The sequence below is a fragment of the Thermobia domestica genome, chromosome 7 (assembly GCF_964235325.1).
Source record: "Thermobia domestica chromosome 7, izTheDome1.hap1.1, whole genome shotgun sequence".
NCBI classification, from domain to species: Eukaryota; Metazoa; Arthropoda; class Insecta; order Zygentoma; family Lepismatidae; genus Thermobia; species Thermobia domestica.
In genome coordinates this window covers 275,911,111-275,983,199 of record NC_137460.1, presented here as the reverse complement: position 1 = coordinate 275,983,199, position 72,089 = coordinate 275,911,111, and the positions used below count along the sequence as shown (strand labels likewise).

At 34.6% G+C, this 72,089-nt stretch overlaps 1 protein-coding gene across 1 annotated transcript; it reads left to right on the top strand.

Moving 5' to 3' along the window:
- The first annotated feature begins 11,633 nt into the window (after nt 1-11,633).
- LOC145690942 (uncharacterized) lies at nt 11,634-71,794 on the top strand. Its single transcript, XM_081766401.1, has 2 exons — nt 11,634-12,188; nt 62,210-71,794. Exons 1-2 carry the CDS (start codon nt 11,824-11,826, stop codon nt 62,712-62,714), a joined length of 870 nt encoding a protein of 289 aa, XP_081622527.1. The 5' UTR covers nt 11,634-11,823; the 3' UTR covers nt 62,715-71,794.
- The last annotated feature ends 295 nt before the right edge of the window (nt 71,795-72,089 follow it).

Here is a 72,089-nt window from a genome sequence, read left to right as displayed (position 1 = left end):
GTAGAGCGTTCACCTCTGGTGCATGGGGTCCCTGGTTCGACTCCAGGTCGCGCCAAGTGAACTTTGTGGTAGGCAAACACCGTGTGCGTGGGTTTCTTCGGAGTTCTACCATTTCCTCTCACTTTCTTTATTCTACAATTTTTTTCATTTATCATCATTGCCGTCTTCTTTAGCCTAACCAGCTTAACTGTGGAACGTAAAACTCAAAGATTTCATTTCATTTTGTACCTGTTTTATTGATAAACATAAGGCGACTCAATCAATATCTAGATTACAACCCTTAACAACATTTGCTATTATAGGTCGTAATCTAAGCATTTTCCAGTCAACATTAAAAGTCGCAATCACTCTGATTAACATAAATATGCTAAAAAAGAAATGCGATGGTTCTGTATAAAACTTAGGTGGGCTCGTGAAAACTTTCGTAACGTGAGTCTGTTGCCTATTTCACATATAGAAATATTGGTTTAATCTATTTAAAAAAATAATAGAAACAAGGGTCATGTGATGCATCACCTTTAGACTAGATTTCAATAGAAATTCAAAGGCAAAGTCAGATTTTCAGTATTTGTACCCTGCTACTTTTCAGAGATGACTTTATTAATGATATTGAAATTAGGAACAATATGAAACTCGTTACATAAACAGTAATAATGAAAACTCATTTTTTCAATAAAGTTCTCATGATATACTATCACAAAATGAGGTGGGCTCCATTTTCCATTTAAGATTATTTTCAGACAAATTCAACAGGGCTGCTTCCAAAATGGCCTACAGAACACATTATACTGCTAGAAATTTTCCGCATCCAACTAAACCAATTTACAATTATTCCTCTTTCACTTCAGAAAATACACTAATCAGGTTGGCTCTAACTTTGACTTACTTTGTACCGTATCATATATGAATATACCTTGTACTTTGTTCCTTATTATAAACACAAATATTTATTCGATTTGAAATGTTTGAATACATTTTATATTAATACTAAAGTACGGCCATTCGTCCTACTGGAAGGACGCGCCTCCTGATTTAAAAATGGAGAATCTGTCCTCCCGGAAGAATATAAAACTCCTATAAGAGGTATTCTGCAAAGGAACGAATATCAGTGTGATATTATCCATCAAACATCACCTTCGGAAAGCATCTCACCTTTAGTGAACGAACAATCGTAATTTTTTTTATTTAAGATTGGATGCCATACAGAACTGAAACTTCTTTTTTTCCTTAGTGATGCTTTCTATGCTGCCACAAATATACAAAGTCCTCTTAACTGTGGGAAAATATTGTAGTATTTTGGATGTTCAGTCCTTCCTGAAGGATGTTTAAGTTACAAGTTTTCTGATCAAAGTAATGAAAATACTTAAAAATACCATCGATTATATTTTCGACATCAAAGCTCTGCTTTTATCAACCCAAATAAAACAACATAACAGCTGAGCAATGGAAATACCTTCCATTAAAAGCTAAGCTTTTAGCTTTTGATAAAACTTATAAAATTTACTTGGGGCAAAATGCCACATATTCTTCTTCAAGCTGTGGATTAGGAAAAAATGAAGAAAGAATACTTCAGTTTGCGCGTGAGGACTCACACCGATTAAAGCATCCGAAATTGAATAAAGCAGATGCGAAAGCCACGCGAAAAATTTGAAGAATAACCAAGGACCAGACTGTTTTGTTGAATTAGGGGAGGGGGCGCTGATAATGCAAATGTGATGTTTTAACCTTTTGTTCACAATTTTTGATGCTACATTATATAACCTTATTAAATAATAAATAAACATTCTTATTTTAAAATGAAGTGCTAAAATACTTGATATACAGGAACATAATTCAAGTAATACAAAACAAGTTTATTGCTATTGTTTAATTCTTATTCTTGCAGTTGTTTTCGTTATAATATTTAGTATTTTATATGGTTTCTGCAGTACGCTGCGTTTATTATTTCTTTGTCACATGTCAAAATTTTTTTGCAAGTCCCAGAAATTGTCCAAACCATGTTGGGTATAATAAATTCTTAACGTAATAAATACATAAGAGCAGCAGGGATGTCTCTTCGATATCACGGCTGTTTCTCCATTTCCTTTCCACAGCATTTTGGACTCGGCAGTATAGATTAGGGTTGGTCCTTGAGGTTTTCAAGGTTTCTGGAAACGATGCCTGTAATATATATATCCAAAGGAATGAGTTTAGATATGTTTAATAAAATATAAAGAACACAGTACATATTTAAATAAAGAAATAAAATCACGAAATAACAATGCTGTGCAAAATATGCAATAATTATCTTATCCAGTGTAGCTACATCTAAATTGAAAAGTTATTTACATACTATCGTTATGTAGACGACACGTTAATTCTCTATAAATACAACAACAACAACAAAAAAAAAATAGAAGTACTCCTTAGAATGTTTAACAATATTAATTTTAAAAATGAAATATGTTATACTTTGGTACGTTGTTTTAGTGGTAACATACTATAAAAACTTATAACTTTACTTTGAAATTCGATTGTTCTTGGTAAAATTCTGTATTTTCGTCAGATTTTGTCCATGTGGGCGCAGCTCAGCCAAAAAAGGTGTTTTTATTTTCGGGTTGGAAACACCTGAGAAAATCCACTTGGTTATTGAGCTTTTGATGAGTATATTAGTCATACAACTAAGCGGATCACATTGAAAGTGATTTTTACAAAATTTGGACTTTTAGGCATACTACATCATTCAATATATACTAATTAAATCTTTTCTAGGACCTTTGTAAAGTACTGAATAATTTTTAAAAACTCAGCTTGAGATAATTATGGAATTAGTTGAGATAATTATACAAATTAATGTACAGATTATGCTTATATTTGAAAAAAATGAAATCTTTGAGTTTTACGTCCCATGGTTATGGTTTGTGGGCTAAAGGAGGCTGTGATGAAGAGAAATGAACGAAATGGTGAAATGAAGAAAGTGGGAGGAAACGGCAGAAACCCGAGAAACGGTGATTTTCCTCCACAAAGTCCACATGGCACGAGCTGGGATCGAACCAGGGACCCCAAGAACCGGAGGTGAACGCTCTACCACTGAACCACCGCGTCCCCCTTGTTGCAAATTATGACAATGAGAATCTTGAAATATAAATCACATTTTGACACTTTTACCCACTTACATTAGGTATTTTGAAAAATAAAGTAAGTCCGAGAAAACCGATACAGGCATAGGTGGGTTGTTTTTTTAAACCCTGATTTTAGTAGCTCTGGGTACGATGCTATTAGCTGTTAAGTTCATAAAATCCACAAACAACCATGCTCCAGTGAGAATCGAACCTGGAACATTGAAGTAAGCGGAAAGATACTTAAAAGTGCACGGCTACTGCGGTCAACTCTCGTTCTCATTTACAAAATCAAGCAAAAGGTGCTACAAGACTTCTTTCTGAACTGCAAAATTGGTTTCAAGGTACTTTTAAATTCTTATGTGCAATAGATGTAATGTGTTGGTCGTAGAAGGATGTCAGAAGGAAAAGAAAAAATGTATACAATTAAAATATATTAAAAACCTACAGCAATTTCGTGGGAAAAGAGCGGCAGAACGCGGAAAGATCTATGTAACTTTAGATAAGTATGGTTTCATGTGTTAAATTTAGAATTTTTGAATGAATATACAATGAATTTTATGTTGAGCATTCACTGATAGAGTAATTCCAGCAATTTCTTCAAAAGTGATTGGAAAACAAAACTAGTACACGTGATTAAAGGCATTGGTACAGTAATTAAATAATTGGAAGTTTACTAAATGTAATAAATGTATACAGGTACCTATAATTATTATTGCTCTTTAAAGATAGCAACACTTTACCATTTTAATGGTAAGAGAACATTTATTTGATTTTTAAAATATCTAAGCGATTATTTATTAAAACATACTTCGATTTTGCTGCTATCTATGTCTCATAAAATAACGAATTACTTATTGAGATCACAACGCAAAGGCGAAGATTAATCAAATTGCGGTCCCAATTCCAAGCACTTCTATTCAAAAAAAATGAAGAATATCCTTCTGTATCCTACTGCCATATTACCAGATTTTACTATAATGCATGAGTATTGCATAAACAGGCTATTCAAAATTCCTTCTCCAATTTACTGTAATTACTGATGACGATCTTAAAGACATCCGAAACATTGATGTTGCGATTTCTAATAAATTTATTTTCAAAATAATAAAAAATTGCAAAAGATAAAAATAAATGGTTAAAATTTCGTACAATACTATTACCTATGTTAAAGGGTTTAAAAAGTCGACACTGGCCGTATTTAAGGCACCATTACAGCATTTGCCTAGTACGACTGAGATAAACCAGGGATAAGCGGTTGCTGAGCGCGAACCCAGGAACTTCCTAAAACGAAGCCAACGCTCTACTCAACTGCCCTACGGTCACTCGCTAATATAAAGCAAAACTTTAATATAATTACCCCTAACTCAAGTTCATTTGGAACGACACGGGTTTGTTGTTTCTCTTTTGACAACAGTTTTTGCTTCTTTCTTCCTCTGTCAATCTTCTTATGAAAATTCCTTACGAAGAAGAAGAGGAGAGAACTGTCAGTTTTATTTTACCAATAATAAGCTAATTCATAATTATAAATCAAAATAAAAGTTAGTGTGTTTTAAATATTAAGCAACACATTTGTATTATAATCGCGCTATTTATTCCTATTACATCAGACAGCTAAACATTTTCCTAGTAATCGACGTCTACTTTCGGAAAAAGATCTACTTTCATATCACTGTGTTGTATAAGGACGTTAAGGCCAAATAAAATTATTCATTTCCATATGTAATCTAAATAAATTAAGAAATTTATTTAATCCAAAACACCGCTTGAAAAGAAATATATATAAATACCGTCCGGACGTCCGGAGGAAGCAGGCGTGTCAGCGATGGTGGGTATGCGACTTGGTAGTGAAACAAATGGTTTTTGGCAATAATACTAGCTTCAATAGGACTTCATATTAGTAAAGCTCCACTTGTAAACAGTATACTGTGTCTTTTACAGAATTTCAACAACTGACATTCGTTATTTTTGTGTAATTCTATAAAACGCAAACAAGGTATGTCAGAATCTTGACATATACGCGCTATTACCACACTGTCTTTCCCACCACTAAATCATAGCAAGTGTACTTCTCCGCCAAACAGTCACTTCCGCCTCCGCATACAATATCCCTTACAATATCAAACACAGCCTACAGAAATCGCTATTCCCTTCACCTGACTTTCACTTACTCTTCCTCTCAACCAAAATAAATTCTCCAATTCACCCTGTAAATTTCCAAAAATTGGTCAGGCGATACAACACTTACACGGTAAAGTCCTTGCACAAGCACAAGGTACAGGGATTTAGTAAACGTTACATTGAACGTAAGCACCAGAAGCCATAAACACAACCTTTACAAACCAGTGTAGTGCAAGGTGCACGTAACCATGTGTATGGAATACTTACCCTTGCACTTTCAATTCCATACTCTTGATTTTCCTACCTACGTTAATGGCACCCACGGAACAGTCGGAATATTATTCAGATAAAGTCACGAAAATTAGCATGTTGTGCATGTTTTTTTTTTAAAAAAAACTAGATTTAAAATGTACACTTTGTAATCAGCTTAACCATGAAAAATTGTTTCAAAGGAACTATGGCACAAATTACTGTTTGACTATTGAAATATAATATACATTTTAGACAAGTTAATTCATTTAAAATATCCAGGTACAATTATAAATACAAAATATTCCATTTACTTTTATATGTGAATCGTTTGATTTTTTGCTGGAATCTTTTCAATCTTCATTCAAATAATGCACAGAAAACACATCAACCGAAAACACACAATACGGCGTATGTTCATGTTACCTTATTGTCATGGATACATTTTTCGGTACGAACTTACTGTACCCATAAATCTTCCATGTACCCACTAATTCATGGGTAAGAGGCTGAGATGCTTTGTGTACCCACTAAAGTCTTCGGTACATTGAATTCTCATAGGTACATCGGCGAAGTACCTTCTATTTCATGGGCACTTGTGCAAAATCATGGGTACTGTTTTTAGAGTGTATCAGCAGTGGAACAACTGAACGGTCGAAGATTTATCGTGAGTAAGTGAAACTTATTGAAGGAAAGCAAATAGAAATGAAATAAAATTTTTAAACAATCAAATAAAATTGAACAAATCTACTTGACCGCTTGTAATCTCTTAATGTTCTCTTAATTTGTGTAATTCAGATTCAGCAACACATTCTTTGCCCAGTTTCATTAGGTTTTTTTGAGTTGTATCGTAAAGTGGTTTCTTTATTATTCGTTAATATTTGTGTTGAAATTAATCATTTTCACATATTTCTATTTTACGGTCAACCGTATGTGCCCAGCTTCGGGTTTTCGATAAGATATAAGTTCGGATGTAATTGTGATTTACCGTAGTAAAGCTGGGGTGAATGCTTAGGTTTATAGAGTTTTAACAACGGCAAAAAAAAAAAAAAAAAAACACGATTACAAACACATAGTGACCATGACAGGACAAAATCATCAATCTTCGGATGTAATTGTGCCCGAAGATACTACTGATTTACTTGGTAAACACGAAAGTATTTAGAACAGGTATTGTAGTGTTTGCGTATAGAATCCAGAGTTTGAGTCACGTAGTATATGCAGCAAACTAGTTAAATTTAATTTCCTTGGAAATAGTTCAAACTTGTGAAAAACGAAAGAGAAAATAATAAGCAGGCTTTAAATAACATAAAGTAAATTTAATTACTATAGAAATATTACTAGTATAAGTTTTTCGTAAGACATTAAAATATAACATTTTTATCTTTGTTCGCAAAGTTTTCCAACCGTCAACTTCCAATATTACGCACATATGAATAAACACCAATCAGCTGATCACAGCGGAACACACACCAACATAGACATAACCTTCTGTTTGTACCTTTATTTATACTTATGCTAAGAATATTGTGAGAAAATAATTATAGGATACGTGTTAAGATATGTTAAAATAATGTAATAAGTTTTGAGAAGTGTCAAAAAAGAGAAGGTTTTGTGCAATTGAAATAATGACACATTAGTTTCAGAAAGTTGTCCGTTTACACTTTGTTGTTGAAGTTAGGTGTTCGTATTTTTCACTTTTATATTGTGAATTAGTTGTTTGTAACTTAAATAAATATAGAGAGTAGAATTACATTAGAACAAATTCAAGCATTGTTAGAGAAACAGTCTGCTAAATTAGAGCAGAAACTAGAAAATAACAGTGAACGTTTAGAATATAAAATTTAAAGCAATAGAGAATGAGTAGATTAATTAATAGGCGAATGCAAAAAGTCAATAACAGAATCAGCAAATGAATGTAAATAGTGCATAACCAAATTAGCGAAAGAGTGGACGTAGAATTGAGTTGAATTAGAAAGTAGACTTGATGGTTTGAGTAGTACGATTACTGATTACTGAATTCAATAATCCGATTACTGAAATACGTTTGGAATTACCTAGCCTAACCAAACGCTTAAATCACTTAGCGAAGAATATAGGAAAAGTGTTGGGCAATTACAGACATCCATACAAGCGGTAGAGATTGAGAGTAGAGAGACCACCGAGGTCCAACAGCGTGACATTGATACTTTGAAAGAGGAAGTGCAAGGGGTAAAAGGCCAAGTAGAGAAAATAGAAGAACACCAGGTGCTCACAGACAGAAAATGCGAGATTGTTAGTGTTTGTATGAATAGACAGGGAAGTGCCGTACGCGAATTAAACGGATATGTAAAGGAACTCGCGGAAAAGAGAGGTGAGATAGGTGAAGAAGTACAAGGGCAACGGCAAATTCTAAAACTTAACAGTGAACGGTCAGATGGAACCGAACAAACCTTAGAAAGTTTCAGTGAACACCATAAAGCCACTGTTGAAATGATAATGCAGCATTTTGAGGAATTGCCCGCTGTTATCGTAAAATCCGAACATGATCAAAATATTACTCAGGAAATGGATAGATTAGAGAGAGTAGATCGTGAATTATTAGTACGACAGGAACATATTGATAAATTGCGACAATTGCATATTGATACACGTACGTCACCACGTAAAGAGAATCAGTTCGATCATGAGTACCACGGTCACATTATCTGTGATGTCTTGAATAAAGAACTTGCTTTTTCTGCATATGAATGTTGTGGATGCTTCTTGGGTATATATTCAGATGGGGTTCCCTGCTGAAGATGGGGAAAGTCCTGAGGTTTAGGTACTTTACTTTGAGAGGATCTTCTTGATATAACACGATGAATGGTTGGACATCTTGGGTAATTGGCAGGGTGACCACCTCCACAGTTCGGGCACTTTACTGCATCATCTTGAATTTTGCGAGTACACTGATAAGTCATATGTTCTCCAGCACACTTGACACATCGTGGATTTGCATAACATGAGGATTGGGTGTGCCCAAGTCTTTGACATCGGTAACACTGAATGTAAGGTCTGGCTTTAAACGGTTCAATTTTTATTCGATAAAACTCCAAGTAATGAAGTTCGAAAATACTATTTGACGTAGGCGTCTTTAGTAAGGTCACTAGGTAGAGGGGAAAGGGAGTTCCTCCTCGACCTTTAAGTTGGTGTACGGAAAGAGTGGGATAACCACGGTTTTCCAGGTCTTGCTTGATATTATCCACTGAGGCATCAATGGGAAGTTGACGAATTAATACTTTAAGAACTTTTTCTTTTTTCACTGAGTCTAAGGCATATTGTAATTTAAATTCCTTACAAAAGTTTATCAATGCTTGATAGTCTTCTTGATTACTGCATTGAAATTTCACTCTATCTGAGTAAACGGCACAATAGGGGATCTCCTTACAAACAGCACTGGCACCATGGGTGAGCCTATATCCTTTATCATTAGGGTATTCATAAATGGTTAGAGACTTGATAGTACGCTGGGGATTTGAACTACGGTTAATCTTGATTTTCTCTGACGAATTTTCATCAGTTGTGGTATCCTGAGAAGAAGTATCCATGTTTTCAGTACCTGATTCTGTGGGGGAGATCAGGCGTTGCTAATGGAGAGTAACTGTTAGTGGTAGGAAGTGTTGAGGGTAACACTGGTCTTGTTTTGACTGTTCGTTTCGGCTTTTTAAAGGGACGATCCCCCTTGGGGGAAGTTGTTTCATCTGCTGGGAGGCCAGATTCTTTAATACTGAGAGTCTGAAGAAAGGTAGTAAAGAGATTATAGTCAAATTCTTTATTCGTTCGTTGCTTCAATTCGAGAGACAAACCGAAGATATCAGCCTGAGTCCGATAATAGTCATTATGAAGTTCAGCTGGGAGAACATCTATATGGTTTTCACAAGGGCCAGGTATTTGGCTGGGTTTACTACAGTCCAGACATTCTCTACATTTTGGGTTCTCAGATGTAAGCTTGTATATGGTAAGGAGAAGCGATTTGTTTCTCTTTAATACATCTTGTTGGCGGTCGCGCAAGTCTTGAATTTTCGCAGCTTGGCGTGCGAGGAAATCTTTCATATAATCAGCTTGATTCGACATTGGAGAGCAAAAGAATACACGTCCGTCTCTGTCAAAACTCAGTTCTTCTCTGTCTGAGATCGGAACATATTGATAAATTGCGACAATTGCATATTGATACACGTACGTCACCACGTAAAGAGAATCAGTTCGATCATGAGTACCACGGCTCACATTATCAAAGTGAAGGATTCATATCCGACGGTCCCCTAGTGTATTTATGAATATGTAATATTTGGCATAATTTGAATGAAATTTGTCGTGACATCCTGCGTGTGTGTGCCCCTCCAAATATCCAGAGAAATGGGCGCCCTTGCGTAGTACTATATACCTAGGTACTTGCTAGAAATTACAGAAGGTTATTCGTTTTAATCCCACCCATTTTCGGTTCGGTGCTGCCACCTGGCGTATCATACTGGAATTATGGTCACCTTACAAGGGCAGTGTTTGTCTGACCTGGAATACTAGCAGACACAGTTAAAGATGTTTTTATCATGGAATCTGGAAAGTCCTCAAAACTTTCCCTTCTGTTCTTTGAGATATTTGTTAGAGATTTATGACCCCTTTACCTGAAAATCAACGTTGCTACTTCCCTCTATTGTCCCTTTCTTTTATCTACCATTCATTGTTTTTTTTTAAATGCTGAATTTTGTTGTTTATGAAAGGTTACGGAAGTACGGCAACATTGAAGAGAATGACAGCGCATGTGCTGCTTAAGATCAGCCCTGGGTTATGTGGGGGGAAATGTGTAGTGTTTGGGGCAAGAGATCTCTAAGTTTGTCTCCAATAGTTACAGTGAGTGATGGTAGTGACTGTTATCAAATGGCACCGAAAATCAACGTCTTTTCCACGAGACGCTTACACATACACAAAAAAGCCACAACCAGTTATTGTTCTTAAATGAAAAAATTGTGTTAAAATATTAAATTGTTCGCAGTAACTATCTTATGTCGCGGCACAAGTCACAATCAAAAGTTGCATTTGAAGCAATAATAGCACGTGTATTAAATAAAATTAGTACCGGTATACGCAACGGGAGTTGGACAGTCAATCAAACCGCACAATGGCATGCAGAAATACAGGATTTGCTATTCCCGCTAAAACGATAAAGATGGATTGATACCTTCTGAAACACGGGAATAGCGGTATGTGAGAGTGAGCTACACTAGCGACAAAAGATCTCACTTGAACGTAATATGAACTAAAGAAGTATACATCCTGGTTCCTTTTCACTTTCCTCCGGCTGCTACAAACAAACAAACAATGTTGCCAATTTAGCGACTTTGTCGCTAGAACTAACGACTTTTGGAAGTGTCTAACGACAAAAAATTTTATTTAGCGCCTAGCGACAAATCTAGCAACATTTAGGAATTCAAATATTTGGTTCTATATTTATATTAAAGTTTTCAAAATTTTGCAGTTTCTGATACTAATAATGACTTTTACACACTCGGTTGCACTACTGCTATGAGCAACTTACTTCGTTGGATTCATCGCTGCTATGAGGATTATGCCCTTCTTCACTGCGGTTCGAAAATCCGGGAATTTCCCGTATCTAACTAGTTGCGTAATAGCTGGTAACCTATTCCATTGCACAATGCGTACAGTGACAGTGACCTTGGAGAACGTTGTGCTTTTCTGGTTCAATGTAGTGCGTGTGATTTATATATTAATTTAACTGCGGTTGTTCTTAATATAAATTATACAGAAATTTCGTGGGGTGAGTTCGGTGAATTGTTCCAATACGAAAGCAACATGAATTTCCCAACCCCTCCAAAAAATATAATCGTACTCTATAAGAAGAAATGAGAAAAAATGATCCTAAATTTCAAGTAGTGCATTTGCAAACTTTTAATGCTATTTATTAATTTTGTATTCTTGAAAGCGCATAGTGCAGTGGTTTTGTCAAGATGGTCATTTTTTAAAAAAAAAATACTCGAGTCTTCCATTGTAGATGAAAAATATTTAAATTATTTTAATTCTTTAGTAAAATTATATAGCGACTTTTTTAGCGTCTTGGCAGGAGGCATTTAGCGATTTCTAGCGACTTTAGAGTACTAAACTAGCGACATTTCACACTGGCGAGTTGGCAACAGTGCAAACAAACAATTGCCTAGAGAGCGATGGTGGCTAAGGAAATAAGGATCTGCAGAAGAAGATGATTTTAAATATAAAGTTGCTTTTGTGAACGTTCTTGTAAATCATTTCATTAAGACTGGCAACATAAAATATAAGGGAAGTATAAGAACAGTGTTATATTCTTATTATATTTCAATTCACAATGGCTGGTGAGGCGTCTGTTAAGATGGAATTGATGTGCAAAGAAGAAATTCCTTATGACTTACCTCAGGAAGATCCACTCGAAGGGAAAGGGTGGACATACGAAGTGATGACTGGCAAGAAAGAGTTAATATTATCCACAACGGAAGGAGAGGAAACAATGGACAAGGATACAGCTATGTGTTCTTTGGATGTGAAACTAAACGTTGATAAGGTGAAATCAGAATTAGCAGTAGAAGAAGATCCTGAATTTGAAAGGAATATAGAAACGCCTAGAAAAATAGTGGTTCAGGAGACTTGCGCGTCGTACTGTAATGACTTCCAACAATTAACAACAAACAGTTTAAATTCACTTCGCCCAGAAAGGTAATGTTCAATTTTTCATATACTAATTGGCTCAGATTGATAATACGGTTACATGCGTTCGGAAAGTTTGTTGGCTAAAAGCAATACTTCACGAGAAATATTTAGATATGGGAGATATCTAAGGGTATGTTTAGTACAAGGGGTCCAGAAGCACGTAAAAAACACAAAATTTACAGGAGAAATGAGTGATGCAAGTACTTAGACGTAACATAACGCAACTAAATCTAACCTAACCTAACATAAACTAACGTAAGCTAAGCTGAACTAACCTAAACTAACGTAATATTAGTAGAAATAAGCGAAATTCTGTCATTTTTTTGAAAATTATGCGGAACTCCTACACTAATATAACATAAACTAAACTAACCTAACGTACCCTAAACTAGCCTAACTTAAATTAAACTTACCAACCCTACCCTAAACTAACCGAATGTGAACAGAAATTACCAAAATTGTAACATTTTTTAGAGAAAAGAGCTGGACCCCTTCTGCTAAACATAGGCCGATATCTCGAACGTAATTTAGTAACCTACAATCAGTAAATTGGAAGGCACAGGTAGATAAGCTGTATACCAAATAAAAATAAGATCGATACGACTAATACAAATCTTATGTAATTTAGATCTTGATAAACTAATTATTTATTTATTATTGATCAGACACTTCTCACTAATTGTTGCACATATTTAAAATATGGGTGCTCGACATTATTGTTTTATTTATATAGAGACTTATGTAAAATAAGAAATCGTGAGAATGGTATATATCCTAATATTTTGCAAATTTAAACGTGGAATGTATTATATTGGAACAAGAACTATGGACGTTTGTGTTTTTACTTAGAATTTAGCTCAAATGTGTCTAGCCTCATTTTTCCGGAGGGCTTCGAAAGACATTAGTAAAATACAAGAGAAAGAATATTTTAACCATCAATGGATGTTCGTTAATTGTAGAGGTCCATACATCAAACCATTTCATAGCTGCACTCATTTCTTTCAAGGAAGTCGACTTTTTACATTCCCAGGAATCATTTCTAGAGTATGGACCTAAATTTCTCAATGTATAATCACTTTAGGGGCTTAGTGAACGTACATGATGTGTGAATTATTGTACAAACAACGCTAACCAGGATGTGCTAGATGGCCGGTAAAAATAAGATTGCTATGCAGATTAGGGCATTACGCAGAATGTTGGTAAACGAGCATCGCAAAATTCTGTATTTAGGATTAACTTACATGTCTTACGTGTTGAATGCGTTCTTGTACGTTCCTAAGTATTTTATAGGTAACATCCTGAAATGCTTTCTTTGCTTGTATATTTGTGTTCCAAACTAACGCAATATATTAGGGACGTAATTCCTTAGTTATATAAATTCCTTCCTTCCCAAAAGTTTTTCTAGTTTTGTGTCATGATTTGCCATATTTCGTCTCGCTTACAGTGGTAACTAGCTACCGTAGCACGGGGTTACTTTGCACATTGCGCATTACTTCCCACAAAATATGAAAAGAGATTCAGTCATCTGTTAGTAAAACCCTGAACTGTGAACAGATTAGTGGTAGTTCATATTTTTCTCACTGGGTGTGTCTGTACAGTCATATGGTACTTTGTTACTGTGGCGCCACATATTCTGTCTGCTTTATGTGTGGAATGCGGTGAGCGGGTAATTGAATTTCGGTTTCATGGCGACGATCGTGGCAACTATTCTACAACCAACTTTACTGAATAAATAATTTAGTTCTTTTCACTTTTAGTAGTTAAGTTTAACAAATTTGGATTTGTGCTTTTTACAATTTAGAAATTTATAAGAACATCCCTAGGTGGCGAATACAAAGAAAGTTTGAATTCGTTCTATTTCAAGCGCTTTCCAATTCGTTTTTTTTTTTTTTTTTTTTTTTGCGCTGTTCTGAGCCTATCGTAGAAGTATGTATTTGACATCTAGCTATTCCTAGTAGAGGTGGAAAGTAGCTCGCGAGTTTTTTTTTTTTTTTAATGAAGAAGGAAGTATTAATGTTTGTACTGACAAACAATGAAAGAAATTTTGGTCGTAGCTTTAAAGTTGTTTCAAACTTCGTGATCAGAACGGCTCCTACTCTGCGGATGGTATAATTTGAGAACGTTTCATTTCTTTTAGCCAAGTGAAATAATTTGAGATCTTATTTGAATATATAAAGGCAAGTAAGAATATCTCAGATACAAACCATGAAAAATTTCCCAGCCATTCTATTTTTAACATCTTTCAAACTTTAACAGCTATTGCCAGTTATTTCGCTTCTAACTGCAGTGAATGTAATTTGACATAACGTCTTTCTTATTAGGCGAGTTAAATAAATTTTGTTACTCTGCTTTTAGATTTTAGACAATTGAGAATGGCCATAGATACAAGTCCCGCAGAATTTTGTGTTTTTTTTTTTATTTTAGAACAGTTTTGGAATAGAAGATTAAGAATAGATTTATCAATACAAAATAACTATGCAAAGTATCTCTTTTGAAAAATAGAATCTTAATATGTTTTAAAAATGTGCCCGACATCGGTTTCTTCTTTTTGGGTTCCCTTTTAAGGGGGGTGGTCATTATGACTACAAATCGATTTCTAAGTAACGTTAGTTTCAATTTTTGTTAAGGGGCAGCAACATTTTATCAGATAATGTTCTCGTTGTATTGTTGAAAAGGGTATTTTATAAACGACTTTTCGTTCTTCTACATAGAAATGGAGAACTTCTGTATAGATCATCATTATTATTTAAATTCATTTCAGAACGATGTTAAATCAAATTTCATTGTGGGTTAATGAGATGTACTCATAAAATGCCAGCGAAGCGTTATTTATTTATTTAGAAATTAGCCTTTTTAGAGTCCAGATTAAGAATATCATAAATATGATATTATTAAGTACATCGCGCCTTTCGAACAAAATTTCTTAGTATGATAGAAATCTACATCGTATAAGCTGCATTTCATTCTTGAATGTAGGTTTACATTAGTAAAGCACGATGATGGTTGAGTCCAAGTTTTTATGAGACAAAGATTTAAACTGCTTTAAGAAAAACTATTTTCCACTTTATTATACTTCTTGCATGGGGGAATATATTCTATGATCCAATCGAAAGTGCAGGAACGTAAGAGAAAAACTAACCAAGACAGACAAAAAGGTTAAGGAGCTAATGGTTTATAGTTTACTTGTGTATCAGTTTTCTGATATATTTTTGTTTCCACGTATTTTTCCTTTCTTTAATTTGCATTTTTCTCAATTTTTAAGATTTTTTCACACCATTTTAGACTAAATTCCACCAAGATATGAGTTTTCTATCATTTTGTCAGCACTTGTGTGAATTGATAGCTTTTCCCATAGTTCATACTGCCTTTTAGGACAGGTCTGTATTTTTGCTCTTAAAAGTTGTAAACGCTGAGCTATTCCATATAAAATCAGGAAGTTCACGAGTGAAGCCTTAAAAATTAAAGTTAGATTTTATGTTTCAAATGAAATTGACGTTTGTTTGATTTGCACTTGCTGATGGCTCAAAGCTCATAGGATACAGGCTTGGGTGTCGTTTCTAGGCTTGTGCATCACCCTTTACAAGAATTTCCATTAACAAAGTGGATTTCTTTAATTTGTATTATTGTTTTCTTTTGAGATTTTAGCTTGCATTCTCCGTTTTTTTGTTGACTACTTACAGCTTTATCTCGGGCACTTGCGTAATGCTTTTCATCCTTGTAAGTGTCTATTTCCTTTGTTTTTTTTTCTGGTTAGTTATAGCTCAGTAGTTTACGAAAATGCATTTTCAATTTTGCATCGTCTCTGAATTTTAAACTCAATCTTTTTCTCCTTCGTTTCCTTCTGCATTTTAACCCTTAAGAGGAAATATGTGTATGTCAGACACCTATGGTTTTTCTTTGTATTACATTGGCAACACTGATTCACTCAATGTATCGGTTCTCTCAGTACCTTCCAATTATTTAGTTGTGTGTGTTTCGCAGTAGTCCATTGTTGGCGGAATGTCTGAATGAACATTTATCGATGATTTTAGAAAGAGGCACACATTTCCATTATTGTTTATATTTTTGCGTGATTATTGGACACACATTTCCTGAAGAGAGTTTTGCTTTCAAAAATTTTTGTGGTTTACTTTTATTTACCATGAAATAGAAGCTATTGAGCTCTTCAAACATACTATTTTGTTTGTGTGAGATTTTATGTATTTGCAAAATATAGACCTAGTACCTCGAGAAAGAAATTTAAGAATGAAGCTGTAAGTACAGCAGATCCTTATTTCACGGGAAAAAATCCAAAAATGTTGAAAGTACAAAAGTAATTTATATTATTGTCTTCAGTAGATTCTGACTGAGACGCCTAATTTTTTCCTCAAATCAAGAATTACCTACTGACGGTGAGGGCGATACCAATTCTGATACAGTGCCAGGTGTGAGCTAAAGTAGTAACAGAACTGTCAATGTGAGCAGCCCTAGTGTAGTTTCATGTGATAACGAAGGCCTTAGAGAGAGAGGTAAAAACAGGTTTGTTTGGAATTGAATTGAACCTCTAAGAAACCGAAGGGTTCTCATCAAAACATAGTCAGAGGGATGCCTGGTACAGTCACCCATGTAAGAAATCTGGGAAAGAATCCTGTCTAACTTATGTAATGATGACATATTTCAGGAGATTTCAATATGAAATTGGAAGAAAATCGAAACAAATTTGAAGTAAATTAGAGCAAAGTCAAACTACAGATCCACTGATCTATCTGAAAATAAAGCCCTTATTCCTCTCCTAATATTGTGTTCTATTTGTAAATCAGGCAACGAAGACATGTATTCACCATTTTCAAGGCACTTTTGGACGACCTCTATTTAAAGCTACCATGTTCGTTAAACGTTTCCAAGCTCTTGGACAAATAGAACATTTGAACAGGGTGGCTGCATGTGTACAAATAGCATATTTGCGGGGTAGTAATATGTAGAATTATACTAACTTAAAATTTGTCAGTTTTTAAATTTATATACTATTTTTATTTAGATATTGAAATATTTTCCGAATTTATATTCCAATAAAACCGCATTAATATATGTAATTCTTGTTTATAATATTTTGCTCGAAGTACAAAATATAAAGTTTCATTATTCTACATTACACATACGTTTTTTAAAAAAGATATTACTTTATACATGTCCGTGTCCCAGAGACACGCATTTCCTGTAAGCGAACGAAAATAACGTTCCCTGTTAAGGGTTAAGATATTTTCTGACTTTAAAAATTACTCTAATAGCATACATTTTACAAAAATGGAGATCCTAAAAGAGCTGGGAGTGAATCAAAAAACTTCTCTCTCTTCTTTGTCTTCAGTTAAATATAATGTTACTATTTGGGTGAATCCTTCACGATTAATTCCAATCAGTATTGTCCTAAAATCGATAAGATAAAGCGCAAGTAAAATGGAATTAAAAGAAGAAGAAACAGCTGGCAATCAACAAGGATATCATCTTAAAGTTAGTTCTTGGCTTTCTTTTCATTCTTCCGAATATCTCTTTTCCATTTTGTCTATTGCTAAACAACATCTGGAATTACAAACATGTATTATAACGAACATTAACAAAATGGAAGTGATGTTCACCTGTTCCACGTTTATTCGAGAGAAGATAATTTTTTTATAACAAGTTTTCGTCTTCGTTTATAAAGATTTATAATTTGTGCTGAAGGAATGTGTGATTTTTTCTTGCTTTCCTGGTTTTTATCTTCTCCCGATATTCTTTACCATATATTGAGCTAAGTTCTGAAATTAATTTTCTATCTTACCATTTGATGTTATCCCATGTATCTCAATTAGCTTTTTCTAATATCAATATTGTTCTCGTTTCTACCAGGGTCATAATGAGAAGCTGTGAGGGGCGTAGACATAAAATCATAAATAAGGGGCACTGACTGTAACATAGGGACGTTATTTCATATGCGTATTTTTTATTAAACAGGCTTATCAACAGTTGTATATGCAGTATTATTATAAACTATCCTCGCAGACCGTTTCAACGCTCAAAATTGTAAATAAGTAAAACGCAGCGAAATGATAACTATTTCATAATAAGTTACTAGGTTTGGAAACACCTGCTCGACACACAAGTACCGTAGTTTGTCATCAAAATTACCAGAATGCCATTTTATAACATTTTATAACTATTTCGTTTGTATAAAAAAGTTTAATCGAATATTTCAGATTCAGGACTACCCATCCGGGATAACAATGCTACCAACTTGAAATGTACAAAATATAGCTAGAGGACCAAATATTTAATCATGTACAAATTTTGCCCTGAAATCTAAATTGAAAAGTTGAATATAATACAACTCAAAGATATGGTTGTCAAATAGATTGATTATTTGATCTCTGTGGATTCAAACTTCAGAAACACGATCATATGGCATTTCACTATATTTTACCCAAAAGCCGTTGCTTGTAGGAAGCGCAAACCGTTGACCGCTTAGTTAGTCCGACGGTGATTTCTTCCGACTTTTGGTCTACCATGCATTAACATGTTTAATCACATTAGGTATTTAATCTTCTAGTATAAGAATTAGAGGAACCCTGACCTGTAAACATATTCTTCGTCTCTTTGTTTAATTCTCTTTTGCCTTTTTTAATTTTAATAGTCGGTATATTTTTTTTCAATTTGTCATCTCTTGGTTAATTTTTACCATGATATGCATTTTCTGTTGATGATTGCTTTTTGCTGCATAACAGGAATTGTTCGAAATATTTCTTAAATGTTCACTTATTTCTCTTTAATCCAATTTTTTATCACTTTTCCATGTCAGCTAACCACTAACATTTAAGGGGACTGGCGTTTTAAGAAATAGTAGCTCCTTCCTCCAGTTTAATTCTTTCAGTTTATGTCTGATACCTGGACACCGAACATGGCAACACGCATGCCCCGAAATATGACATGCCAGTATATTTCTCCAATTGGAGCAAGAAAGAGTGAATATTTCGCCATCACTTAGAGACGCACTAGATAGATTTGATAAACTACATTCACTTTGAATTCTAAGGTATGAAAATTAATGCAAGCAAAATGAATATAACAATATGCATCATGCTAAGACAGAAAGCATGGACAGCACAACGAAATTTCAACTTTTAAGAATAGAAAGTCTGCATTTCCCATCTTTTTGTTTTTGTTTTTTCTCTTTCCTTTAAGGAATATACCGCTTTTAGTTTCAATAGCGAACATAGCTTACCATGCTTAACTCCCTGAAAAACAAACTGTAGTTCCAGGCTGCCATTCGAACGAAGATTAATTAGAACGAGTCTTACACGCTGTCGAATTGGGTGCACGATCGCGTATGCTCAAATCAGGTGTATGCTCAAATCAGCCATAAAACTCCACACTGCCATATAGTTGCCCCCGGTTCCATTTCAATTTTTAGTTTATTTACGGTTTATAAATGTTTATGGGTTAACATCTGGCCTCAGAAAAAAACATTGTATTTTTAGATCAAGGTCAGGCAAATTTAATCCACTATCTTCAGGAGTTACTGTTAAGTCTAAATATATGTAGGATCAATCGAGGATTTCCATTGAGAAAAGCTAAAATATCTAAGCTAGAAGCACTTTGAATGTGGTCTTGGAGCACAATGTTGCGTATATCATGCACGGAAAGAAAAAGAAATGAACAAGCACTAAGGGTTGCTAATGAAGGAAAACAGATCATGAAAATAATAGGAAAAAGAAGAAACACTATGCTTTGGCATCTTATTCGGCACTCCGATGTGATCACCATGCTGATAGTGGGAATGCAATAGAAATACCAGGAAGAAGAATACCAAGGATACAATATGTAGACAGTTACGAAGAAGAGACGTTATCAAGTTTTAAAACTGATCTCCCACGGTAGAGAAAAGTTTCAAAATTTCCATGTTGCCCACCTATCTATGGTTAGGCTGAACAGGATGGAATCGACGATTTAAAGATTGGTTTCCCTAATTTACTATATTCACACTAGCTCTCTAAGGATAATTAGAACGTTGATTTCATAAATCTACGAAGCCAGTTGTACCTCTTGAAGGATGTGTACTCACCAATAATGCATGCGGGAATGACATTTCTTAGCTTTATTATGTAATGTTCGGGCAGCGTAAATAAAACTTCGAAAATAATATTCGCAACTTCTCGCATGAATACGTCGGAACTAGGTCGTGTTATTTTTTGAAATAAACCGCGTTCAAGTATCGGCTGGTACAAGCTATATTTTGCTCTCAAAACACATGAAATCCTGTTTCCTGTCGTTGTTAGAATTTTGTAAATATATTCGGAACGTTCATATAGATTTTCGCTTTTTTCCCAAAACTTTACACATCCTTCTCTCTCTCTCTGTCACTTGTTTATTGCGTTTATCCCAACTTTGCTACGGCAAATCACGATTTCTTTCGTACCTACATTGTGTCATAAACCGAAGCTGGGGAGAACGGTAGACAAAACATAGATACCGTAAAAATGGAAAAGTGAACAAATGATCAAATTAAGCTCAGGTATTAACAAACTAAAATTATGATGTGCAAATCACAAAACCTGTTTAATCTTTACAGAAAATATGATAATACCAAATATAATTCATACAAATTAAAGAACATCAAAAGGTTACAAATGATAAAGTAGCTTTTACTGTATATATTTTCGGCCGTTTTAACTTGTTTTATTTCCCCTTTTATCTTTTATTATTTTCGGTATTTTCGAAATATCTTTTTATTTTATTTTCGGGTTTGTCACACAAAACTGAGATTAGAAACGATTGTTAGGATTATACGGTGGAGTGCATTGTTCTAAAGTAAACTCATGTTATACTCTTATGAGTGCTCCAATTGTACGGATTGAGCTTTGGAAGCTAAATCGCCGTTTGCATACGTGAGATCCAATTTTTTGTTTGTTTATCATCAGTGGTTGTACGATATTTTCATACGCCTCCGTGTAAAATATTTTTTTCAAATATTGTGCAGAAATCAGCAGTGAAGTGACTAGTACATATGTGTTAGCACCCTAACATTCGTTTGTAATCTCAGTTTTGTGACAAATTCTGGCTGCATATTATTGAAAATGAAGGAGCAATTGTGCCTGCTTGAACGATCGCTTATTACTATCTGCAGAGGACTCCAGCGGACCCTTAGGGTAATCCGACGTGGAACGCCTGAGATCTTATTAACTGCAACGTCTCTGAAGGAGTTGACCGGTCGAAGATTATTGTGATTAAGTGAAATCTTAATTTATCAATTGTGCCACAGTACAGTATTAAAAGAAAATAAAATAAGATAAAAGTGGAAATAAAAAAATTAACACGGCCGAAAATATATACAGTAAAAGCTACTTTTTCATTTGTAATTTTTTGATGTTCTTTTAATTTGTGTAAATTACATTCAGTATTATCACATTTTCTGCACAGTTTAACCAGGTTTTACGATTTGCGCCAGAAGATAATTTTAGTTTGTTAATATCTGAGGTTAATTTGATCATTTGCTCACTTTTCCATTTTTACGGTATCTATGTTTTGTCTACCGTTCTCCCCAGCTTCGGTTTATGACACAACGTATGTACGGAAGAAATCGTGATTTGCCGTAGCAAAGCTGGGAAGAATGCAACACACAAGTGAGAGAGAGAAAGGGTGTGTAAACTTTTGGAAAAACAGCGAAAATCATTGTGAACGTTACGGTTATATTTACAAGGTTCTAACAACGACAAAAACCACGACTTTATGGCCACAGGAATAACCCACGCAGTTAAAAGAAAGAAATAGAAGTGTAATGATATTTCACCAACACTAGCCTCCACTAAGCACTGGCCAATAAAATTTAAGATATCTACAAGAAAAGCAGAAAACAAATTATTATTAACAAAATAATGTGTTTTGATTGTAAAATATAGCTTGTACCAGCCGATACTTGAACGCGTGTTCATGCGAGAGCTCGTAAATATTATTTTCGAAGATTTATTTACGCTGTAATGTAAAACATTACATAACAAAACTAAGAAAAGTCATACCCGCCATGCTTTCTCTGTCTCAGCATGATGCATATAATTATATTAATTTTGTTTGTATTAATTTTTCTCTCTTAGAATTCAACGTTAATGTAGTTTATCAAATCTATCTAGTGCGTCTCTAAGTGATGGCGAAATATTCATTCTTTCTTGCTCCAATTGGAGAAATATACTGACATGTCATATTTCGGGGCATACGTGTTGCCATGTACGATGTCAAGCTATCAGACATAAACTGAAAGGATTCAATTGAAGAAAGGAGCTACTATTTCTTAGAACGCCAGTATCCTTAAATGTTAGTGGCTGGGTGACTAAGACAAGTAATAAAAAATTGGATTAAAGAGAAATAAGTGAACGTTTAAGAAATATTTGGAGCAATTCCTATTATGTAGCTAAACGCAATCATCAAAAGAAAATGCATATCATGGTAAAAAATATTTATAAAAGGACAAATTGGAATAATATATACGGACCTTACAATTAGGAAGATGGGAATAGAGATTTAAACAAAGAAACGATGGAAATGTTTATAGGTCATGGTTCCTATAATTCTTATACTAGAAGATTAAATACCGAATATGATCAAACATGTCACTGCATGGTAGACCAAACGCCGGAAGAAATCACCGTCGGACTAACTTAGCTGCCAACGGTTTCCGCTTCCTACAAGAAACGGCTTTTAAGTCAAATATATATTAAATGCCATATGATCGTTTTTCTGAAGTTTGAACCCACAGAGATCAAATAATTTATCTATATGACTACTCTATCCTTGAATTTTTATTATATTCAACTTTTCAATTTGGATTTCAGGGTAAAATTTGTACATGTTTTAATATTTGGTCCTCTAGCTATATCTTGTACATTTCAAGTTGGTAGCATTGTTATCCCGGATGTGTAGGCCTGAATCAGAAATATTCGATTAAACTTTTCTTTACAAACGTAAAAATTATAAAATGGCCTTCTGGCAATTTTGATAACTCAATACGCTACCTGTGATTCGAGCAGGTGTGTTTCCAAACCTAGTAACTTTTAATGGAATAGCTATCATTTCGCTGCGTTTAGTTATGGAGAAAGAAGTTAATATGAATACTGTGTAGAAGTTGTGCCGTATACTGTATAAATACTGTATAGAAGCTGTACCGTATAAGAGATGTAAAGAGTATTTACCAACCTTATCTTTTAAGATTTGTGTGTTTGTAAGATTGCTGAAGGCAATGGTTTCATGGTAAATTCAAGGTGAAAACATAATAGTGTCTGGAGAAATGTAAGATCATTGTGTCGTTTTATTACGTTTCTGGTTTTAAGTTTCTTAACGTTGAGATCTGCGCTTAAATACAATTACTATTAATGCGAATACATTTTACTAATCCTCTGGACTTTCCTGACTGGGTATATACTATTCATTTCACTCCGTTTGCTTGTTTGGAAATAGTTCCACATGTGTGAATTCGTTTTTGCTAATGATTACACTAGGAAAGTAGTACCCGAATCATGTGCTGGCAAGTGATGGTATTATTGCCACCTCGCATACAGTTTTGATATTTCGTGACTTTTTCACGTCACACTCAGTTAAAATAAAAATTAATGGTTTAACAAATTGTTCATTACCATAAACAAGTAATAAAAATATCATTCAAATTACTTTGACGATTCTCATAGTACTTAGATACAAAATTCAAAATATATATGTTGCATCCGTTAGTGCGCTCTAGTTCTGAAACTGAGTTGTTGACCACGCGGAATTTACGTGGCATTTCACACCAGGTGTTGATAATAAGATAACACTGGTTAACAAAAAGAATATCCTTGTAATCCACAAGGAACGTAGCAGATTGGGTGCCGCGTAAACGGGAGGTTGTACGGGTAGTAGGGAGTTGGAGAGGGGGTAGGTTCCGAAGAAACCAGCAAGAGACATGCGTTTTGCTGTGATCAAATAATATCAAACCATAGAATGTATTCGTTCGATTGTAACGTTATAATTAAATTTAATGTATTTTTCGTCACATTAGCCCAGTTCGAATACTAAGATAAGTTACTCCTATCAGGCACCCTCAATTTATACGTATATTTGTAATAGCTAGTGATTGCATAAATTTCGAACTAGACACATCACATTCACCACAACTACTTTTTATTATGTAATCTCCATTAATAAGTTCCAGTTGCCATAGCAAACCGAAACAAAAATGCTATCTTATTACTGTAACCACAAACAGAGACTATCTATCTGAAATCAACATATATTCTATGTTTTTTCTTCTTCTTACCAACAGATTGTGCACTTTTAAGTAGTACCTTTCCCCAAGATAGCTACAAGAAAAATTGAAGTAATTCACAAATATATAATATCGTTGCATGATCTGAACTGGCATGTCATGAAATCAAAGAATACAGAAGAGAAAAGTTTCAAACCGTGCGTTTTCAGTGATGTCCTTAACAAAATCATTCAGTGTGACTAACCGGATTTCGAAACACGAAAACCTTTACCACGACTTTGTGTGTTTCGATCCAAGACGGATTTCTGATTTAAAAGACGTACTACCCTCAAATGCAATGAACAAAATCTGTGGCATAGATGAAGGGAAAACTATCGAAGAACTAAAATTTTATGCAGATATTTAGTCCAAGACGTCACAAGGAGATGTTGTGAGTGAATATGATATTAATATATAATTAGTGAGTATGAAGAGGAAGCATGTTAAAAGCGATATTGAACCAGGGATGTAGGAAATCAAAGTAAACTTGCAAGTCCATCCTTACGTGTGCGTTTAAAATTATATATGAATATCACATGTATGCCTTATGTTATACATACCTCTTTAATATTATACAAGTTCCTCCTTCTCTCCCTCTTACACATGTAGAAAGGAAGTTGTAAATATGCTTTTCTTGAAACTCAATATTATAAAATAAGGATTGAGAGCAAACCTCGGGAAAGACAACCTTCAATCGTTTATGTTAATGCAGTATGAAAGGATATACTAAATAAAGTGAATAAAGATGTCTTAAATAATAAATTATGTCATGATAATGCAGAATTGAAAAATTTCTGATATAAGGTAAGGATGTCCTTCCTTCTTGTCATGAAAACAGATCAAAGTAATAAAAGTTAAATGCTATATATATATATATGATGCACTGCCACTACATATATATATATATAATTATTGACAGTGCATCAATAGTAATTAAGCTGTCTGAAACCAAAGTGAACTATCATAACTCCATTTTCGAGCTGTCAACAAGTATGTGTAAAATTGGAAACCCTGGATGTCAAATACCACAAAAATTGTACATTGCCACATTTTTACATCACCTTTTCATGTGATTTTACCCACCACTCTTTCCAAAAATGATAATTTATCACAAATTATGAAAAACTACAAAGTTTAACCTGGTTGCTGATAGTTTGAAAATGCATTTAGTTCACTGTTTTCACTGTGTTCACTGTTTCAGACAGCTCAATTGAGGTCCCCATAATAAAAGGGATCCAAGTTATACATGATATTTCCAATAAGTTTTATTTATAATCGGAAAACCACTCTGCGGATCACAATATGCAAACTTCGAAAACCTCATCGCACTCCACTCGAGGGTCTACCAATGAGTGAATTGTGTCGTGGTTATCCTCCCAGCTTATATACAGATGGTGATAAGAAAAATGAAAAAAAAACTGTTGTTGGCAACACGTCAAAGTATGGGTTGGCAGTGATGTGGCACGTGCAGCGCCGGACCGCTGGTGGTGGTGTGTTATTTCGGTCTCCGTACTACGTCAGGCGCAGTGGAACAGCAGTGTCTGCCTCAGACGGAGGTAGTGTAAAATGGGACACCTATCAGATTTTCAAAGAGGGCAAATTGTTGGTGCGCGGTTATTTGGAGTGAGTGTGACGGCAGTGGCCACTATGTTAGGTGTGTCCCGTGGGACAGTGTCGACAACACTCGGGAAAACCACATCGGGGAAGCGGAATAAAATCATGATTGTCAGGTCACGCCGGGTATTAAAGCGCATTGTCACCCAGAACCGTCGTGCCACTGCGGAGCAAGTGGTGGAGGAACTCAACCAGCACCCTCCCACCCTGTTTCGACAATCACAGTCCGCCGCGAAATATATGACATGAAATTAAGGGGTCGTGTTGCACGGGCCAAACCGCTCATAAGGGACCATAACGCTTTCACACGCCGCAAATGGTGCCGCGACCATGCAGCTTGGACCGTTGAGGACTGGAAACGTGTGATATGATCGGATGAGTCATCCTTCACCCTATTCCCAACCACGGGCCGTGTTTGTGTGTGGAGAACACCCAAAGAAGCTTATGATCTGCAGTGTCTCCGCCCAACTGTGAAACACCTCGGCGGCTTGGTGATGCTGTGGGCCTATGGTCAAACTTAGCGGACGAATCACTGCCAACGATTATGTCGCAATTCTGGAGACCACTTGCATCCTATGGTCCGGATGTTGTTCCCGGACAATGACGCCATCTTCCAGGATGATAAGGCACCCATTCACACAGCTGGAGTTGTTGCAGAGTGGTTTGAGGAACATCGGGATGACGTTCAACACCTTCCCTGGCGCGCCCAATCACCAGATTTCAACATAATTGACATCTGTGGTCCGTCTTGGAAACAAGATTACGGCGACGATTTCCACCTCCATCCTCTCTCACAGAACTGGCCGATGCCCTGCACGAGGAATGGTGTAAAATTCCACTTGCTACCATTCACGACCTCTATGCCTCCATCCCACGTCGCATCAAGGCTGTTCTGAAGGCGAAAGGTGGCCCGACACCATATTAATCTGGTAAGTTGCAATTTCGTTCAGGTGTTTCCATTTTTCTGATCACCATCTGTATTTCACTATGGTGTGCCAATTTCCTAGACATAAATTTATCTACTTCAAAAGTCACTTTCCTTGCCCTCTAAGGTCTTCACCTTATGTTTGATGTAGATGTATTATTGAGTGGAATAACATTATGTGGTTTTGAAACTTACAATTTAGAGCGTTTAAACGGTGTGCGAGGATAGTTTGTAATAATACTCCACATACGACTGTTTATCAGCAAGTTAAATAAAAAAAACGCATATGTTATAACGTCTGTTTTTTACATTCAGTGCGCCTTATTAATGATTTTAAGTCTACACCCCTGACAGCTTCTCATTATGACCCTGGTAGATATAATAACACTATTGATATTAGAAAAATCCAGAGGCCAGACTAATCCAGAGGCATGGGATAACATCAAGTGGTAAAATAGAAAATTAATTTGAGAACTTAGCTCAATATATAGTAAAGAATATCGCGAGAAGAAAGAAAACGAAAACAAGAGAAAAATCATACGTTACTTTAGCACAAATTATAAATATTTACAAACGAAGCCGAAAACTTGTTATAAACAAAATTAAATTCTCTCGAAATAACCTGAAAAAGGCGAACATCACTTCCGTTTTGTTAATGTTCGTTATAATACATGTTTGTAATTCCAGATATTGTTTGGCAATAGACCAAATAGAAAAGAGAAATAAACCATAACAAAATGATACTCGGAAGAATGAAAAGAAAGCCAAGAACAAACTTTTAGATGATATCCCTGTTGATTGCCAGCAGTTTCTTCTTGTTTCAATTCCATTTTACTCGCGCTTTATCCTATCGATTTTATGACAATACTGATGAGAATTAATCGCGAAGGATTCACCCAAATAGTAACATCATATTTAACTGAATACAAAGAAGAGAAAGTAGATTTTTGATTCACTCCCTGCTGTTTTAGGATTTCCATTTTTGTAAGGTATATGCTATTAGAGTATTTTTTAAATTCAGAAAATATTTTGAAAAACACAACGAAACGAATGAGAAAGGGATTGAGTTTAAACTTCAAAGACGATGCAATATTTAAAATGCACAATCGTAACCTACTGAGTTATATCCAACGAGGAAAGAGAGGCAACGAAAATAGACAATTACAAGGAAGAAAAAGGCATGAGACAAGTGTCCTAGATAAGACTGTAAGTAGTCTACAAAAAACGGAGAATGCAGGCTATAATCTTAAAAGAAAACAATAGTACAAATTAAAGAAATCTGGTTTGATAATGGAAATTGTTGTGAAGGGTAATTCATAAGCTTAGAAACGACACCCAAGCCTGTATTCTATGAGCTTTGAGTCATCAGCCAGTTCTACTCGAACCAACGTCAATTTCACTTGAAATGAAAATCTAACTTTAATTTTTAAGGCCACTCGTGAACTTCCTGATTTTGTATGGAATAACGCCGCGTTTACAGCTTCAAACGCAAAAAAAAAAAAAAAAAAAAAAAAAAAAAAAAGGACCTGTCCAAAAAGGCAGTATGAACTATGGGAAAAGCTATCAATACATTCTGACAAAATGATAGAAAACTCATATTTTGTTGGAATTCAATCGAAAATAGTGTCTTAAAAATTGAGAAAAGTGCAAATTAAAGAAAGGGAAAAATACGTGGAAACACAAAATATATAAGAAAACTGATACAGAAGTAAACTATAAACCATTAGTTCCATAACCTTTTCGTCTGTCTTGGTTCGTTGTACTCTCACTTTCCTGCTCTTTCGATCGGATCATAGAATATATTTCCCCGTGTAAGAAATATAATAAAAGTGGAATATAATTTTTCTTAAAGCAGTTTAAATCTTTGTCTCATAAAAACTTGGATTCAGCCATCATCGTGCTCTACTAATGTAAACCTACATTCAAGAGTGAAATGCAGCTTAGACGGTTCAGTTTTCTATCCTACTAAGAAATTTTGTTCGAAAATCGGGATGTACTTAATAAATTCGTATTTAAGATAATATTCTTAATGTTGACTTTACAGGGCTAATTTATAAATAAATAAATAACACTTGGCTGGCATTTTATGCGTACATCTCAGTAACCCACAAAGAAATTTGACTTAACATCGGTCTGAAATGAACTTAATTAATAATGATGATCTACAGGAGTTCTATAAAGAAGAACGAAAAGTCGCTTATAAAATACCCTTTCTAAAAGTACAACGAGAACATTATTGCTGCTGCCCCATAACAGAAATTGAAACTAACGTTACTTAGAAATCGATTTGTAGTCATAATAACCACCCCCTTTAAACGGAACCTAAAAGGAAGAAACCGTCGTGCACATTTTTAAAATATATTAAGATACTTTGCATAGTTATTTTGTATTGATAAATCTATTCTTAATCTTCTATCCTAAAGCTGTTCTTAAATAAAAAAATACAAAATCCTGCGGAACTTGTATCTATGGCCATTCTCACTTATGTCTAATACTAAAAGCAGAGTAACAAAATTTATTTCACTCAACTAATAAGAAAGACGTTATCACAAATTACATTCTCTCCAGCTAGAAGCAAAGCAACTGTCAATTGCTCTTAAAGTTCCAAACATGTTTCAAATAGAATGGTTGGGAAATGTTTCATGGTTTGTACCCGGGATACTCTTACATTCTTTTATATTCTCAAATAAGATCTCAGTTCATTTCACTCGCATAAAAGAAATGAAACGGTCTCAAATTATACCACCCGCAGAGTAGGAGCCGTTCTGATCACGAAGTTTGAAACAAGTTTAATACTACGACCAATTTCTTTCATTGTTTGTCAGCACGGACATTAATACTTCCTTCTTCATAAAAAAATACTCACGAGTTATTTGCCTCTTCTACCAGGAATAGCAGGATGTCAAATATGCATACTTCTACGATAGGCTCAGAGAAGCGTAAACAAATATTCGACTTCGAAAGGGCTTAAAATAGAACGAATTGAAACTTTCTTTGTAGTTTCAAGCTACGGATATTCTTACAAATTTCTAAATTGTATAAAGCACAAGCTCCTTATTTGTTAAACTTAACTACTAAAAATGAAAAGAAATAAGTTTTTTATTCCGGAATGTTTGTTGTAGAATAGTTGCAAGTAAACGGTACAAATCCGATACAAGTTAGGAAAATATTTCCAATCCTTATTGTTGAAATATTATCAAACTTGTGGTTGGTAATAACAATTTTTCCGCTTCACAACACAAAGGATATAATTTGAATTTGTCTTATCCGTAATAAGTGAGGGAAACACATTTGTTACTATGTGATACAATATAAAATATACAACTATGTCCGTAGATAACAAACTAAAATTATCCGTTTCTTCTATTCTTTACGTACTCTAAATTTTGGCCCCTCATTTACGCTCTCTGAGGAACTGACGTGGAAGTGTTTCACTTCAAATCACGTTATCGCTATTCGATGAGTGAAATAATTAGTTATTTTCTACAATTCATTAAAGGATATGACTATATGGTAAGGTAATATGGTCAACCACTTGCACTTTCGTTACTTTCTGATTATTGCTAGTGCTCCTATGTTTGTGCTCTCAACATAGAATTTATCATAACCTGCTCTAATGCTAATCACAAAAATTTAAATATATAGCCTACTGGGTTTGGAATTTTGCTTTTACAGAATTTTTGCAAACAATGCCTTTCGTGTGTTATTAGGATCGTGAAACACTCTTCATTATTGTTTTTTACGCTAAAAGTAAAAAGGGCATGCGAAGATAAATACTACACTCTGAGTACCGAAAAAGTGAAGAAATATGTTATGCATCACATTCTAAAATACAGGGAGCTGAACTGTTTGAAATAAATATTTAATATTATAACACGATTGGTTCGTGTTTCTGTTCGGGAAGGTCATTCATATAACATGGTGGGGTTCGATTCCTGCCTACCCTATTTGGGAAGACATACTTATGGCCTTCTGGGTTCTTATCTTGTCCGATACGCCTTACTAATGGTGGTTTTAGTGGGTAGAATTCGTACGAGGAACTGGACCTGCTCGCAACTTGAGATGAATCCGAACCAAGCTGGCATACGCGTGTACCCACCTTCATTGACACGCCTACTTCGAGTCCACTCAAGATCTGTATTAGCGAGTACTGAATTCTTACCGTACCTGTAGTGATTGATGCGAGGAACATGGATAACAACTGAAAACAAAAATGTACACGAAATTGGTTTTACTCAAGCAGAAAATAATATACATATCACATACATACTTACTTCTGTATTTTATTAATATTGACTTTATTTATACCTTTTGATGCTTTTGTATTTCAATTCTTTCCTTTCATTATTTTAGCGTACGAAATATAAGTCCATATATTAGTTAATAGGAGAATAAAAAGTAAAAAAAGAATTTTAACAGATTAACTTAAAAATATATGATATGACGACGAAGAAGCCGGCTTATTGCGTGATAAGAGACTTGATTATTTTACGCACGTTGCTCACTGAACACTAATTCACACAACATTTTAATTTTGGAGATTTTAAGAGAAGAAAAAAGGGGGGGTCATATAATTATTCCGAGTTAAGGAGTTCCTTATAAATTCATGTTTCCTCTTCAATGGTCGTATTTTAGGCTCTATCTCGGTCGCTTCTGTGTAACTTTGCCAATAGTCGAATGTATAACTGCATCTATCCTTTGTTCAAAAGTCGTGGTCATTCGTCACTTCGAAAATAATGCGTTTCTTTTACATACGTTCATTCACTCCATGAAAATTTAATGCTTAAACTATTATTTTGATCATAATTCCTTTTTCACACAATTTTTTCTACTACACCTTTAAAGATGATGAAAGAAATTTTTGATTTTCGATGCACACAACATTTGCAAGACAGTCCATATTGCAATCCACGCCAAGCACACCGCGCCTTCTTTCAGCGTCTGTAAGATTGCCCTAGTCATGACAGAGAAATTATTTAAGAATGTCTATAAGAAGTGTTTTCTTACAAGGAATATATATATCTAAAAGTATTAAATGTATTCTTCATTAAAGTACAATAATTAAAATATTAAAAATAGTCAAAATATTCTTCGATTACTTTAGATTCAATTGGATTATTTTCTTATAAAGTCACGACCACATCACATTTCTTTGTCCGACGAACAAGAAGTTCAAGTCACCACTCACAGTACGGCCAACTCATTGACAAAGATAAAACCATAACACAGTATGCATCAACGTACAGTGCATAGAGCCTCATTCCAATTCTGGTAGAAACAACTGGAAAAATTAAGATGAAATGGGAGTGAGGGGGGCCACACGCTCACAAATGGCGCGCGGAAGGGACGATGATCTTCTTTGAAGATTATCAGAATCCTGGAATCTTGGAATTTTCCTCTTCTTGAATTTATTTTTCCGGTTATTACTCCTCTTCATTCTTGCACTATTAATATTTGATTTACGATGGTTCACTAATACTTTACACAAACGTAGATGGGCTATTTTACTTTTATGAGCTATTCACTTTAAATGTTTTTTTTGTGCAAGTATAAGATTATATTTTTGTTCATAGCACAATGTTTCAAAACAAATGGAATAACATGTTGATTATCTATTATATTTCCATTTTATATCGTATATATGTAGTTTTCATATTCTATTTATTCATAATATATTTCTTATACCATTACATAAATCGTAAAATTTCAACCTTTCCTTTTTTTCTTTCTTTGTAAGTATCTGACTCGTGTTGTTACATCTTACACTAAATATCCTTATTATACTAAACATATGAAATTTTCAATATTTTAAACAGAATAAAATATAAAATGCAAAGATAACTATTTTTATACGTATATGTACTTACTTATGGCTAATTTTCAAAATAACTTTTACTAATGTAATATTTTCATTATTCAAACATTCAAAATACGACATTTAAACGACACTATATCAACTTATAAGTAAATTTTCAAACATAATGCAATAATACGATAACACGAATATATGAAATAAATTCTCTCATTAGTAAATAATTTTTTCAAAACATATTACATATTAAAACTTTATTTTCACACAATATTGATTAACATACGTTTTTGTCGAGATTTAATAAAATTTATCGGCGCCTTTAAGATTCACAGCTGAATTTTTACATCGTAATAATTCAGTTATGATTCTTTCTGACCACTCGACAAGGTCTGCCTGGCTAAATTTCAAAGATACCTACCCACAATGAATTATTTGTTTTCCACCCCGAGATGAGGCCAAAACATAGAACACAAGGTTAAAAATTTAAAATAGTAAAGAATGGGACTTACCAAAATTGCTTACTCCGAGCGTTAAAGAAATATCACATTACCCAAAATATATAGGGGGGAAACTCATCTCAATGGCTTGGCATATATTTTTGCTAGTTTTTCCATTACTTTGGAAAAGAAAACATCAACAGCCATCTGGAAGTGGCATAGCTGATCACAGAGGACTGCTTATATCGTATGAAAAACTTTTTTTTTACATTCCTTGAACTCTCTCATTCAATAACACATAAGAGTTTTGTAAATTTACCAATGCTAATTCCAACACATCGGATGAACACAGATTTTTACAGTACAGAAAATTCAAATATTTATCAACTTCCAACAATATTCCCAAAATTTTGTGTATTCGTTGGTTATTACTTCTTGATTGAACCTTTTAAGATAAACACACTGGTATTGTGGTTAATGCGTTGCAAAAAACACTTTTAACACTACTTTCTAAATCTGAATTTTTAAATTCGCTTGAAATCACTTCATGGTATTTCTCAGAATTATGTTTCACAGCTAAATTTAACCAAATTTTACGAGTTTGTTTCGTAGGTTTCCACACCTTAAGTCGGTCTACTGAATGCGATCCAATTGATTTACCAGTTAAAGGATCTAACAATTCGAACACCTTTTCTGAATTTGATGGTTTATTAATACAAAGATAAGGTCCTTTGAACACATTAAAGAATTTTGAGATTTTCTTGTCTGTTGCAGAACTTAAGTTTGTCTGTTTCAAGAAAACCAGATCATTCACCTGTATTTTGTGTTTACTCTCCTGTTGAGAATTGTACCTCTCATTTCGCTTTCGGATCACTCCTTTTCTTTTGAAATCTGGCATTACCAATTTATAATCCCAACTTTCATTGTCATTTTCACTTGTATCATTTGTAAAAATGCCAAAATGTTCGAAGATGGGTTTTTCAGCCTGAATGTTCAAATGTAAACTAGCCGGACTCGCGCCAAGACTACTTGATATCGAATAATTCAATAACACAACAACTTGCGGTATAAATTTCTCCCAGGAAACTTGATCATCTTTACAAAATAGTCTTAACAACCTGTTCGTCTCACGATAGATTCTCTCGACCGCGTTCGAGGCTGGATGGTACGGCGTGGAATAAAATATTTTAACACCATATTCTTAGATTTTTTGTTTAAGTTTTTAGAAATAAAACAACTACCATTGTCCACTAATATAGCTGAAGGCATTCCTAAGTGCACAAAGTACAACGATTCCAAACATTTAGCTACACACTTCGTAGTAGCGTTCCGGATCGGATAAACAACAAGGTTAGCGAGTAAAAGCATCCAAGACTGAAAGTATAAATTTACATTTTGAAGGAGATGGCACAAGAGGTCCGATGATATCAATTGAAATCAATCTCCTAGGGACTTTCACCTGTATGGTTTCTAGAGGTCTAGCTGGGGGTCGAGTATCAACTTTAGTTCGTTTACACTCGAGACAATCGTTAATATAGTTCATCACGTCTCGTCGCATAAATTTCCAATAACAAATTTCGCTGAGAAAAGTTAGTTCTTTCACATCCGAAATGTCCACGGTTGTTATGCATTTCTTCAATTACCAGATTTACTAAAGATGGTGGAATGCAAATTCTCCAGCTGTTAGAGAAATGAAAGTTCTTATACAACAAAATCCCGTGTTCCAATTTGTAGAATTTCTCTACATTTATATTTTGCATCTTACTATAAGGGTCGTTTGGTTTTTCTAAAAATTTTATAATTTTACTGTACTCAGGATGCTCTTTTTGTTTTTCGGTTAACTCTCCTGGTGTGAGGTTTTTGAAAAATGATGGGAGGACTTCCAAATTGTTGATGTCCAAAATTTCACTAGAAGGGGCTAAAACTATCCTGGACATTGCTTCACTGGCAACATTTTCACTCCCTAAATGTGCTTTATTTCTAAGTTAAATCCCTGTAGTTCGAGACTGCACCGAGCCAAACGAGAGTTCCAATGGCGAATTTTATTCAAAAACACTAATGAGTTATGGTCTGTATAAACTTTCACGTGATGTCCATATAATAAATGTCCCCATTTACGTATAGCTGTAACAATTGCATACGCCTCTAATTCCGTGATAGTGAAATTTCGCTGTGCACTATTCAGAGTTTTACTGTAAAAACCAAGTATGTGTTTTTCACCATCAACTTCTTGGAATAATATACTTCCAACTGCTACGAGCGAGCTATCTGTCACTAAACAAAAATCATGATCTAACAGCGGATGGTTTAACAACACTTCTTCAGATAATGATTCTTTTAAGTTAACAAAACTTTGCTCACATTCCTCAGTCCATACCCACTTTTTATTCTTTTTCAGAAGTTCAAACAATGGACTGGCTCGATGAGCGAAATGATATACGAATTTAGAACACCACTCGAACAAACCTAACCCTCACTTCAGTTCCTTTACATTTTTGGGACGAGGCAATGTTCGAATTGTTTCTACGTATGATGGATCCTTTTTCACGCCTTCAGGTGTGACTACGAAACCGAGAAATTGAAAAGTCGTATTGCAAAATGAAGATTTCTTTAAATTTACATTCATATTGGCTTCTTCAAATTTAGTAAACATCAAATTCAAAATTTCTTACTGTTCATCAAAAGAAAAAGTTGGTACAGAAATATCATCAATGTAAGTAACTAATTTATCAAATAATGCATGACCTAACACGACTAAAAGACAAGCCATTAATCCTACGCCTCCGTTAGCGTATCTAAAAGAGATGGATATAAATCTGTACATCTTACCATTCCAAGAAAATGCTGTATAATCTCTACAGTTTTCAGAAATTGGAACTTGTGTATAGCTTCCTACTAAATCAAAATTAGATACGTACTTTGCACCCTGAAACTTTAACAACAGATCATCTATTTTGTTTACCTTTAATTGTTTTATTTTTACATGCTTGTTCAAAACCGTTAAATCTACTACTACACGCATTTTACTAGTATTTTTCTTTGGCACGCAGAAAATTGGGACTGAATGGATTGATACACAAGACTCTATTACACCACATTGTAACCACCCATGAATTTGTGAATCGATATGTTCTTTGAATTTATATGGTAATGTATATTGCATTTTAACTAAAGGTTGGTCAGTGTCTACCTCAATTTCATACTCAGATTTATTACAACGTCCGGGAATGTTTTTTAAAAATTTTCCTGTGTTTCAAGAACAATTTGAACAATTTTTCTTTCTCAAAATCTGACAATTGAGCTTCCTTAACCTTTTCCCGTATTTCTGAAATTGAAACAAATTCACTTTCTATTTTACTATCAAATGTGTTACAGACTGCAACTCTATCTAACGACTTACAATGCGTTTTTTCGAACTCACAATCTATCTCTGACATTTGTTGTGAATAGTAATCAAACAAAAATTTATCTTCATTGACAATTTCTAAGTTTAACGCTTTCATTTCCTTTTCGTTACTACAAGAATTTCTAATTTTATTGTAAGCTTGATCAGAAAGAACGACATGATTAACCCATTCTTTTTCTAATTTATGCTTTTCACGTACCAAATCATTTACTATGGGACACTCTGCATTAACCTTTACAATCTCATATAAAATTTTTGATTCATCATCACTGTCGCTAGCAACATTCACTTTAGTTTCAATACCAGCTTGAGACACAAAATTTACCTTTTGCTGTAATTTACATTTAGTCAGGATTTTTGTAACTTTGGTATTGTCAGCCTGACCACCTAGCATAGCTATGTTAACGATTTCCCCTTCTTTTTCAACCGTAATAGGTTTATCACCAAAATCTATCTTTGCCTTGGATTGAGTAAGAAAATTTCTACCTAACAAGCATTCAGTATTCAAGTCAGAGACAACTAGCACACGTACGTCAAAACTAACTTTCCCTATTTCAATACACAATATTGTTTCACCTTGCACCTGTTTCTTTTTCTTACCTGAAAAACCCACCAACAAATTATGTGGAGCTGGTCCCAAGTGAGGGTGTGATATGATTGACGGTATTCGTTTCCATGTCTCTAAAGACAAAATACTGACTGAAGCTCCAGAGTCACACAAGGCTACTACTGATTGATCAAAAATCTGTACTTTTATTTCAGCTGACCTAGATTGACTATTAAATTTCTGTTCTTCATCACTACTTTCAGATGAATCAATGTCCCAGCTTACTACGTTAACTACGTTCTTTCCAATGACGACAAGCTCGCATTGCGAATCATTTTTGAGTGCATTTTGACTTTCAGTACCAAAATTACCATTTACATTACCAACTCTCCCAACCGTACTCGAGTTGGAGAGCACTTTTATTTTAAATTTTGATCTTTGTTTTGTGGAAACATAACTCTTGGACTATAAAATGGAAATTGTGGTGCAGGTTGAGCTTACGTGGGCATTGGCTGTGTTCGGTTCATACCTTCATCATGGTTACTATTTACAAAGTTCGCTCTTTCGTTTTGATTTGAATTTTTATACTCGTGATCATCTTCGTAATTACTACGGTTATTACCTTGGCCCTCATTACGATCATTTTTTCTTGCATAACCATTCTTACCTTTGCTCCAATGGAACTTTTTCTTATTCGGACTTCCCTTCCCTTTTGGTCCGTAAAACTTACCTTTACCTGAATTTTTACGGTTTTCATTACGGTTATCACCATGACCATAAATTCCATTTTATTGAACTTCTCATAATTCCCTTGCACTTCATTTACCTGATTGACACGTACAGTTCTACCATGAAAATTGTTCCTATCATTAATATTTCTGCTGTCATAATACAGTGCTTCAAGATTTTGTATAGCAGTTAAAAATGAATTGAAATCTAAATTTGGGAACAATGCTAACTGTCGTCGGTAAGAAATAGGAATCAACTGTTTAGTAGTGTTCACAATGAAAGTTTCCGGTATATTAGATGACAAACCGCGTATCTTATTAAATCTTTTGTGAACAAAGTCGGTAACGGTAGCATCAGTTTTTGGGTTGAACGCTTGCGATTGCAACACCGATAGTTTACTTGCAATAACTTGTTCAGAAGCAAATTGAGCTTCAAATTCTTTAGTGAAATCTTCAAATGAACGAAATGTACCTAATTTTGACTTGTACCATTCGCGAGCATTACCGGTAAAAACAAATCCTAGTACATCTAAATATTGGGATTCAGGTACATCTACAGCGTGCGCCGCAATCTTAAACTGCTTTAAAAACGAAGTTGGTGACTGATCATCTTCTAAACCTGAAAACTTTGGGAACATTTCGATATCACCATGACGCAATATTCGTCGTTTAGCCCTTTTTACATCACCCCTGTCTGATTTTCTTACTTTAATACGCTTCTATAGCTTTGTTGTCTCACTTGCTGTCGAAGAACTAGAATCTGTTTGGTTGGAACTACTAGTTTCTTCCGTACTGCTGTATTTTGACTTATGACTACTCCTATCATCACCCGACATACTTAATCTACGCCAATTACGTTCACTCCCTTCTCTGCTAGCGCTCTCCGCTAATGAGGTTAACTTCGTTTGGGTTTCATCTACCTTTATTTCTAAACTTGACAACCTGTCACCTATTAAAGCAATATTTTGATTCATATTGATCACATCGATACCGGGAGGGATAGTGTTCTGTGACAGAGTATCGACCCTACTTTGCAATATTGCGACGTTTCTTTCTAACTTATGAGTCGTATCATTTAATCCCACTAACATTTTTCCTTTGTTTTCTAAATTACCTTCAATTTTATTTACTGACTCCTCGATTGCTTCAATTTTCTCGAATGCTCGGTCCGCCTTTTCTTTACATTTACCCAAATCGACCGTAATGTTCTCAAGTTCTTGATAATTCTGAACTGTTTTCCCCCATATTTTCTCACATTTATCATTTACTTTCTCGCATTTCTCATCTATTTCTTTGGATATTTTTTCGTATCTACCTACGCATTCTTTTCTTATTATTTCTAATTGCACCTCAAGTTTATCGTCAATCTGCCTTTTTGTTGCCTCTGATATTTCTGACATCTTATTTTCTAAAGATTCATTGATCTCAACTATTTTATTTTCTAAAGACTCACGCACTTTATTGGTTTGTTCATTCACTTTGAATATTTTTCCTTCCAAAGATTCATTATTTTTTTCAATTTTGCTTTCTAAAGACTCGCGTCAATTTTGCATTTCGCGTTTAATTGCGTCCTACAACTTGGCAGTACTTTCATCCATTTTGCACAATTACATAAAATTTCTAAACACGAGTCAGAAACTTACCTTGTATTTTATGTTTCTATGCATGAATCACTACTTTTGCTTTACGGTGCAGGAGTTCTGTTCCTGTTTCGGAGCGCCATTCTTATAACACGATTGGTTCGTGTTTCTGTTCGGGAAGGTCATTCATATAACATGGTGGGGTTCGATTCCTGCCTACCCCTATTTGGGAAGACATACTTATGACCTGGGTTCGTATCTTGTCCGATACGCCTTACTAATGGTGGTTTTAGTGGTTAGAATTCGTACGAGGAACTGGATCTGCTCGCAACTTGAGATGAATCCGAACCAAGCTGGCATACGCGTGTACCCACCTTCATTGACACGCCTACTTCGAGTCCACTCAAGATCTGTATTAGCGAGTACTGAATTCTTACCGTACCTGTAGTGATTGATGCGAGGAACATGGATAACAACTGAAAACAAAAATGTACACGAATTTGGTTTTACTCAAGCACAAAATAATATACATATCACATACATACATACTTCTGTATTTTATTAATATTGACTTTATTTATACCTTTTGATGCTTTTGTATTTCAATTCTTTCCTTTCATTATTTTAGCGTACGAAATATAAGTCCATATATTAGTTAATAGGAGAAAAAAATAAAAAAAGAATTTTAACAGATTAACTTAAAAATATATGATATGACGACGAAGAAGCCGGCTTATTGCGTGATAAGAGACTTGATTATTTTACGCACGTTGCTCACTGAACACTAATTCACACAACATTTTAATTTTGGAGATTTTAAGAGAAGAAAAAAAGGGGGGGTCATATAATTATTCCGAGTTAAGGAGTTCCTTATAAATTCATGTTTCCTCTTCAATGGTCGTATTTTAGGCTCTATCTCGGTCGCTCCTGTGTAACTTTGCCAATAGTCGAATGTATAACTGCATCTATCCTTTGTTCAAAAGTCGTGGTAATTCGTCACTTCGAAAATTATGCGTTTCTTTTACATACGTTCATTCACTCCATGAAAATTTAATGCTTAAACTATTATTTTGATCATAATTCCTTTTTCACACAATTTTTTCCACTACACCTTTAAAGATGATGAAAGAAATTTTTGATTTTCGATGCACACAACATTTGCAAGACAGTCCATATTGCAATCCACGCCAAGCACACCGCGCCTTCTTCTTTCAGCGTCTGTAAGATTGCGCTAGTCATGACAGAGAAAATATTTTAAGAATATCTATAAGAAGTGTTTTCTTACAAGGAATATATATATCTAAAAGTATTAAATGTATTCTTCATTAAAATACAATAATTAAAATATTAAAAATAGTCAAAATATTCTTCGATTACTTTAGATTCAATTGGACTTTTTTTTTATAAAGTCACGACCACATCACATTCCTTTGTCCGACGAACAAAAAGTTCAAGTCAACACTCACAGTACGGCCAACTCATTGACAAAGATAAAACCATAACACAGTATGCATCAACGTACAGTGCATAGAGCCTCATTCCAATTCAGGTAGAAACTACTGGAAAAATTAAGATGAAATGGGAGTGAGGGGGGCCACACGCTCACAATATGTTGAGCGTGTTCATTTAAGTGGCATTTTATTGCGTTACGTTCATTCAAATGGGTATCATAAAGACGGGAACAAGATTAAAACTGTACGTCAAATATTATATTCTGAGTGGTCTCTCTTGTTAGAGAAAGGACAGTTGGCACACTAGCCGTTTTTACTTTTAAAAAAGTGTCGCCTGCAGCAGTGTTTTCGGAAATAAACATTCAAGAGAGAGAAGACGAACAATCTGCATACTATACTTCAGTACAAAAAATTCAACATCAACCTAATCTGGTATTAGCTCCATAAATGGCTGAATCGATTGATATTAAATTTTACTTGTCAGCAGTTAGCCAGACATGTAACTCATTTAAAAATCTTTTTATTTTTTCTTACGTTACTCCCACTAGAATGAAGACCCTACAAGTAAAAGAACAGATTTAAATTTTACGCTAAAAATGGTGAGTGGATTATGCTTAGGAGGTTTCTTTACGCCATACCAGTGAGCAAGTGATCTACGACTTACGAGATGAAAACGGGCAAATTCCGCCTTAATATGCATTTATGAATAACAGACAATATATGGTACTAGTTTATATCTGTGGTTATTTTATATTGAAGCACTTCGCAAAGTGTAATCTGAGCTCTGAATAAAACAAGGATTGATTGCTAATGGTCGTAATATCAAAATTCTTAGTGTTTCTTGTTTTAAGTGCATGTTTCTTATTTTCGTCACAAACTGAGACATTTATATTTTTGTACTTTGAAATAGTTGCTTTAACTCATATCAATATGGAGGCTAGTGTTTTAGAACAATTTCAAGCAATGTTGACAGAGGAATTATAGAAACAATTAGAAACCATTGCTCAGAAAATGGAATTGAATATTGGACGTCTAGGACAAAAATAGATGAATCTGTAAGTGATTCAATTGTGAAGAGAACCGCGGCCGCCAGAGGGTTAATGGTCTTTGTTAAGTATCACTGACGAAATCACTATATTGTGGAACGTCCTATATATAGGTTCAATTCACTGGAAGTTCACCATGGAAATCGGTATATTGGTACGTCACTGTACATAATGGATCACTTTTCACTTATTAACTATAAGGTTATTCAACCTATAAGACGATAAGCCATCTGTTGTTAAAGCCATCTGTTGTATTTATAATCCCTCATTTAAGCCACCATTATACCAATATTAATAAAAATGTACATATTATTCATTTAAATTTGCAGTTTATAAGTCCTTTCCTTTCATTCACTTATTTATTTATTTATTTATTCATTCATTTATTTTTCAACTGTAGGTTTCTCACCATGAGTGGATGTTTCAATTAATTTTCCAATCTTTTTCACTGATTATATAGCATATTTGAAATCATAGTAAACACCTGAAACTAAATGAATATACTGGTAGACATTAACACAAAAATACTTAATTACTAAACCATAATAGAAAATGTGTATATTTCGGAAGCGTTGCCTAACAACTGTGTAAACGCTAAAGCCAAAATTCCTAATATGTGTATTTAGTGTAGTGTAATATGTGTATATGCACCTTTTTTTACAACAAACTTGTTCAATACTCAAACCTTTTTATTCAAAAATATTTTGTAATATTCAACTACTAAATATAAACACATAATGTAGCATTAAAATGATAATATAAATTAATATATATATTGATAGACAAAAAACATTAATAAAGCAAGACAATTTTCAAAACAAGCATTTCGCAAAATAGTTATAACATTACTTGTATATTGATTATTTAAAATACTGTATCACAACTTACTAAATAACAAAAATTCTAAAGGAATGCAAAAACATTTAAAGTCTCAAGTTTCAATAATTATATTATTCATACGGCAAAACGAAAGACTCATTAAAATGTTTCAAATGAATTTAGAATAACAGGTCAACTCACAAAACAATCCCTCTTGTCTTGCTGTTATTTAAACACATATATATGAAAACTTACATTTTTTTTAATTATCAGTAGTACTCGCAAACAAACTTCTATTTTTACCAAATTATCAAATATAACAGGTACATAGGCATCAACACTAATGCACGGATCTTTACAACAGTAGCGAGCACGTGATTTTTAGCTGATAGAATCATTACTTAATCTTATTTTCAACAAACATCTTATTGGCTACGGCAAAGTAAAACTCTACTAGCACATGCACAACAAACGGTTCCTACTCATCTATCATTCACAAGCTAGGCATTCGGGAAGCAAGAAGGAGTAACTATCTACGGAGTGATCCGCCTCTAATGGCCAATACGCATTCATTATAACTGTAAATTCATGTAAGGATGCCACTCTAAATCAGCTTTTTGGCATCTTGAAAATAGCCCTAAACCATGTATAATGCTCAATTGCCATTTAGTTGAACTCAAACGTGCACAGCTCTAAAACACTTTATATGCAATCATTTTGTTCGCTTGACGAACGTTATCAATTTTCACGTGCCTAGTTGGGTCATGCATTACTCCCTCAACATACCATGAACAACGGGACCTACCCATCACTAGATTCCTCAACGAAACAAAAAAAATCTTATGTCTTTTTTTTTTAATATCAGAATTCTCCAATTCAATTTAAAATCCGTTACATAGTATTACGGTTGTGTGAATCATTCGAACCGTAATCAGTGAAAGATTTATGGGGTTTGTAATTTTCAGGCTGAAGGCCAGCCAAAATTGCATTATTTCGTCTTCTTTATTTTAAAAAAAAGGAAATACTTAATTAGACTCAAACAGTGACTTTAGACGGTTCTTATTGTTTCAATCACTTCTCGGAACAGTTTCTGCGTGAGTCACTTGCTGGAAGTGTTCGTGCCTTTTGAGTGACGTCCTTTTTGAAAGATTGGTGGTAGTTCATATTTTTCTCACTATATGTCTCTGTACAGTCATATGGTAGTTTGTTACTGTGACGTCACATGTTCTTTCTGTTTGTATGTGTGGAATGCGGTGAGCGGGTAATTAAATTTTCGTATCATAGTGACAATCGAGTTAGCAAGTGCGAATGAGAAACCGTAACATGAATTTAATACAAAGAATTTGAACTTGTGGTTTTTAAATAAGTTTGAATTAGATTCGGATATTAACTCATCGCTTTGCAGCATTGTGTGGTTTCGTTGAGTTAGAGAGATCCTAACATGGTTGTGGTCGAAGGCTGAAGATATTTTCGACGTATGGTAAAAGTGGGCGTTTATTGGTTAGTCTTGTTTGTAATAATAACAAGTGTCCTCGCTTTAGTAAATCGACGTCTGTGCGGAAAGGAACATTTTTCAGTAATGTGAAATTGAGTATTGCGCATGTGTTCTTGCTATCTTATTTTTTCGTGAATCATCACTTGTGAGTTCATTATTTATGAATGTTCTGGTATGGGGAAACGGTGAGTGCTTTCGTTATTAATTGATATTAATTTTATTCTTGATTTGCTTTGCATTTGAGTTTTTAGCAAAGTATTTGTTTGGCTGCTGGTGGTTCCATTATCTTGGTGAGATGTAATTTAGTTTTCCTCGTCAGGCTGCACTAATTTATAATTAGTGATGATTCTTTTTTCTAAATTTTTCCTTCTTACGTCAGCTTTATAGTACTGGTTTGTATAAATATGTTTTTTGGGATGTTTTTACGATACTTGAGTGGGGGGTTGAGGGAGCGGTAGTCCCCATTTAGATATCAATATTGATAGTCATCGCTTCACCTGGATTGATTAGGTATAGTGTTTAGTAACATTTTGGCCCTTGTATTTATAGCAACATTCTTTACATTGTACATTACTTTGACTCGGAAAGTGACTGTAACCGATTCATCTGATCCCGTTCCGGGAGCAATTGAGGAATGATTCCTAAACTACTCTGGTAACCGGATCAGATGAATTGCTTGCAGTCACTGTTTGACCGAAAGTAAAGAATTGCCGAAAAATCTATTGTTAGTGATTCCAACATGTATAAGCTACGAACCTACTCACAAAAATATAGTGATTTCTAAAATAATAAAAAAAGGATTTTTGAATGAAGGTCCTGTCAAACTACTTTTCTGGATTCGCCGCTGTTCATATTTTTTTTCTAACAAGAAATTCATTCTGGCATCTACCTAAATAGGAAATTTACCTAACGTTAAAACACAGGAGGCTCCAGTGGTAATAATTTCCTATCTAAACGTCATTTTGGACCGGTGCAAAATAACCGCGAGTATAGACTGAAACCCCTTCTCCCAGTTTTACGTTTTTTATGACTAATACGTTAGACATTTCAATTTCAACTACTGCATCAAAGTCCCACTATACATGGTAGTCTACGAAAGTAATTTAACCTTGACGGAAATTCTTATAGATGATATCTTTCAAATTTTATCAGCCTTTACAGTGACTGTTTTCAATACCTCTACAAAAATAAACTTTCCCGGTAAGTAGAACTGAATTTAACCACCAACATTACAGCCAAAATACAGTTACATGTTATATCTTACGGTGGAAGTTGAAACTTATGGTTTACTGCTCATGGTTTTCCCGACAGAAAACTGTGTAACTCTTTTCGAATTTTGTGCAAAGTAACGCCCGATGTGCCAAGTAACCCCGTCGTATGGTACTTCAAAACAGTTTTATGCAAGACATCATAGTTTTCAATAAAGAGTAGGTTATATATCATTATTTGGTTTAGCTTAACTGGGGAAAAGGAATTCCTATGATGATGTTATTAATTTATTTCTTTTTATCTCTCTCTGGCATCACGTTAGGAATATAAAGCTCGATTCGTATACTAATTTATAACAGCAAGTTAATATACATTTATAAGTAACATTATGGAGAAGAGAACTATAGATGTGAAAGACCCCAAAATATTATGAAGAGTAGAGATGAAAAAATGATCAATTTGGGACGCTATCAGTATCGAATTCATAGTCTTCTGGGGCAGTAAATGTTGCTCCTTGGTATTTATTTTGCTTAATTTTTATAATAATAGTTATTATTATAATTACGATAAGGAATTGCAAATGTACCGGTAATGGACATTGAAATCGCAAGAATGTGTTTTTTTTATTTATTCTCATCAGTTTCTTATTTCAAAATTCTTTCTATATGCGTTTCTTCCCTAAAGCTAGTGCTATTTCGCCTGGCACCTGGTAAAATACAAGTTTGTACAGTATTATAATAAGAATTTTTACCTAACACCGCAAAAAATTCGTATTGTGCATCATTTGTTTAACATAGCATACAAAATATATAACAGAAAAATATATATTAATAATCAGTACCTGTTGAGTAATCGAGGACAACACATAATGATTCCAATGATGTGTAAAAATATTTATAACAATCTTTGAAAGATTCACCACTCGAAATCGAAAATCGAAATGGAATCAATAATCACTACAGTTTGGAAATACGTTTCAAATAAATAAAAAGCTAAGAAACTGTTTGTGATTCATATCTAGTCCCATTCGTTCTGTAAGATCCTCGAAAATTTTATGTCATTTCACTTGTCTTTTAAATGGTGTGATTTCAAATTATAACTCCTATGGTGAAAAGCTGAACACACGCCATTAATAGATGCAAATTCAAAACATGTTACAAATAAAACGATTGAGCATATTTTTATAGCTCTTACCTACGATATTCTTATCCTTTCCTAGATTGTAGAAAATAAATATTTCACTCATCGGATAGCGATAACGTGATCTGAAGTGAAACGCTTCTACGTCAGTTCCTCAGAGTGCTCTAATCAATGGAATAAATTTAGCTGTTAGAATAGACGTATCACGCAGCTACAGTTTCACTTGCAATCGATCAGGGCGAAGAAAATATGTGTTGACCGGCTTTACAATATTTAATCTGAACTGTGAACAATTCTACAGAAAGACCAGATTGAGAAATGGATGATCATTTCTTTTATCTCAAAAAATAGAAAGAAAGAATAGTGGTTTCGATAATCTAGTTTGATCTACTAATCCTCCTAAACATGATTTTTTTAACTATTATTTAACTATTTTTTTTAACTATTTTAACAATGATGCATGTTCGGCTGGTATTGTGTATATTGCTGATTCTATCTACCTGCACAGTTAGTAGGTCAGGGCTGAAAGGGTAGAAATGGTTATTAGCAATCAGCAAAAAGACGTTACATCTTCAATAACTTACTTAGCGTGAGATGAAGGAAAGAATGTTTACATGTTATATATATATAGTTAAGAATGTTATACATATATAGTTAGTTAGTTATATGTATATAGTTAACACTTACAGTAGAAACCGATATGTCTACTATAGGCGGGTCACGTCGCTTGCGTCAGTAATATGCATGTGAACTGTAAAACTTTCGTGAAAGGTTGGTGTACCAAAACGATAAGATAATATTATACAATACGATAAACTAAGAATGGGCTATAATAATAAAAGTTGGCATGGTTAATATAGTATGATATCCAGTTGAGAAGTTAAATGTATGAGATGTGGGACTTCGGTTATGGTTAATTACTCAGTGAATGAGTTTCGTATATTCTTGAATGTATACGAAACTTTAAAGTGAAGTATATATTTTATTTTTAAGATTTTAATATTTGCTGCTAAAATTACACAGGGAAAATTACTATGAAAACTTAAAATGAAGGTCATGTTTGTTCCAATCAATTGACTATTTCGGCACTCATTCATAATTTCCCGAACGTATGCTCAGTACGTTGTAGTTTCTTGTAACCAGCGAAACAAACATCTGATCACGAGAGTGCTACCTCTGCAAAAGAATGTGCAGAAAACCAATGCTTAATCTCAGCTTTTAAATTTCACACATACTACAGTAAATACAACCAGGACCAAGCTTATGCTTATTGTCCCAGGTTCAGGATATGCTTATGCTTATTGTCCCAGGTTCGATATTTTTCCCTACAAGTATGTAGATATACTTCCCCATATAAGTAAATTGCTCAATATAAGTAAAGAAGCACATTCGGAAGGAATAAATGCGTAGTTTGAAAGAGAAATGACGAAAATACTTTGTTTCCTAGTAAACAATTTTTAAGTCGTATACTACAAGCCTTTTTGCTGTTTTTGACGTTGCTCTTGTTAAAACATCTAAAGAAGTCTATAAGTTTATTTGAGGTTTACAGCTTAATTTCACAATATCCTCTTGAAAACGTAGTTCTTCTATAATTCTTTTTATGCTAGCAAAATTGTGATCACTTGAGTGCATCAGCCAATGTGTGATGAAGTTCTGTACATTGCATATTAATGTTATATCATATGGTAAATTTATGTATTATGAAACCTGCGGAAATTGCCGGTTTTCTTTTGTAAGTCTTAGATCACTTGCTCACTGGTATAGCGTAAAGACACCTCTCAAGCATAATCCACTCACCATTTTTAGCGTAAAATTTAAATCTGTTCTTTTACTCGTAGGATCTTCATTCTAGTGAAGGTAACGTAAGAAAAGAATAAAAAAAAATCTAAATGAGTTACATGTGTGGCTAACTGCAGACTTGTAAAATTCAATTTCAAGCGGTTCAGCTATTTCGATAGCTAATAGCAGATTAGGTTGATGTCAAATTTTTTGTACTTAGGTGTAGTATGCAGATTGTTCGTCTTCTCTCTCTTGAATATTTATTTCCAAAAACTGCTGCACGTGACACTTTTTTAAAAGTAAAAAAGCTAATGTGCCAGCTGTCCTTTCTCTAACAAGAGAAACCACTCAGATTATAATATTTGACGTACAGTTTTAATCCTGTTCCCGTCTTTATGATACCCATTTGAATGAACGTAACTTAATAAAATGCCACTTAAATGAACACGCTGAACATATTAAATATTTATTTCAAACAGTTCAGCTCCCTGTATTTTATAATGTGATGTATAACATATTTCTTCAATTTTTCGGTATTCAGAGTCTAGTATTTATCTTCGCACTCCCTTTTTACTTTTAGCATAAAAAAGCAATAATGACTAGAGTGTTTCACGATGCTAATAACACTCGAGGACATTGTTTGCAAAAGTCCTGTAACAGCAGAATTTCAAACCTATTATATATATCGATTTTTGCTAATGGCATTGCAGGAGATTGTGATAAATTCTATGTTGAGAGCACAAACATAAAAGCACTAGTAATAATGTAAGAGTAACGAAGGTGCTGTTGGGTGTCCATATTACCTTAACGTTAAATTCTGGAATCATTATATCATGTATTTCAAATAAGTACATAATAATAACAATAATTTACAGACTCTATGCTTCTCAAATGTATTTGTTTATTTAGAATATATGAGATGTAACTACGTCGCTACATATCAATATAAACAAAATTTTACTATCTCAAGGTATCAGATTATATAAAGCGCAACCTTAAATTGGTATGCTTAGTGAAATCACGTATCTTGTGCAAAATTTTAAAAGTTGTTATATCGTCCGTTTGTTTCTTTGTAATCATAGTGACAGTTTCTTGTAGCTGCATTTGCAAAAGCCTCTTCCGTTTTTAAATTTTCTGACACAAAAGTAATAATATTAGTGACAACGGATCTCTATTTTCACTTATAATAAACGTTTATTCCATATAGCACAAAATAAGTATTTTGGTATGTACCTGAGTTAACTCTGATATCGTATGTGTCGTGTCGGACATAAGTCTTTGACCACATAATGGCGACTGCTTTGAAACAAATGCGGAGTGTAAGAATTAAATCTGCCATGTCTGTAGTGTCGTGTGCAGAAGATACATACTTCTGGGTCATTATCGCAGTGGGTCATGGTGAGTGGTGAATTGTAGTGGGTCGCGTGCTGTTGACCCAGTATCGACTGCCCCACCGACTCAATGACCAACTCCAGCTGTGGCACTTTCCAGAATATCCGTACAGATTTTGGAAAAGTTCTAAAGGATATGTTATTGTTACATTTTAGGTTAAGGTATTGCTAGTCTGCTGTTTTATTTTTGAATGGAATTACGATTCGCCATGACTTTTTCTACATATTGTTTTTGTGAGAAAACCTTAATGAGCAATGGAAGATACAACTGTTTTTCGATTCGGATTGGTTTGGGTTAACAGCTTGAAAATGAAATCACTTAATGTCCAACGCTTATGCCTGTTAGCCTAAGGGAAACTATGATTGAAACAGGTGATGATGGATTAATTAATGTAATGAGGAATTGCGAGTGTCCCGAGAAAACCCACGACCACTGTTTTGTCCGTCCCAACCTTACTTGCCTTGGAAACGAACCATGCACCTCACCCATCTGATTGAGTAGTAGGCGGGGTCTCACTTTCGATTCTCGATGGGTAAACCTTTGAAATATACGATGCCCTTGGTGTATCCCTGCCCTTCCAGGTTATTGAAATTACCTGTAGAAGGAGAATAACCGAATAGAATAGAGACAAATTTCAGAGATGCTTTCAGTCTTTTTAAAATTTAATCTTGAATTCTCTGGACTGCACTATTTTATCATGACCAAAATCAGTGATTCATGGTTAATAAAACATTGCATTTGTAAACGTTTGCATTTCCTACATAGACGAGTGATTCTTCACTCTTACTTAAAAGAGCATTATTATGGTAGTGGTTTGAGTATTCGCTTTGTGTATTAGGGATCCGCGGTTCGATTCTCCGTGGATATTCAGAAAAGATCTCCGTGGATATTCAGAAAAGATTTCTGATTTGTAATAAAATGTAGAATAGTCGATTTCTCTCGTTCTTACAAATTAAAGTTGAAACGACTTCCTTCACAGGGAAAAAGTAATTACATGACGTCACAGCCTACAATCTTGATTTATAGTGTCTGAAAAAATCGCTTGTTTCGCAAAAAATTCATGAATAGAAACGGGTCATTTTTCAGGCCTAGTTTGAGTCATAAATTTTCCTGGAACGTCATTGTGTAATTGTTACTAAGTTTTCTTCACTCTTACTAGAAATAATAATAATATTTTCGTTCGGCATTTACAAGAAATTCCGTATATTCCTGTAAGAAAAATTAATAAATTAAAATTATTCCTTTTTATATATTTTGATAATATATCAATATTGCGCATACATAATCCAATGTCTTTAGTATTGTAATAACCTAACTTCTGGGCCAAAACTCTGGGCCAAATAACTTTTACCAGCACAGATTGAGTAGGGTGAGATTGAGCAGGTTGCTTTGCGCATAGGCTTTTATGCCATTTAAAATCATAAAAAAACTTACATCTAAAACTGCATTACACTAAACATAATTACATTTTTACTCTATTGCATAATGTCCTCCTGATTGTTTATAACTTCTAGACCATTTTTTGAGTGTCTATAACTTTCAGCACACCCGTTATCGCAATTCTTTGAACAGAACATAAGATTAGCGTGAAGTATTTAATAATTAGAATGCTAAAGTGCTTTGAGGTTAAAGCTAAATACTGTACATTGCGTCTATAACTAACTAACTAACTAACTCAATGGCCTATGAAACCCGGAGGTTCAATGCCGCGTTCACAAAAGCTCTCCACTGACATCTATTCTTAGCCAATTGGATCCAGTTTCTACTTTGCATTCCTATCTCTGCGAGATCCATCTTGATATTGTCCTCCCATCTGCGCCTAGGTCTTCCTAAAGGTCGTTTTCCGATTGGTCTTCCAGTCAAGACTTTGAAAGCGTTTCTACTTTCTTCCATTCTAGATACGTGACCCGCCCACCTACGCCTTCTAGACTTGACGACCCTAACAATGTTGGGTAAACCATATAACTTATGTAGTTCCTCATTATGAAGTTTCCGCCATTCCCCATACCCGTTCCTCTTGGGTCCGAATATTCGTCTAAGGATCTTGTTCTCAAATACTTTCAGTCTATGTTCTTCCCTCAGAGTAAGTGACCATGTTTCGCAGCCATACAAAACAACAGGCATAATTATCGTTTTGTATATTTTAAGCTTCAATTTCCTCGACATTTTCTTCAACAAGTTTTTATATATCTGATAAATTCACATTTTTTTTTTTGGTCTGTGTTTGATGTATTATATAGATTGAATAGTCTTTATCATGCTTTAGAAGTAAATGCAGAGAAAACTAAATACATGGAAGTGCGTCGGGACCGGAATACAGCAAATTATGGATGCGTTAAAATTTTAAATAATACTTTTCATAAAGTGGATAGTTTCAAATATCTAGGATCAATATTAACAGAGGAAAATCATATTCACGGAGAATTTAAATGTCGACTAAACGCAGGGAATTCGTGTTACTATTCGGTTCAAAATCTCTTGTCGTCGCGAATTCTGTCGAGGAATTTGAAACTTAAAATATACAAAACGATAATATTGCCTGTTGTTCTTTATGGCTGCGAAACATGGTCGCTTACTCTGAGGGAAGAACATAGACTGAAAGTATTCTTTTTAATTCTTTTTAATATAGCTTTAGGTGTTGTTTTAATATTATGTTCTATTGGATCTTCTGGTTTGTATTGTGTTGTGAATATCCATGTTTCTAATTTTGATTTAAATGTAGTATTTTGACGATTTACATCGATCGGTATTGATTCAGATTTGATTTTTGGTTCTTGAAATACTTCTTTTTTAAATTGAAACAGTTTTAAAACTCTCTTCCTACCTAATCTTTTAGGTTTTTGTTTTTCCAATATGTCTTTTTTAAATGGGAAAGTTTTCCTAAAGTTTAATCTGTTTTGTTCATCTTCATATTCTTTAATACGGTCTATGAGTTCTGTTTTTCCTTAATCGGGAATAACTTGTGATCCCCTTTCCTTTACATAAGTTTTTTTTTAATTCCACTACTGTGCGCTTAATTAAATTCATAATTACTCTCTTGTTTTTATTATACAAAAAATAATTTTTAATCATTTTCGTTATCTAATACGTTTTCATGTGACGTAGGAAATCTCGATGTCTATTAGCATATTGTATTAGAACATGGCTTTTATGGGAATAAGCCATGAAAGTTACTAATGATCTCATGAAAACTAATTCATTTTTATTATTTTTTCAAATCTACCTCATCATGTTCATCACTATCATTTGTAGGCTCAAATTCTTTGTCACTATCATTTGTGGGCTAAAGTTTTTTGTCGCTATCCCAATTTGATTCTGGTGTATATCTTTCTAATACTCCATTCTCTTTTTCTTTTAATAGCATTTCTTGTTCTTTTAATATTTGTTTTTCTAGTAGTACTGTTATGAGTTGAAGATCTTGATGAATAAGGTTAAGTTTATTCTGTATCCATTCATACTGCTTATCCATATTTATTAAATTCAGAAATGAACAAAAATGAATACCTACTTTCTCATTATTATAAAAAAGGAGGTTATGGAAAGGAAAACTATCCCCCAACTTAAGCAATAATGTAGAGAGAACGTAGTACATGGTTATTCAAAGCTTAGAAAAGCAGAAATAATAGGCTTAATCAACGAGCACAGAAATAAGTCTCTAGCAACAACTGCTGCAAATTCACAACAACCAAGTAAACAAGATAAAACAATGATGAATAAAGATGAGCTTATAAAAGGCACGATTCAAAGGTTAAACCCTGAGCATATTGTAAACTACTTTCAGAATCCGATTTGTAGAAATATAGTTATAAATGCACTTAGTAGTCGAAAATTCAAAGAATGGAAACAAAGTTTAGAAATAAAGAACTTACCCGATAACTTTCTACATATCTTCAAAAACAAGATACATTGGTGTTCAGTTACATCAACTCATAAACTGTCACTTTCTTCTATAGAACGTTATGAATAACATATCAATTGGGTCAGATTATCAAACAGGAGAGACTTAGTTAGATACGAAAACATTATTAATAAGTATAGTGATAAACTTTTCTGAGACAAATTGTGTGAACGAAGGTATGGTTCATGTTGTTATCATCATTTAAAACCAGATTTCGTACGAAACCATAAAGAACATACAAGACGACATATTCATTGGGAAGACTACACGTATAAATACGCTCAACAAATGAGTGAAGATTATGTTAATGAATTTAAAGAAAAAGTTGATTGGCTCGTGTTTGGTGAAGAAAATAACTGGAGAAATATTCGCAAAAACAAGCTATTGAGGTTTGCACACAATTGCAAGAATACTTACTTTAGCGCATACTCTCTTGCAAAACAGATTTTCTTAAACTTACATTCCTAAAGACCTTTAAAGACAAACTCTGTTGGGATATAGTTTCTAAAAATTGTCGCATCTCAGGAAAAGAACTAACAGCCTTCTTGAGAGAATTTGATTCTATTATCGATTTGCACGATATTACACCACTGCTAGATGAAGCACATGTGAGAAATAACAAAATAAAGATTACTGGTCAAATGTTAGTTTACACGATAAAAGCGAAAAATTCGCTCTCGAGTTCGAAAGGAAAGGTTTAGAGTAAAAACAGCATAATACGCACTTGTTGCGATAGGAAGTTCTCAGAAAACTTTCTAATGAAAATCACAGGTAAGATCGATATGTTTAAATTCTTAAGAGTAAATAAGCATGTCACGAGTCCCTCAGAAACAAACTAATGCTACTCTTAACAGGTTTACATTTAATAGAGAACTCAGAAGAATTCAATATGCAAAGAAACAAAAACTGAATTATGTAAAATGACGTGTAAGCTTGTGTTCTGTGTTGAATATATGCTTACCTAGTTAAGAATTAATAACACTTGTCCTCTCTGTGGAACAGTTATTATACTTAACAAAAACAACAATGAATATCCTGAAGAAAATCCTGATTTTGATAATCCGTTTTTTTTTCTGTGGAAGATTGGAAATAATGACATCGAATATTGATGTTAAGTTTTTTTGAAATGATAATCATAAAAGTTATATCGAAAGTTTTTACATAGGACTAGATGTTAACCGATAATACAAACAATCAATTTTTTAATTTCTTTAACCAAATCTTCTTCTGATAGGGACGTCCAAAATTCGTTACCCTTACATTTACGAATATCTAATTCTTTTTGCACTAGGTTGAATAACTTAATACTGTTAGGATCTCGAAACTTTTCGTATATTATCTCATGATCTGGATATTTTTCTTCTGCCTCTTTAAGAGGCTTATATAGACTTCTCTTTTGGCATCTGATAGCATAATAAGGGAAAGGATAATTAAATTTGTTCTTCTTGTATATGATTAGGCAATTATCTTTTGAATCATCGTCTGTATATGGTGCTGGTATTTTTTTTAAGCCCTTGTTCTTAAGACAACTTTTCCGTCTGTATTTCTATATCTTGCATTCGTGTTTGGAATAATTCGTTGTTAACTCTATATTGCTTAAAGTCTTGGATGAAATAGTCTTTGTTAATATCATAACACTTATTGTAAAAATCTTTAGATAACAAAAAGGCAACAGCTAGAAATATTTCTTGTGTACATAAGTTCCACATATGATTAAGGTTGCTTCTTTGTCTCCTCCTTTTATTAGTTATGTGGAAGAGCAATTCCTATAATTAGAGGAGTTGGTTAATTCTAGCTAATAGTATCTTATTAACACTTGTGACTTTATTTTTTAACCAATTATCAAACCTCTTACCACCATCTTGACACAACTTAGTAGCAATGAAGTATCTTGTACTCTTATCCACAATCAATTTAAAATCTCCAAAAATAGCATACCAATAAATGTCTTTAATCTGTTCCTAACAAATAACGTTTAAACTATCCATAGTACTCGTATTTATTGTTTAGAAAATATATTTTAACATTATTTCGTTACCAGCTAGTTTTACTGTATAAGGTGAGTTTTTGAAGTGGCCCGAATTCGGTCCACTTAGTTTGTTATTGTAATTTTCTAATATTTGATTTGAAACTTTATTTTCTAACTTTTTTAAATCTTCTACCTCCCATTGCACACAATTTAGTAGCATTAAAGTAACCTGTGTTCTTATCTATAATCAGTTTAAAATCACCAAAGATACCATACCAATATCTTTAGTCTGTTCGTAACATATCTCATTCAAACTTTGATCCATACTAACCTCTTATGGTTATTATTCTATAAAAATAATATTTAAATTTATACTACAACATTACTTTTATCTATCCAGGTATTATGCGAATCATCAAATACTAACCATTTAACGTATGCTTTGTCACCTTTCTTTCTCAACACCTCCACTAAGTATTCATCTTTATGTTTCGTCTTTAATAGTTCTGGTTCGTAAAATCTACCTTGCACATCCTCTTTTTCTAAAGCTTTAATTCTATACGTAGGTGCATTAGATGGTATAACTTCGCTAATAACAAATACTTCTGTTGACCAATTAGGTGCACATCCTTTTTCAAATAACCCTTTCGATTTCCTATTTGCTTATTCTTTTTATTCACTTCTATAGGCTTTAAACCAATGGTTCTATGCATAGGATTATTGTATATGTTAACTAGTGTTGGAAATATTTCTATCCATTTATAATCTCCTTGTGTTGTAAATTTTTCCACATGTTTTGTTTAAGAGTTCTATTGAATCTCTCAACAACAGAAGCTTTCTTACCCCTATAGGTTGAGTAATGATTAATCTTATTTTCTTCCATCACCTTCTTAAATTCTTTATTGTAAAACTCTTTGCCTTGATCAGTTTGTAAGTGACTAGGTTTCCCCGTTTATAATATGGATTCAAATGCTTGTGTAACATTTTTACCGCTCTTATCTTTAACAGGAGCAGCAAAAGCATATTTCGAAAACACATCTATAATCGTTAGCAAATACTTATAGCCTTTGTTCAACTTGGAGATACCTTTTAACATGCCACTATGCATTTCCACAAGATCTGCTAGCCATAAATCATCTATACCTTTAACAATAACATTTAACCTAGGATAATTCTTTCCGGAACGTTTGTGAATTTCTTCTATAATGTCTTCTCTAATACCTTTACCTTGTTCTAGTCAATCTTTCTTTTTAACGAATTACGATTTAGTAACACCACATACTGAACCAATACCTTTCTTACTATATCTTCCATTCTGTTTTTTTCTATTCTAATAGTGTTTTTCTTCCTATCTGTTGATTTCTTACACTTAACACAATACTTACTGCTTATTATATAGAAATTTAAAATTCATCATTACCTAATACTACCCTCCTAACATTATCATTATTACTTGATTCGTTTTCGTATTCATCTTCATCCTCTCTTTCTACATACATAATAAGCATTAATGATTTGCCTTGTTTCAAATCAGAATTTTTGTATGGTCTAATTGTTAACTGATCATTTATGTTAAAATGTAATGGAAAACTCAAATAGAATGTCATTTAAAAATGTGTCTATAAGTTATGAATTGAACCTTGATTCTGTATGCATTAACTACTTCTATAAAGAAATTTGTAGGCAGCAGCTAAATTATATACAAAAATGCCTGGTTTCTCAACATCATCTTTTGCCAATCGACATGGTAATTCTACAGTTTCTTTTTGTGTAAACCCTTCGTTTGCTTATTCAAGCTGCTCTAATGTTACAACATCTTGTTCATCGATAGCATTAGATACATTAACCAATCTTTTATTCTGAAAATCAACCCAGGATGTTTAATTTGACGTAAAAACTTCTTTTTTACTTTTAATGTTAGATGTAAGTTTTAGATGTAAAAATTTTATGATCTTAAATGTCATTAAAGCCTATGCGCAAAGCACCCTGCGCAATCTCAACCTACTCGGTCTGTGCTGGTCAAAGGTATTTCCAAAATGGGTTGGCCTAGAGTTTGGCCCAGGAGTTAGGTTATTACACTACTGTCCTTTATCCAAAGAAAGGGTGTTACTTCGAAAGGGTGTTGTGATTAAGACACATCCTACTTAGGTTCTCTTTGATTTTCACATTATCCAGTAGCTGACACCTTTTTCCTATCTTTTCTTTGCATAGTATCTCATAACTCAATTCATCCTTATATAGGGTTAAAAGAATTTATTTTCATTTCCGTAACTTCAGTATGTCTATTTACATTGCTGTAGGACGTAATATTGAGGTCTCAAATATTCAATAATAATAATAATAATAATAATAATAATAATAATAATATAGGTAACAATTTCCGTATGAGGACACACTGTATTTAAAAAAATCTGTAAAATCGCCCGGAGCGTTAGCCAGAAGTTACAAAATAGTCGGGATTAGAGAGAAGTGTCAGGATCAACAGGACATACCCTCACAAACGTCCCTACAACTAGCTAAATGTTATAACGGAAAGTTTCCCTAGTACTAGTTAAATGTTATAACGGAAAGTTTCGTGGCAAATTTCGTTTAGAAAGTATGGATTTTGAACTCACAAGAACCGTAAGAAAATTTGTTTTTAAGTAATGGTTATGCCGGCTAAGCTACAGAACACGTCGATAATGAGAATGAAAGAAATATTGAAATAAAGATAGAACACAGATTAAGCCTATACACACGTTGTTTGTTCAGCACAATGCATACTAGGCGGGAGCTACGTGGAACAGGTTGTACCATTAAATTTACAACACTTCAATAATAATAATAATAATAATAATAATAATAGTAATAATAATAACAATGCTAATAAAAGTTTATAGTTGCACTAAAATTCGGCAAAACTTACTTAAACGTAGGGGTTTCGAGGAAGGGGTACAGCTACTCTAACTTAAACGAAAGCTTTCTGCTAATATTTCGTGTAGAAAATATTCTACTTTATGTTTCCAGGAAAATAACTGTAATAGAAAGACCTGAATATAATTGAACACTAAAGCTTGTAATAAACTAACGGGTGGAGTTTGCAGATGTAATTATAAAAGCCTTGCTACAAAAGTATATACATAGACCTTAAATCAGTGAGCTCTGAAGTACAAAGTAGCAAAATAATATATAAGATTCAGTCTACATAGCAATTGTTGCTTAAAGAGTGGCATATACTATTTCTAGAATCGAGATAAGACGAGAAATGTTTACGATACTTTTCGTCTCGTCTCGATTCTCATCTCCAAAGCATGACGATAGAGTGAGTTAGCCTTGTCCCGTCTGGAATTAAAATGTTAAGTCTCATCCCGATTTTGTTTGGTTTGTTTTTAGAATCGAGATGAGAAATTCGTCTTTTCATGGGCAACGTTATACAAAACCATTTTTTTTTATTTCTGCTTGTAATGGTATGACCTGAGCGATAATAAATTTTTAATTTTTAAATATTTTTCCGGATAATATTTATTATCACTAGTATTATTCTTGAAAATTTGATATTTGAAGTATTGAAACAAACGAGTATTTATTTATTTTTTTATTTATTTATTTATGACTTCTTTTACGTGGTGAAGTTAAGGATCTGGAGCCTTCTTCGAGCACTTAGCCACGTGCATACATTATATATATTTAAAAAAACCCACCAATATGTAGAAAATATTAACAATTACAAAATAAAAGTATTGAACCACATAAGAAAACAATATACTACGTAATTTTAAAAAATGGTTAAGCACTTCAAAAAACAAAAATTGAAAAATAATATTGAATAGGGGAATCAAAAATAACATGGAGAAACCAAAAATTGCATATTGCATATAGCAGTACTAGAGGTATGAATAAGCTGTAGAAATTAACATAGGTTACCTATTGGTTGTGTGTTCATAAGTTGGTTATTAATAATCTGGTAAAACGAAGATGCCTCATGTGCTACCTGTGTCCTTATCTTTACTTAAGAAAAGGGATTATACCGATTTTTTTTTTAATTTGGCGACTGTCGAAACCTTGTGTATTAATTGAGGTAAACTGTTCCAGAGGCGTGTAATACTTACTGTAAACGATTTTGAGTATGAATCAGAATTGTGACTGGGGATGGAGAGCAAGAAATTATCTTATCTTGTGCTTCTAGTATGAAAATCTCATAAATATAAATATCTACGGGCTAGATACGATGGTTCTGACGTAGTAAGTATTTTGTACAATAGGGTAAGATTATGTAAATTTCTTCTTCCGACTAACGTCAGCCATGACAGTTTTTTTATGAAAAGATGTGAGATGTTCCCTGTAAGTTATTTTAAAAATAAATCCATTGCAGGCATTTCGCACTCTTGGCAACCGCTTTGATTGATTTTCTGTTAGATCGAATAGACTGAGTCGCAATAGTCAAGATGTGGGAACACCAGTACCTTGACAAGTTTGATCTTCAAAGATATTGGTAAGAAAATTCATAGTCAATTTAACGTATGTAGGGCACCAAATGCTCTCTTACAAACTCCATTTATTTGATCTGACCAGAAGAGATTTTGATTTATTATGACTCCGAAATTTTTGGCAGCTGTAGAGAATGGAATAACAGTATTGGACAATATTATATTTGGGAGCTGATAGATATTAATAGAAGAAAGAATTCTTGGGGAGCCAATTAAGATGCACTGCGATTTTGTTGCATTTAATTTTAACCCATAAGCCGTAGACCAGTCGCTGATTTTGTTTAAATCAGTAGTTATTATCTCAATCGCATTATTAATATTTTGTTGGGGAAAAGAAGCATATAACTGAAAATCATCAGCGTAAATATGGTATTTACAATAGGTGAGAATTTTAGGGAGATCATTAACGTAAAGGGCAGAGAGAAGGGGACCTAGTACGCTACCCTGCGGCACTCCACTGTTGATACAATGCCATGTCGATATGTGATCCTGATTGATCACTACTCTTTGTTTACGTTCGTGAAGGTAAGAATGAAACCATTTAACCACTGATTCAGAAAAAATTAAACAATAATGATAATTTCTGAACTAATATGTCAAAATCAAAGGTTTGAAATGCCTTACTATTGTCAAGTAGAGTAAGGAGCGTCAGGTTTCTGTTATAAATAGCCAACCTTATATCCTCCGTTATGTTTACTAGTACAGTGCATGTGCTATGATTACTTCGAAAACCAGATTGAAATGTATCCAATAAATTATTTGTTGTTAAGTATTCCCGAATTTGATCATTTACAATATATTCAAAAATTTTGAAAGCTCGGGGAGGACACTAATAGGACGATAGTCTGCAATATTATCAGCGTTGTTCTTTTTTGGAAGTGGGGGGACCTTAGCGAGTTTCAATACTGTGGGAAAACTACCTGTAGCAAGAGAGTAATTAAAAATGTCAGTGATAGGATTAAGTACATGCAGTAGGATTTTCCTGATCATGGTTATTGAAATATCATCTGTACCAGTGGCTTTAGATTTAATTCTTTTGATCGCTTTTAATACATGTGCAGGCTGTACGTGAGAAGACGGGAACAGAGAGTTAATTTCCGAAGCTACAATATTATTCATTGTTTGCAGTTTCATGGAGGCTGGTACCATACAGGATTGACAGAAAAAAAGTGTTCAATTCATCTGGCGTATAGTTAACAGCGTTCTTGGCTATGTTTCTCCCAACACCTAATACCTTAGCCATTTCCAAAGAACTGCTCCATTATTTTGGAATTCAAGTATTTAATAGGCAAAGCGCCGTTTTGCCTTCCTTACTTCTTGAGTGCAACGGTTTCTTAACATCCTATTATTTCGTATTTCGTATTAGGATTTATTGTCCTATGACTGGAAGGATCACTATTTTTAACATGTCTCCTGTATGCTCTATAAGCTTTATCTCTCTGCGCCATTAACGAACGTAATTCATCGGTTTAGCATGGTGATGGGTGTTGCGAAACACGTTTCTTAACTACAGGGGCGTGTCTATCATAGAAATTTATTATTAAAGAATTATTAAAGAAGTATTCAATTATTTGAATGTAATAAAGCGTGTGTTATCGCTGGTCAACCGCCATCAACATTCCTAAAGTAAAAAAAAAAAAAAAATTCTCGACGTGTATTCGATCGAAAAAGTTCCAGATTACTCGCCAATCGCGTAGACCACTCAACTACAATCACTACGCTGTAAATGATTCGTACTGTTCGATTTAATTCTTGTACTGTGCATTTGTTTCAAAGCAGCCACGGCCAAAGACTTATGACAGCCACGGTATAAACGATGGCTCAATTTGATATATTGAAGCAAACTATAGCCTCTTATTTTGAGAATAGAAAGATATGGAAACTACTCAGTGGTACTCCATTTCATATTAGTACAATATTTCATGTAATAAAAAAAATTGAGTGTAATTTTATCATGAAATATAGAGAATGATTTTTTTTGTTGCTACTTATTCATTATCCCCATTCACATTTCCTTATTTGTTGAATTTGTTACAGGCGCGATAACGTATTACCATTCCACGGAGAAGAAGATACGTGTATTACTTTAAAGGAAACCATTTCTCATTCAGATGAGGAATCTCATACTTTGATGCAGTTTGGCAAGGGGTTTCATCCATCACTTTTGTCAAGGCATATTCTAGCTCAGGAGAGTGAAAAGCATCATACCTACCGAAAGAGTGAGAAACACTTTAGTCAAAGTTCAAATTTGTCAAGCATTGATTTAGTGCACACAGGTCAAAAATCCCACATCTGTCGAGTATGTGGAATGGAATTTAGTGTATGTTCATGTTTGGCTACGCACACGTTAAATCGTACAGGAGCAAGGTTACAAACATGCCAAGAGTGTGGTAAGTCATTTAAACGACGTTCTGATTTAACTACACACCTATCAATCCACACAGGAGATAAACCTCACACGTGCCAAGAGTGTGGTAAGGGATTTAGTGTACAATCACGTTTGGCTAGCCACATGTTAATCCACACAGGAGAAAAACCTTAACATGCAACGAGTGTAGTAAGTCATTTAATCGACATTCCAGTTTGGCTTCACACATGTCAATCCACACAGTAGTAAAGCATCACACGTCCCAAGACATGATGTAATTTAAGCTGCTACTTTTACGCGCGTTATGAAAATCGTACAATCGCAAGTCAAGTGCTTCAGTAGAATGTTCGACAAAGGAATGTCATTTGTGTGATGTTATCCCATTTTTACTGTAGATCCATATGTAAGCCCAAGATATATTCACCAAAATGAAGAATTTTGTCACCTTGTGACAACATTTGGAAATGATTCGTGGCATGTTTCAATTAATCTTGAGGACTGTTCGTATATGGTCTGCAGAAACACCGGACGAAGTTTGTTTTGGATAGACTTACTTGGGCTCATATAATTTCACACTCACGTACGAGATCATTCTGTGCTCTGCTGCCCTATTTATTTTAATACTACAAACAATCCGCCCCTGTGGTCTTGCGGTCGTTTATCTATGTAGAGAATTGGTTGAGAAAAGGCATTCCAACTTCCTTTCCAATACTTTCAGACACGTTTCAATTACCACTAAACAGGCATATTCCAGCAACTAACTAATATTCATACCACAGTCCGTAAAATTGATTATAATGCATTGTATATTTACATAGTATAGTTTAAACGTGTTTTTTTCACTGCACTTTTGACCAGCATTCTTCTCTACATCACCCTCGTGGCATTCATTGTTCTTAACCCTACAGTGGTAACGTGAAAGAAAATTTCAGGAATGGTGACACCATGCTTCCTGGACTCAGGACCATTTTTGCCTGTTAAGATGTGTACTAGGATTATATACAAACCAGATAGTGGATACGCTTTAAGCGAAACTGTACATTAACTTTATTGAAGCAATATCTTTCTTGTTATAATTAAGTTCGATACCTATGTGACTATTTTATTGGTTAAATACCGGCACTCAAAATATTTATTAACTTGAAAGAAGTAAACAAGGATTTATCCTAATAGGGGTGTATTACACATAAGGGAACTCATTATGTTCACTGTTGACTCATTATGTTCCATATCGAAAAGACGAGACTTCACGAGAAACTAATCAATTTCTTTATATTCATAAACTATTACCATTTGGCAACCACACTCTTCAAAACGTTCATCTTTTGCACAACCATGAATATTACACGTTCAGCACGCAGCTCGCAACATTCTTCACTTCGATTTTGATGCCACTTACAATGGTTCGTACGTGCAATTTCATGTATCTTCACTCGAAACAAATATTTAACTTCATATTTAACTTCACAAATATTTAACACATGGTATAGTATTGACTCTCCATCTAATATTCCAGAACATCTAATCATAACTATTTATTACAGATCTTTATGTGTCACAATGACAGTCATCTATGTTCGACCAGGTCGTCCTATTCCCCTCCCATTCCAATATATTTCAATAATTTCCGACATTACCTGATCTCTCTTCCAATATTAATATCCATAGCCGCTCAGACCGAGAAAAAACAGCTTTTAACAATTTTATCCCTGCCTCCGCTACATGCTTCATTCACCCATTACCAAAACCAATCCGTTCCTAATCTAACACTACTCCTGACATAGTGATCACATGGTCTCTCGCCCACGGTATTTTCATCTACATTCTAGATCCTCTGGGTAGTTAACATGTGCCCATTACACTCACTCAAAAAGTTTCCACTACTTCTTCCGTCTGAGCACCTCCTCTGCTTATATTTCGCTACTAAACTTACTAAACTCATACACTGTCAGCGACCTATCCTCCTTTTACTAAAGTGCATTCAACCCTTTGAATACAAAAACTGGGTCAATTTGGCCCAGATGATCTTTTATAAAGAATATCAAAAAGAGTTAGTGGGCTAATATTTTTGGTATTCTTCCAATAGCAACCATTTTTACTTTTGGAAATCATTTCAGTAGAATTCATATATAAAAAAATACCCCCAAAAATGGCAGAAAGTGTAGCTAGGTCATTTTCACACAGTTTTGGATACCTCGCGGCACAGCCCACAAAAATATCGTTTTATTATTATTATTATTATTATTATTATTATTAATAATATTATTATTATTTTGCCAATTGAAATGAAACCTCGAATAATCACTTATCCGTTCTACCGAGCTTTGATTCGGGTAAGAGTAATAGTAAATATTATTTTATGAAACTCCTTTTTTCCCCATTCTTTCCCACGTCCACGCGTCAGTACATATTTCCTTCTCAGCAATTGTTATATTTTGGTTCAGTTCCCTAAAATGTCTGGTTTTATTTTTAGCAAGACACGTGATTCTTCACCCCTTAAAAGTACATAGGTTGGATAAAAAGTACAGGCAATCCTGCCGGCACGCGCCAGTCTAGCGACGGAGAACCGCGAGGTGGCAGCACGGGAGAAGACAATCTCAGTTGAGGAACTTAGGTGAGTGAGAACGCTGTTGAGTCAGTCAGTCAACGAGAGCAGTGGCGTCAAATTGGTATCGCGAGTGGAAGCGCTCTAAACACAATGTTCACTAAACATGAACAGCATTCGTGGATCAAAATTGAAGTGGCACGTGGTCCTAGAGCACGAGAATGTTTTCAAGGACTGCGGGAAGCCTGTGGTGATGCAGCGTTGCCATACCGCACCGTAGCGTGATGGGTTAAAGTGTTTCGTGAAGGCAGACAGAACGTGGAAGACCGACAATGTTCTGGACGACCTCCAGTGGACAACATGCCAAATCAGCTCCTTGCATCCTTGGTGGACGTGGATAGACGGTGGACTGCGCGTGAATTTATCGGCAGAGGTTGGGGTGTGCCATAAAACTGTGCTTCACGTTTTGAACGACATCCTGGGTTTTCGCAAATTTGCAGCACGTTGGGTTCGACATGTCATTACCGAGGTGCAGAAATGGTACCGTAATGCACTGGCACAAGAATTGCTCGACCGCCACCAGGGGGAGGGTGACAATTGCTTGGGCAGGATCGTTACCATTGATGAAACCTGGGTTCGATCCTACGAACCATGTTTGAAGCGCCAATCCAACGAATGGAAGCATCCCGGTTCCCCTCGGCCAAAGACTGTGCGCACTAGTCAGGGAGTAGTGAAGGTGATGTTGATAGTGGCGTATGATGTCCAAGGGGTTATCCTGCATCATGCTGTACCTGCAGGGCAGACTGTGAATGCGCCATATTACTGTACGTTATTGCAACACCATCTGCGTCACACACTTCGGAGAGAGCAACCTGGTCTTTGGCACGGACCCCAATCATTTTGCACGACAATGCACGCTGTCACACAGCTACCACCGTGACAGACCGTTTACGTGCCTGGAACTGGGAGATTTTGGAACTTCCACCATATTCGCCGGATATGAGTCCGTGCGATTATGACCTGTTTTCCAAGATGAAGCAACCACTTCGCGGACAACAATACAACACCAGACAGGCCATCCTCAATGCCGTAGGGCGGTCGCTGCGAGACATAGCCAGAGTACAACGTGCTGACGGAGTACGGCGCCTTCCATACGTGTGGGGGAAGGTTGTGGACATGGAGGTGATTACATTGAAAGAATGTAGAACGTATTTTCCCTTCTAATACAGTCATTTGTAAATTATAACAATTGTGCTATTACTTTTTATCCATCCCTTGTATGTAATCTGTCACAAGCTTGTTTGCAAAGCGCATTGCACCAGCAAACCGCTCTGCAAGGACTGTCAGGTGTAATCAAAATACAATGTGTGACAGAATTTATTCCTAACAAAGCGTATTTCTATGTATAAATTTCTAATGTTACAGTAATATAATTCAGGTATTGTTTGAAAGAATCAAAAGCCGCCACTGACAGTGTATACAGCGTATGAAATTTACTGTAAGAAGCACGAATGGTTCAAAATAACCCACGCTTAGTACTTTACCTAACATTTTAGGTTTGGTTCTCTAAGGGTTAATCCACTCTAATCTCTACCACCAATCATTCAACTCGCAATTGAGCTTTTCATCCCTCAAACTGCATATATATCACCTCATCATCCTAAAATTCCTCCGCGTTACTTTCGTCTAGTTAAACACTCAGGTCAAATCTATACAGAATATGTTTGCACTGGCAACCACGAAGCTCTTCAGCAACATAGAACCCTCCACCGAACAGTGTATAAATTACGACAGTGGATTAAAACCTGAAACACAATTTCTGCCTTATCACACCCTTCGCAATATTAGATGCGTTTCAACGCATTAGCTGGTAAATTTATCCAAACCTCTTATCCTCTCTTACGTCACGATCAGGAATTGTACAGAGACCAAGGAAAACCTTTGCTTCCTAATTATATTATATTATTTTTACACCTCTATCATTAACTTAGCATTTTAGGCCTAATTATCATCCTGTAGGCATTTCAACTTCAATTCACCACATATCCATCTTCAACCCAACACATATACTCACAAAGCACTCACTACCTTCATTTCTACCACTGAAATCACAAATTTCCTCTATCATAAATGTTATAATGACCCGAAAATCAATAACATCTATCGACATGTAAGACAAAGTCCACGAATACTGCTAAATCTTACAAATCATCCAAATTTTTCTTGTTTTTTAAAATCAACAATACCGTCCGATACAGCTCAACAGAATCTTCAACCAAATTCTAGGGAAAATCGTCAAATGACTTCATGCTCATGTTTCTCATTACTATCTTTACCACACCATCAAGCAGGCTCCCGCCCACAAATTACCATCAACGATCAGATTCTGCGTCTCCTCAGCTGCATCCATAAGCAGTATAATACCACCAAGCCATCCTGCCTGGTACTCTTTAATTTAGAAAAGGCATTTAATGACGTGTAGCGCTAGGGTTTGCCTTCAAACCTGCTACACTTTCGTCTTATCGCATATATCCGTTTTATTTAGAATTTCTTGTCTAGCCACAGTACTTACGAATACCTTAACAGTAATATCAAATGATATTTATGCACTCAGCCGTATTTAAGGCTCTTTACTATGACCCTTATAATATCTGTTTTATGTTGTTGACATGCCTCTTTCCCCACAAAATATTCAGTTATTTCCATACGCTGATAATACAGCTTTTTTTGCAATTTGCAGTATTATACACTAAGTAAACAACGCCTTACAACCAATAATACAGACGTTTGGTCTGTGGTGCAATAAATGGCTACTGAAATCCAATGCTGCTAAAACCCAAACTACAGCATCTCTGGCCCCTAAGAAACGCTCCAGATTTCACAGTAATTCACTTCCATCACTGTTAACGACAACTGTCTTAGAATCCCCAAAACTGTTAATACTTAAGACTCACCATAGATAGACACCTCAGATGGAAGACTTATGTCCAGGACATCAATAGAAAGGCATACATTTGACTCAATCTATTAAAACGACTTACTGGTACAATCTGAAGTAGTTCTACAAACCTACTCTTAAACACTTATTTAGTCTTCCTTCGACCTGTGATTACTTGCGGCCATACCGTTAGGTCTCGGCAGCTACGCCATTTTTTTTTTATCAAAACCTTAAGGTTCTCGAACATCGCACACTCAGAATTCTATACCACATCAATCTCCTGAGCTCTATGCTCGCGTGACTTTTCCATACATATGGTTCCATGTAGAAAAGCTTTGCCTCAAATACTTCCGGAACGCTCCATCCTCATCGTCCACTCCTCTCTGATTCCATCAACGCTCATATTTATTTTTATATCGTTCACAGCATCAGTCATTCTACCTCTTCCTCCTCTTTACAATGTATCATTATTCCTTACCACCGAATCATCAAGATCTTCCCCTCATCAGAAAGTTTCTTCTCTATCACCCTCCGCACAATATCATACAATCATATTCTACACAATAATTCCTTTGTCACTAACAGAGCTACCCATCCCTTTGAATAATGCTTGAAGAAGTCCCCGAGGGATAAGAATATCCTATATCCGTCATTTTACAATATATTATAGTTTCTCTCGTCTAAACGCACCTCGTCTCATAGATTTCACTCAACAACGCAATATGATGAAATGTAAATCCAAATATTTTCATCATGATGTCCATAATTCATTGTACAATTTCCTTTCTCCACCATCATTATAATTACGATTGTAAAGATCTTAATGCCCTATTTACTCACGTTGTTTATGACATAAAATTACAAAATCTTGAAATTCCCTTAGACCATCTTTAACTCCTTTCTCGAAATACCCTTCACTTCTCTTTCCCCCATGGAGGGCATAACCCTTGAGCGAGTGGTTATCTAAAACAAAGGTGCGCCATACATTTACGTTATAATTTCAATTATTATGTTATTTCTAAAGGATGTCTTATAGGTAATTTATGTCTTGAAGCAAAGTAAAGTTCTTTGTTTATAACTTTATTACAAGACTGAAGTCGCTGTAAGACCGTAAGTAAAATTTTGCCCAAATATGTACCCCGTTGGCACTTTCAGATAATGATTTTTTTTTAATTTCGTATCAGCGAGCCAACACTAATATAGGGAATAAGTGTGAGGTTTAGGACAGTTGGAGATGTGGGACAGTGATATACCTCTCTGGTGATTTGTGTTAAGCCATAGCGGTTGCTAGCAGATGTGGCGGCTACGTTTAAAGAGCATTGCTACCAAGTCTTGCACAAGGTTTTAGAAGCGAAGACATATTTTCCTTCACCGCTGATAACTATTATATCAGATGTATATTATAAATATATTTCACAATATGAAGAGGTAATAGAGGATTTGATATAAAAGTAAAGAGTTAGGTATTGAAAGTATATTTAGAACATTTTTGTATGATTCTAACACCAGAGTGCGTAGCTTTATAGTGACAGTAGTTAAAATGGGTATACAGGGAGGATTATAACATAATTAGTTGAGGAGGATTGGGACACTGTCCCACTCCTATCTGCTCACAAGTGTGAAAACGTTGGGTACATTTATTATAATTCCTGTGTTTCCGCTTGGCTAACGCTATATTTATTTAGTACTTTTTCTCATCAGTATTTCAGAAAAATGCCAAGGAAGTGGAAGAAGATAAACATAGACTAAATACAAACAGTGATATTCTGCAAGCCGTAAAGATAGTAGTAGAGAAAGAGAAGAGTATTTGAGAGGTAGCAAGAGAACACAACATATTGAAAAGTACAAGCAAGACTCAAATGGAGATGCTGTAATATTTCAAGGAAATCTCTTTGTGAGAAACTCTCGTTAGCGCAAGTAAGACGAACTATGGGCTTAGAACGAGGCACGGACGAACTTTGACTTACGCATATGAAAATGCCTTGAAGAAGAATATGCCAGAATTTTAAACTGTGCAGAAAAAGGCGCGATATGGCTGGCTTAATGGTTTTATGGAGCATCCCCCTCAGTTATCTCTGCGATCCCTGGAATCAAAAGTTTATCAAAAAGTACCAGCTTCAATAAGAAGAACGTGGACGACTTTTTCAACAATTTGAAATCAGCATATGAGAAATGAAACTTCACTCTGAAGTGTACTTTCAACTGTGATCAAACTGGATTTAGTACCATACACACAACGCCACCTGTGATAGCTTCACGAGGACAGAATCAATTCGGACAGGTAACTTGAGCGGAACGTGCTGAACAAGTGACAGTCCTATACCTTCAATGCAGTTAGGAATAGCTTTCCTCCAGTTTCTCTATATTCGAGCGTAGGGTACAAGAATTTCTTCCTGACGAAAATACCACCTCATAGCTTGGTATTAACAAGGATCACTGGAAGGATGATTGCTGAGGTATTTGGTGTTTGTTTAGAACACATTAACCGAATTTCAAAATATTCGAAAGAAAATCCAATCATATTGCTTCTCGAACACCACGAAAACCTCGTAAACATCATTGTGGTAGAGAATGCTTACCAAAATGGCGTGTTATGAACATTTTAACCCGCATTGCATTTAAACCGCAACTGGTGGATGTTTCGCTTTATGGACCTCTGAAAACCCATTACAATCGTGTGTGCAATGACTGGCTGATTAATAACCAAGGATAACCTATTTCTCCTCATTCTATTGATGAGTATATAGGACGGGTATACCACCATATGACACAATAGAATATCATATCTCGATTTAAAAAGACTGTAATATACCCTTTCAACAGTGCTTCTTTTACAGAAGAATAATTTCTGATATCGTTAGTAAATGACCGTCCAAATCCCTCGTTGAACAGAAACGCACCGTTTCACCAGCAAAATCTATAGGCAACCTTACCACGCAGAATGTTGCTGTCATATCTGAGGGTATGGACCATGGTTCATCAGAGCTTCTGCCTCAAAGCTCGCTAATATAAGCTATCCAAGAAACTACATATGTTATATTTTGCAGCAATATCTTCCACTGTGTTAGTATTCACTCAGAATATCCGTCCTTATCCGAAGGCTGCCTACCCCTCTTAATAAAACCAACCGTGAGAAAAAGAGGAGTGGTCGAACAAGAATACTAACAGCAACTCCAGAAAAGATGAAACCAAAGAAGAAGGCTTTGCACAGCAAAAGCGAAAGAGATGTCGGTATTAGAATTCATTTACAACAAGTAAGAGGAAGGTTGATACGAACTCAGAGTCCTCAATCGAAGACAGTATTTTCTCTCAAGAACAGTGTGTTGATATATCCTTTAGTACTTCTGTTAGTGATGTAGGTCTATCAATGAACGAAATAGGATGGGAAAACACTAATATCAATGTTCAAAACAGTAATATTATACTTCTTAAATTTTACATCAATAATGCGTACAGTTTCTGCCAAGTTTTCCAGACCAATTACTAATGGTTGAGATCACTCAATGGTAATGGTTACTTCTTCTTTTCAAATTAAATAATATGTTTCAGAGTAACTTCCGAATTTCTTTTCATGAAGTGAGTAGTGTGTATTCTTGGAATGTAAATAATTATAAAGTGGAAGCTATTATGTATATTGTTGAAATTATTAATATGTCAGGCGATGTAATTGTAAACTTAATAAAAAAATAAGAAATAGTTCAACTCTGCGCTGCACAGCATTATTAGTTTGATAGAGATTATTATTATTATTATAGTTCGATGTGTCCAATTCTGCTCTAAGTTTATGGGAGTAGGTGATGGTGATGATGGACGACATAGTAGACTGAAGAACGTGAGATAAATCGGGTTCGGGACAAACTTAAGAAGTCACACGGATAGGATGTTTATCTACCTAAATGCCCACTTAACGAGAGCTAGGATCCAAACAGGAATCCAACATATCAGAACTGATCGGTCTACTACTGAGCCACTTCGAGAACCGGAAACATTCATGTTGGAAATAAACGTAATTCTTTCTACTCCATATCTTATCCCGAACTGCATTCAAAGCACCGAGAATTACCAA

Bases quoted from the DNA above. Each gene is read 5' to 3' on its own strand.
- LOC145690942 (XM_081766401.1), top strand. From the start codon at position 11,824: ATGGCTGGTGAGGCGTCTGTTAAGATGGAATTGATGTGCAAAGAAGAA. The intron at 12,189-62,209 runs GTAATGTTCAAT...AATTTGTTACAG, and splicing joins AATTCACTTCGCCCAGAAAG to GCGCGATAACGTATTACCAT.